This window comes from Trachemys scripta, chromosome 3, assembly GCF_013100865.1.
Source record: "Trachemys scripta elegans isolate TJP31775 chromosome 3, CAS_Tse_1.0, whole genome shotgun sequence".
NCBI lineage: Eukaryota > Metazoa > Chordata > Testudines > Emydidae > Trachemys > Trachemys scripta.
The window spans coordinates 3,849,021-3,918,191 of NC_048300.1; the positions used below are offsets into that span (position 1 = coordinate 3,849,021).

Genomic DNA, 69,171 nt, shown 5'->3' on the forward strand with positions numbered 1-69,171 from the left:
GCATGGGCTCTTTCCTCAGGCTGCTGTTGGAGCTCTCTCTCTTCTGACAAGTCCAGCTGGAGAGGACAGCCCGAGCAAACCATCGCAGACACAAAGGGCCTGAGGCAGCTGCCTGCTAAAGCAATTTAGCAGTAGTGTTAAGTGAAAACTGATGGAAAGGCCCCGGGCTTCTGCCCTAGTCCAAAACCCTGCCCAGCCTTCCATGCACATGTGCCAGTTCCTCTGCAAGCCTGGAAAGCGGGCGCTGCTAATCCTGCTTCACGCGAAGGAAGTGGTGGAAGCCCCATTGAGTGAGTCACTTCAGATTGGACAAAGCCCTGGGGACTGCTGCAGGGTACAGGCCTGCACTGACGAGTGGGGGGTGCAGGTGTGGACTAGATCAGGTGTCCTAGGTGTCTCTATCTCTGATTTCTGATATTGCTCTTGGCTGGGCGTTTTATGATAGCGCATGACTGGCTTTGGAAGTGGTCCCAAGCGTGGCAGGAATTCTGGTGGGAGCAGTGCTCGCTTTCCCTTTCTCCCTGTTGCTTACACTCACCTTCCAGCAGGCCCCTTCATTCAGCTCCAGCTGGAGTCTGGGCAGATACTTGGCTGGAGGCCAAGTTCAGAGAAGTTCTTGTCTCTTGGAGAATGTTGAGCAGTTCCCAATTTTGCCACTTCCTGAAATAAGCACTGCTGCTGGCTGCTAGCAGCACTGAGGGGATCTCCTGCTGCTCCAGGGCTTATCTGTGCTTGTCACTGGGGTCCCGGGACAGGTGCCCACATGAGCTTGGCCGTGACTCTCACTGGCTCTATTTCACATTGTCCTGCATGGAGACTGCTTTTAACTGGGCATGGAAACGCCCCTGAATGGAGTCCGTCCCCAAAGCTTGCAGACCAAGGAGCGCTTCACAGAGAGAGAGCTGAATATAATGACTGAGGCAGGTGGACTTGTGGGAAAGGAGAACAGAAGGGCAGGCAAGATGGGAAAAGGTGCGGGTGAGGAAGGGTGAACAGGAGTGGGACACGTACTGTAATGATGGAAAGAGCAGATAATTCAGAGAGAAGGGCTCCCTTGCTCTTGAAGTAAATCCACTGATGCAAGCAAGTGGGAAATGCCTTTGACCCTCTGAACAGGATCTAGAGTGCTGCATACTTCAGCCATCTAAGGCAGCCAGCATCTCAAATGCTGCCCCCACGCTTACTGTCACTACAAAGTTCTGTGCAGGCTGGTGATTGAAAATATGCAACTGCACAATTGAGGAGCAGCTCAAATGAGCTTTACATCGATAGAAAATTAAAGCCCCCTCAAGAGTACTGTGCTGTTTGGGGGTACGCAGGTTTGTTAAAAACACATTCGGAATGGCTGCAGAATTCAGCATCACTGTCACAGGAATCAGTAGGCCTTGCCACAGAATTTAGGTCCCACAAGGCCCTTGTTTGTGGGGGCCCTGGCAGGTGGCCTGGCCTTGGAGAGCTTCCCACCAGCACTCAAGGCAGATGGCCCATGTGCAATATCAACTTTTCCAGTCTTTGGCATGGACGTAGGGGGAAGGGGATGGCTTCCTCCTTTGGGACGTGGTGGCCTTTATTTCCTTGGAAGAATGTCTTCTCAAGAACTGTTCGCATTCAGTCTCCCATCCCCGAGCCTGCTGTTTGGTGTCTGCTCTTAACATCCATGGTCTCTGTATTTTAGACACTCACAAGTGGTTCACGCCCAAGGTCTCTGGAATGGTCCCAGGAGCAAGAGATGGGCACTCGGCTTGTGTCCTCGGAAAGACCATGTATATCTTCGGAGGCTATGAGCAGCTGGTAGGTGGTGTCTGTCTGTCTGTCTGTCGAAGTCTGACAACACCTGAGGTACCCTACTCTCTAACAGCTTGTCCTGGTAACCAGAATACTATTATCAGCACAAGAGAGGAACACCCGTATCTAAGACTTCTGAACCCATAGGCGCAGGAAGTAGGGGTGTGCTGCAGCACCCCCAAGTTTTATGCAGGGCTGCTGGCCCTGCGCCCCATTCCCCAGCCGCTGGCTCCATGCGTAAAACCTGGGGGTGCTTCCTGTGCCTATGCCCTGGTCCCAGCCCTCCACCCGCACTCCTCTCCCCAACCCATTACTTCACCTCACTGGGGCTCGGGTCCCAGCCGCTGGCCCCACTCCCCAGCCACTGGCCCCATGTCTGGGGCACGGTGCCTGGCCTCGCTCCTGGGGCCTGCCCCACTCATGACCCTGCACTGGGGGCTCTGCTCCTAGGGCCCTGGCCGCCGGCCCTGCTCCCTAGCTGCTGGCCCCATGCCTGGCCCCCCCACTCGGCAGTAGCCCTGCTCCCAGGGCTCCACTCCCGGGGCCTGGTCCCATGGCCGGGACTCTGCTCTTGGCCCTGCACGTGGGGTCCCGGCTACTGGCCCCTGCCCAGGGCTCCGCTCCTGCGCTCCTGGCCTCATGGCTGCCCCCACCTGTGGCCTCGGCCCCCTTACCCCTGTCCAGGTCTCCCCCTCCCAGAGACACAACCCTGCTCCCAGCCTCAGTGGGGGGGGGGGGGGGAGAACAGGGGTAAGGCGGCTGGCTTTCAGCACCCCCACTACTAAAAATGTTCCACCGGCACTGTGCTGAACACTTTCCAGCATAATCCCCTGGTTTTAGTTCCTGATAACTATGCCAAACTTTAGAAGTTACAGCTGAAATGTTTTAGGCTTGGTCTGTGCGTCATGTGGAATATTTCAGGGAAAAAATAAACAAAACCAAATAGCCTGTTCTTGAGAACAAATCTAGCACCTCAAAGGTTTGGAGCCAAGTCTCTAAATTGACATCTGCTCTAGGGTCAAAGGGAAAGCTACTTTTGCTGACCCTGTGAAAATCCACCTAGATTTGGCCAAGATACAAGCCATAGAAAACTGCCATTTGTATTTGTGCAATAGAACTTATTCTGTGCTGCTTAACTCTCTGACCGTTCCGTCTGCCCCAGACGTGCCCCAAGCCTTGCCGAGTTCCCCAGGAGAATATCGAAGTACTGTTAACCTAAGGGCAGTTGTGCTGGTCTAGGAGCCAGGAGACCTGCTCAATTGTATTCAAGTCTTGTTTTGGCTAACAGTAGTTCTGTCCTTGTTTAGCAAATTCTCATCCTTCTACCCTTGGAGGCAGGTAAGTGTGATTCTCCCCCTGGCCCCTCCCCCATTTTACAGATGCGATTGCATGAGCTCACTTCTGGCAGAACTGGAAATAGCAACCAGGTATTTCATGATAGACACAAGTCTTGGTTCCTTCGACACGCTGCTGCTCAGAAGGAGTATGCCAACTCTGTATGCTTGGCTATGTGTAATGCTAGCAAATGTGTTTTCTTCCCCCACTGTAAAGGCTGGCCAGTTAGATAACAGCTTGCTACTGCTACTTGCTAGCAGAGTTAGTCCAGCCATTTGAGCTAGAGGATTATGCAGTGGATCTGATGATGCTGGATTCAAACTGGCTAATGACCTATGTGTAGCGGTCAGTTCAGTTGCACATGGAACTTGTGGGTCTCTGTTTATAAAAATCCTAGGAAATTACATACAAAGGCCATTAGTGTCATGAAGTCAAGCACTTACATTCATGCTGGCAATTCCTAAAGTTGCCTGGGCCACTTTGGTTCTGCCCCTTTGTGCATGTGCATTATGATGCAGTCTAACTACGTGATCACTTACTGTCTCTTGTCTGCAGGAACTTTTCCTCCTCATTGCTCAGGATGAACAGTGAATGAGGCTGTTGTCTTAAAATCCTTGCCTCACTTGTAGCAAAAGTTAGAACGTGGTACTGAATGAGCTATGGAGTTGCAGGAAGAGCTAGGATAGCCTTGTAGTTCAGGAACTGGTCTGGGACCCAGGAGGAACAGGCTTTGCCACAGACTTCCCATGTGGCAATGGACATACGGCTCACACTAGGATTTTCACAGGCAGTGCGGACCTGACTTTCAGAAGGGCTGAGCACTCAGAACTGCCATTTGAACTGTGTGGGAGCTGTGGGTGCTCAGTATCTCTGACAAATCTAGCACTAGGCATTTCGAGCTGGGCACCCAAAAGTAGTGAATAGTTGGGCAACTAGTGACTGGAGACGCTGGTTTGCAAAGCACTCTGATATTACAGTGAGCACCAGAGAAAAGCCCAGGAGGCAATTAATAGTTATTCCAAATCCAGTGTGGGCTGTGGACGATGTCCAGTAAACAAGGCCTGGGTCCACCTGCTGAATGCCAGGGATAAGAAATCCTGGGCAGCTGCCTCATTCCCAGAGACTGTCCATCCTGTGCATCGAATGAGTTTTACATCAGACGCGAGTCAGTGGACTTCCAGCTTCCAGAGGATATTTCAGGTCTCTAGGCCATGCTAGTGTCCTGAAGGCCATGAGGTCCTGGTCTGCCTAACAGTTGGGTAATTGGGCTCTCTTCCAGGCTGACTGCTTCTCAAATGACATCCACAAGTTGGATACCAGCAGCATGATGTGGACTCTAATCCCAGCAAAGGTCAGTGTCTGTTTATCCCTTTGGCCCCTGTAGAACCCTTCACCTCCGTTACCCTTCAGGGATCTTGCATATACCTGCTGTGTAGCTTCTGTCTCACTTGGTTGGATCCTGCAGGAGCGTAAGTTCTCTGCAGGCTGACTGCTCATCTCTGAACTTGGCCACCCAGACCCAGTTATATCCTCTCCCGGGGTAATCTGTAATTTTCACTGGCTTTACTTACTAGCAGCCTGTGTTGTTCCAGGGCACACCAGCTCGCTGGAGAGACTTCCACTCGGCCACTATCATTGGGACAAAGATGTACGTATTTGGTGGCAGAGCAGATCGCTTTGGGCCTTTTCACTCCAACAACGAGATCTACTGTAACCGAATTAAAGTGTTTGACACTGAAACAAACTCTTGGCTGGACTCCCCTCCTACTCCATTGCTCCCTGAAGGCAGGAGGAGCCACTCGGCATGTGAGTTGTCTCACTCCAGGGAACAAGGGGAGTGGGAGGGCTTAGTGAGGACAAATGGGAAGGAGGAGAGGTGTGCACAGCCTTCCTGGCCTGCTCGGAGAGTGAAAGCTGTCTCTAGTTCTCTGGGTAGAAGGGGGGATGGCAGGGGATGCACAATGACCCGTGTCCTGCAGGAAAGCAGAAGCATGATGTAATCCCAACTGCGCATGCTGCCTCAAATGTGAAGAGGGCATGTTGGAAGAGAAGTAACTAGGACCTCTTTCCTTTGTATTTGTGGCTGTTGGGAGGCTGGTACAAGCTTGGTTCTGTCCTGCGTGTGCTGATGTTTCTCCTTGCTCCCTGCAGTTGGCTACAATGGGGAGTTATATATATTTGGTGGCTACAACGCACGTTTGAACAGACACTTCCATGATCTCTGGAAATTTGATCCAGGTATTTAGACTCAAACTTTTCTCACTTTATTTGTAATGTGGTAGTGCCCAAGGTCGTTGGTTGTGATCAGGGCCCCCTTATGCTGGATGCAATACGCCCATCCTGGACACTGTCCAGGCCCCAGAGAGCTTGTGAATACCCCCACCCAAAGACACAGATCTACACTATCAACGATCTGGCAGTGAAATGCTGTGCTTTGACATTACTGGTGTAAATCAGCTTGTGACTTTTCCATAGTGCTGGCTTCAAATCTCTTTGCCAGGAACAAATGAGAGCAAACTAATGCAGACATCCTCTTTTAGCCAGAAAAGAGGAGTCCGATTCACCCTCTGTGGCAATACGCTGCACTATGTCCAGGAACGAGATTATCTAAAGCAGGAAACTTCAGCGAGGAGGAGAAGGAAAAATGGTGGGTAGGCTAGGGTTCCACTGGAGAGTGTGGAACATGGGGGAGATCCTGTGTCTCTCAGGTCCCCCATCTGTAGAAAGGATGATGCTGTCCTACCTCCTGGGGTGTTGTGAGGCTGGATTAATATTTGCTAAGTGCTTGTAGCGCTTGAAGGCCTATAGAAGTGCAAAGTGCTTGTCTGGGGGATAGTAATCTGCTTTCTTCAGAGACAGATCTGTGGGCTAATGGGTGTGCTGCTGAACAGGGTTAATACCTGCAATTTCCTGAATGGTTTGACATTTTCAGGAGCCCCAGCAAAACATCCATTCAAAGCTGTTTGTCCTTGCTATCCTCCGTTAAATGGGGACTCTGCAGCCTTCAGTCTCCCATTCAGCAGTCCCTTGTCACAGCTGCCCTCTCTTCAAATGGGCATACGCGTCACTCTTTGGGAACGGCTCTGCACTTAGTGCAGCTGTCAGCAGGTGGCACTGCATCCATGTGCACCCTTCAAGAGAAGACACTGAAGAGTTGTGTTTCAGGAGAATAACTGATGGGGAAGGGATGCTGGCTGGTCTCTTGCTCATGGTCATGTTCCCACTCCCATTTCTTTCTCTGGCAAATCTGAACCAAGCTCATCCCTGCAGTTCTGAACCTAAACAGCTTGGGCTTGTGTAGAGAGACTGGCTTTGTTTCTGCTGGATATAGCATTCTGTTGCTTCACATGGGAGGGGGAAGGGGCTGAAAGTTGTTTTCCTGGCTGAATTACCAGAGGTGAGTTTGGCAGGCTGGGTGGATGGGCTCAGATCTCCCTCAGGTCAATTACTGGTGGAGAGCATGTACGTGACCCTGATGGGGTAACCTCAAGAGACTCCACAACGCCTGTCACACTGCGCTGACTCCCACAAATTGTATTTGAGCTCAATGAGAACCTTCCCTCTGCACTTGGAATAAAGGCCTTCTGAATGCTGTGTCTGCAGAGGAATGCTCCTCTCTTCGTGGTGGGAGGGGACATGGGGAGGCTGCTCTTCACATCTGGTAGAATTCTGGGACTAGCCTGGCAGGTCCCTGTGTTTGATGCACTGTATTGTGTAACACTTGGTAGTCTGCCTAAGACTTGGGCTTGTAAATATCTGTAACTCGGGCTATTCGGGGTTTGTCTGCTCTCCTGTTCCAATGACAGACTTGTGGGTTTTTCCTCAGTATCTTTTTCCTGGAAGAAGATCGACCCCAAGGGGAAAGGGCCATGCCCTCGCCGCAGGCAGTGCTGCTGTAGAGTGGGGGACAAGATCATCCTCTTTGGGGGCACCAGGTGAGTACTGGGCCAGAGTTGTTTCTCCTGGATTCCCTTCACTCCCAGGCTGCAGTCAGCTCCTCTTTCTTCACATAAAAGGGATTAAATGAAGCCATCCTCCTTCCTAGCCCCATAGGGATTGTACATCTCAGCCAGATAACTCAGGACTTTTGAACACAGGCAAAAGGTTGGTTGTGTTCAGTCACTGTTGGTGTTTCAGTTCTGATGCCCTGAGCAGGCTGATGAGAGGTGGTTTATCAGACCAGGGTGGAGAAATACATCTGGATTCATAGGGCGTTGTCTGGGAGGAGACTGAATGAGGAGAATGTGAGTAGGGGTGGCATAGGTGGCCCTCCAAACCTCTCCTGTATCCCTGGACAACTGAGCGTCCCCTTCATTTCCACACCCTGCCTGCCTGTGACTGCTCCCCCATCTCAAGCAGGGGTTGTTAATGTGTGTGTTGTGGGGTTCTGGGCCTGGGCAGAGAAGATCTCTGCCCTGACACACATCTCTGGCTCATCACACCAAGATTCTGTTTGAACTTTGAGCCATAGATGGCTTATCAGAATGGAGATCTTCATTGCGTAGGTGCCAACCTGCCCAGTTAAACCCTTAAAAGCCAGGAACTGGCCAGGTAATTGAACCACCTTTTTAACTTCTTATCCCGCACATGACTCTCGCTGACCAAGCACCTCTGCAAGGAGCTCCTTTGTATCTGCCAATGTTTAAAACCACCCGATTCCTCTAACTCATACTAAGGCACCAGCACCATGCTATCCCCCACGGAACCCCTCAGCTAGCACTGTGCTATCCCCCATGGTATTCGGGTGCCCCCAAGGTAGGTCTGTCAGGCCAAAGCACTAAGAGGCTTTGTAGCCTTTAGTGGAAAGATGATGACTCTGAATCCTCATTGGTATGTGCCAAGCCCTGACTCCTCCCTCCCCATTACTTTCGGATCAGTTCACGTGAGACTTTCTGCCTCTGGTACCAAGCAGACAATATCCCAGTACTGCATTCTTGCTTGGAACCAAGATAAGCAGATCCCTTCCCATTCTGCTGCAGCTGCAAAGTTGAAATTGCCCCCAGGGTTTCCTCTCTGTGGGTACAGGGCACCTTGGTGCCCTGTGGTCATCGTCTTTCTGTGTTAATGGCCTCTCAGACATTAGGGCCAGAAGGGACCACCAGGATCATCTAGTCTGACCTCTCCGAAGAGTGGTGATAAGTTCTAGGTCATCTCCTTCTCCAAAGAGCGAAGAAAAAATTCCAAGCATCTTTGTACATCACCCAGAAGTAAAAGGACACCCTGTCTCCCTTCATTTCCTCTCAAAGCATGGTCTAGTGGTCAGCAGAATACTGGGAGTCACAACTTCTGGGTCCTACTCTGAGGCCTGTCACTGACTCACTCTTACCTCACCATGCCTCAGTTTCTTCAGTAAAATAGGAGTAATGAACTAACCTTCTGGGAAGGGGGGTGGTGTGCAGTACAGCTGTGCAGCACAGGAGAGCCCTGAGTGAAAGGGGTTATGGGGGAAAGGTGATGTTGTAAACTGTTGCGGTGGATCCCAGTCTGTCCATCTGTAGTAAACCTCCAAGACCAAAGTATCCCTTGCTAGGCACATCCCTTCTGCCCCTGCTGCTGAAGGTGGCTGCCCGTCTAGTAGCAGGGAATGAGTATGGAACTCCTGCTCACTAGAGCTGCTTGTGAACCCCTCCACGTGATCACAATAGCAGTGAACTACAGCTGGGTGACAATTCCTGTGCAGCCCTTGCAGAAGTGCATCTGGCTGAAGTTTCCATTTGCTAATGGGGGCCCTGGAGTTAGGGATTTAGTTGTCAAACATTAGCAGTGACCCCATCAGGATGCAGGGCAGCTGGATGTGGCCAAGAGACTTAGCAGCTGCTAAAAGCAAGGAAATGCCCCAGCACCTCCTCAGACCCTCTGCTCTCTGAACTCTCAGCAGTGACAGATTATGGCTGTGTAGCCTGTTTGCAAATCTGCTCCAGGTGTCAACCACATGTTAGGCTGATGAGAGCATCTGAACTGAAGTGGATCAAACACCTCTGGGCAGGGGCTCTCCCAGGGCCCTTGGCATGGCTTGCTGAGAGCCCTCGGGCACTGATGAGTGGCAGAGACCAGGCAAGGACTTCAGTGTCAGTCTGTACAGGCTTTGGTGTGGGGCTGGAGGATGGGTCACTTCTGCCTTAGCCTCAGGTGAAAGTTCCTGAAGGATTCCAGCTGAACTCTCCAAATTGCCACAGTTGGAGTGTGGGAAACAGTGACGCTGGGGGTGCTTTTCAAAGCAATGGTCCAGGATTAGTGAGTCCACTGAGAGCTGAATGAGCAGGTTGGGTGAGGGTAGAAAGTCTGCTTGGTGCCTCCTGTAGGCAGTGAGGCTCTTCTCTGAAAGCGCTTTGCTTCAGCAGAAGGGCTAGCCTAACAGAGCCTTCATTCCTGCACTCTTGTCTCCATTATCACAGTTTATGCTGAGCAGATAGGAAGCTTCTGCCTTAAGACACATTGAGAATCAACCATTTCACATTCTCCGAGTATCGGCTCGAATAGTATGCAAGCAACACTGGTTCTTCAAACGGAACTTTGGTAGCTAGTAGGAGCTGCTGCAGATCAGGATTGCTGGGCCTCTCCCAGAGCTGGGGAGAGGGGCTAGCTAGCCGGGGAGGGGCTGGTTCACTTCCTGCAGGCAGTTATCAGGTGTGTTCTGGAGCTGGCTGGCTGGCTTGATAAGAAGTTTTCCAGGAAGTCCTTGTAAATGGAGAGCTCCCTATAGTCTGGATTGTCTGCTGGAGGCTGCAGGTCACCAGGAAGTGGGGAGAAAGGGCAGAGATAAAATTTCAGCACAGAGGAAGGGATTAAAGAGGAGAACTGAAACAGTAACAGCAGGCAGCCCCTGGCCAGCTACGTGGCAAAAGCGGCTGGCTCCTGGTGAAGGGAAAGTGAGGCCCCTCTCTATTCTGCCTGTCCCATCCAAAGGAACTGTTGTCTCCCTGCTGTGACGGCTGCCTCATTGTCTCCGTGCTAAAGGACTCTTGGAGGAGTCCTTTAGAAGCTGGGCCAGGCAGTCTGTGTATCTGGTGCCTGTGGTCCAAATGTATTCCTATACTCCACCCAAAGACCCTCCGTCTGTGCCCTTTCCAGCCCAGCCTGCCCCAGACAGGAAATGGAAATGCAGTGTCCCCCCAGATCTCAGCCACGTCCCTCCCACACTAAAGCCGTCAGAGTCCTAGCCACAGCCTGCCTTGAGGCTTGCGGGGCTCGGGATCCGAGGGCAGAGAGGATGGACCAGGCTGTGAGTTTCTTCTCTGCATCTCCCAGTCCTGCCACTGGCAGATGCAGGGCCGGTGCAAGGATATTTTGTGCCCTAGGCGAAACTTCCATTCCCCCCCCCTTCCCTCTCCCCCCCCGCGGCACATTGGTTCATTGAGGGGCAAATCCCAACAAGCCTTGATAGACCCCAGGGGCCAGCCGTGCCCAGTGGCTGCTCCCCAGACCAGGTTCCCTGTCCCCTGAACTCCCCTGGAGGGTGCACAGCTCCCCCCACCCCCCGCGAGCCCTCCCCACCCCACCCTGGCAGCTCCCACCCAGAGTCCACTCACTGGCTTTGCCGGGCTTGGGCCGCTGCAGCAGCTCAGCAGGGAGGCGCTGCCTTCCAGAGGCACTGGAGAGCTAGAGCTCCCGCAGCGGCAGCGAGCCCCAGCCATGGAGGAGCCGGCATGGCAGCAACCCTGCAAAAGCGGCAGCGCCGATAGCTGGGAGCAGCTGCCCCCTCCTGCCCAGGCTACGGCCCGGTGCGCGCCCCCCCCAGGGCTCCTGCAGGCTGCAGTGGATGCATGCGGGCGGCGGCTCCCGTGTGCCCCCCAGCTCCCCCCTTGCCGCGCTCGGTTCTGCGGCTCCTGGGAGTGTGAGCTGCCGCTGGGGCGCAGGGCCCTGAGCCTGCTCTGGGAGGGGCAGCGGCGGCTCACATGCCCGGGAGCTGCAGAGCCCGAGTGCGGTGAGGGGGGAGCTGGGGGCTGCTGCCCTCATGCATCTGCTGCAGCCTGCAGGAGCCCCCGGGGGGGGGGGGTGTGCCGGGCCGCAGGAGGGGTGGGGGTGCTGCTGCTCCCCACTAGAGGCACTGCCGCTTTTGCAGGGTTGCTGCCCCTCGGCGCCGTGCTGGCTCCTCTATGGCTGGGGCTCACCACTGGCGCTCTGGCTTTCCGGTGCCTCCGGAAGGCAGCTCCTCCCTGCCGAGCCAGGGCACTGCTTTTTGGCGCCCCCACCCGCAGCTGACCACCTAGTTCGCCTAGTGGTTGCACCGGCCCTGGGCAGATGTGAGGTGCCTAAGTCTGAACCAGCCTGAGAGTTTCTACCTACCCCAGTGCTGCTACACACGATCCCATGGCATTCCTGCCTGCAGCCAGCTCTGCACACTGCAGCCACAGCGCTAACATTTTTAACCAGGGACTTTCCAAGTAAAACATGTTGGTGTAGTATTGTGGCTACCCCATGAACAGTGCAGAGCTCAGGCAGAGTGCCCTGTTAGCTCTGCCTCTGGGTCACAGGGATTACAGTATGGCCAGATCCGACCCCCTCCAATATAATGTTACAGAGTCCAAGGACCTTGGAGGTGAGTGGGAGGGATGGTCTTCCGTAAATGTTCCATTACAGGGTGCTTGTGTACCTAAGGGGAGCAGGAAAACTCTGCCGGACCCTCTAAAGGGGAAGCATCCTTGTCTTAGGCTGTGTGTCTCCTGACTCTTGTGTGTTTAGGAGTGAGGTCTCTTCCGCATGGAATATACAATGTGTAACTTGACAAGGAATCTGGTAACGAACCCAGGGTTTCCAGATGAGCTCGGCTGCCCCTGCTTTTCCATCCAGGAGCCCCCGCTCAACCAGCTGCTGCTGCCTCCGAGCCCTCCCTTTCTCCAGCCTCCACTCTCTGCCCAATCTGTCCAAGAGTGTTGGAAGCAGCTCAGAGTGCTGGCCACGTGGGCGATGGGGCCTGAAGCAGGAAGCTTTGCTGGTGTCTGGCTGATAGTGGATGAGGATGTGTCCTGAGACTCCCTTTCCTGGGAGCTGTTCACACTGACATTTAATCCCTTAGCTGCTTTCCTGGCCTTGAACTCGGCTTCCCTTAACCCCCTGAGTGTGGGTGATAATTCAGCAGACGGGGGCTGCTGGCTGTCCCTCTGAAAGATAAGGGATGCATTAGGGTTTCCTGTAACGGGGATGTGAGATAAGATTAGATTATCCTGGCTCTGAAACCGCCACACCGTGGTGGGATTAAAGGGCTCTTTCCTGAGCTCGGACAGATGGGACCCATCAGCAACAGGTACTGTCTCTGCCAATATGGCCACTGCACTGCTCACTCATGGCAGCTGGATGGTAAGGCGGCCCCTACGCTTGGTGCTGGGGTGGTTGGCTGCCTCCACATTCTGTGTCCCCTCTGCCTTGGGGCCCTTACCAGCCGATCCTCATGCACAAAGACTTGAGACGAGCAGAACCTGAGTGAGAAGTCGCCACTGATGCTCGTCTGCCAGTTGAAATCTGAAAATATCCATCTGTGTCACTTTAAACTTACCCCATCCCATGCTAGAGTGGAACTTGTGAACTCAGGCTCTTACGTACCATTTTTAATATCTGATGATAGCTTTCCACCATGGAGATTGTGCTGTACTTATTCAGAGGACAGATTGGCAGGGACAGTGTGTCCTGCATTAATGTGCCTCTTGCCAGTTGGGAGAAGGGATTCAGTCACTCTGGCTCACGTAGGTCTTGGCTTCTCTACTGGGAATGCACCAGAGGGTGCCAGTCTGCTAGGAGCTAGCCTGAAATTGGAACTCCTTTCACAGGTCACAGAACAGCCATCAGATGGCAACAACTTCAGGTTCCCATTAGCTGGGACTGGCTTGAAAGGAGTGGTGCAGAGATCACTTGGTACCATTCCTTTAACCAGTCAAGCCTCTGAACTCGTTGAGCTGTGTCCGTTTGAGAATGGAGATGAAGTAGTTCTGACTGACGCTTACAGTGATCCCCTGGTTAAGGCCGTATGAGCATTTCCAGCCTAATTCCCTTTTGTCAGTTGCTTATAACTTTGTCCGGCTTCCCCCTTTTGGGATATGAATGGAGTGGCTGAAATGCATCTTGAAATAGCCTGTAACCAGGAAGAGAAGCTGTTTGAGACCCAGAAAGTGATAAAGGCCCTATACATATGACTTGCTAAGAGCGGCCAGGGACTCTTGGGAAGGGCAGTGTGGGCAGCCGGGCCCTGCTTATGCACGTTTCAGTATGCGGCAAACCTTCATCGCAAATGCGCCTTCGCGTTTTCTGCTGAAGAAGTTGGGGCTTGTTCTGGAGCCAAGCAATGCCGTTCCTGGGGAGGAGAGGGCCAGGGCCAGGGCTGAAGTCTGCATGAGGAGCATTGGCACCTAGATACTTAAGCAGGGGTGTCGCACTTGGCCACGTTTCACTAGAGTCTGCAGAATCTAGCTTTTCATTTTTAAGCATTTTCCCTAAGATGATGGGCTCTAGCAATTGGTAGCTACAGAACTGTAGTGTGAGGCTCTGGGGAAGTCCTGATAGCAACTGCTGAGCTAGTAGCTCTTTTCACTGGCCTGTCGCAATCTGGAGCCTTTGTCTTGCACCAAAAGCACCTTTCTTTGGGGAGAGTATTAGGGAGCTGTGTTTGAGAGTGCTACAAGAGCAGCCCTTCTACCTCTGGAGTTGTCTGGCTCGCTGCATGCGCTAGTTTCATCCCCGGGAGGGTCAGTGCTCTCTGTCCTGTGACCGGCAGGAAAAGAAAATGTTGTTTACTTGTTACCCGCAAAGTCTCTGCAGCCCAAGGAACGGAAATGGAGACCCAGGGACTCAGCTGCACACCGCAAACAAGCAGCAAGCTTATGAAGTCTCCCAGAGTGTTCTGGGCTTCCAGTTCTCCACTTGATGGCATATGTTCCAAAAACGTGGCAGGCCCTCAAGACATCTAACAAGACAGGACCCTCCCTGAAGAGCATGTGAGGGTTGGGTACTAGCCCTTGTAGGTACGTGGGGATGGTGGAAGGATTCCCTGATGTTCTCCCTGAAAGGTGTTTATCAGCCTCTGTTAATTTTTCCTAGTCTCGGTTAGTTTTGACCTTGGCGCCTCCTTTTAAATTTTACTGTTACTGCTTTTTCTTCTTTCCCCAGCCCTTGCCTGTTTCCTCACTGCTGTAGCTGAGTGAGCAGCAGCTCCGCTATTGTTAAGGTTGGGTCTCTTTATAGGACCACTGTTCTAAGTGCTTTAATGACGCGTACTTGGACTGTCTTGAGTGTGCTGTGCCTCATGGAAGGGGAGTAAATAATCCGTCCTAGAGCCAGCGTGCCCGGCACTCTTTTCTTGCTTCTCACTGCATTCCATTCCAGGACCTGTCCTGCTCCTTCCCTCTGCATCCGCTCACTTGATGGGGATGGGGGCAGGCCCTAGTTCTGTGGCGGGGGTGGCCTATGCAGCACCAACTACTCCCACCATTGTTCTGCACTGGGGGTCAGCAGAGGCTGGCTGGTCTCCTCAGTGTGGCCTTTTTAAATTCCTGGCTGCTTGACAGTTCTTCCAGAGAAACCTGTGTTAGAGGCCTGCCTCCCACAGCACCAACATCTCCTTAAAGCTGCCACTGCCCAGGTTTCCTAGCACACTCTGTCTGCAGAGAAAGCCCTAGAAATATTGCTGCTCTTGAGTGACCTGACATCAGACCCGGATTCCATTCTTTCGGACTTGCTCCCGAGTCAGCTGCCTGCTAGGTGTCTCTGGCCTTCTGTGGTAATGAGTTCTCCAGCTGGTGCTGGAACATCCGGCCCCACCTGCTGTGGGGGCAGCACAAGGAGCATGGCTTGTTAGGGGAGGGGAGACGCTGGAGAAGGCTGGGCAGATGCTTGTGCAAACAAATCTGTATTCTGTGCCAGCCCAATGTCCCCTTCCCAGCATGCTTGGGCTTTTCCTCCCTCAGGCGAGAGCTGCCTGGTCTCCAGCAGCTTGAAGGTGGCTCCTGCCCTGGGCCATTATGGGGCCCAGGCTTGTGTGTGTGCTCTGAGCTCTAGCGTGTGACAATTACCAGTCTGCAAAGGGCCAGCCATGTTCACAGCACTGTGTAAGAACAGGCTCCTGCCAGATCCTCTTGCACTTGAAATGAGAGAGGGGTCTGCATGAGGATGTCGCAAGGCTGAGGCCTCTGATCTGGGGTTGGGGAGAAGCAGGAGTGACTTTGGTACAGACACATCTTTCTCATGCACCTTAAATCTCCGTTAGGAGTCAGGTTCTAACTGGAGGAAGCAAAGTGAAGGAGAGGTCCCTGCAATGGGGTGGGAGCAGGGTAGTGGGGGAGCTGTAGGCAGGAGCAGAGTTCTGAAGGCTGGAAATGAGGAGTCTGAATGATGCAAACTGAGGCCAGTGCAGGCCTGAGAGAGTGACAGGCTTGAAACAGCGAATGGAGATGATTCTCCCTGCAGCTCTTGGGCCAGACTTGAAAGGGAGCTGGGAGGCCAGGGAGGAGGAAGGTGCAGCAGATGACAGAGCCTGGGCAAGGGGGAAGCGGGCCAGATTTCCAAGAGGAGATGGAGGAAGAACCAGCAGGATTTGGCAGTCGGCCTGAATAACTGAGCAGTCTAATCTGAGCTGGAGGCTGGAAGCCTCCTCCCAACTGGGAGAGGTGGCGTTCTTGGCTGTGATGGGGCGGGGAAGGACAGGTTTCCTAGGAAAGAGGGTTTGCTTTTTTTGCCTGGCTGATTGAGTTGGTGGCCAGCCAGCTAAGAGACAATTGCAGGTACAGGACTGAATGGAGCAGGGAAAGGCATAGGCTTCGTTGGCATAGAGGGGATGTGAATCCAGGTGGTCACCCGAAGAAGGCGGGTGGGAAGGGTTACTATGGATAAGACCTTCAGGGCCCCTAATGTGGGAGAAGGAGGCAAAGCTGTCTTAGGGGAACCTCTGAGCTAGAAGTGGGAAGGGAGCCAGTTGAGCCCCAGTCAGGTGCCACAGGAAGGAAGGACTGTTGAAGGCTGTGGAGGCAATCCAGGAGGCTGCGGGCAGAGAGATTGGTGCCAGGGTATGGCTCCCCTCAGTAGAGTGGCAGGGATGGAAGCTAAATGCCAAGGACCTGTGGGGGAGGCTGTAGGAGATGAGCCCAGGCCCCTGGTAGCTCAGCTCTGCTGTGCAGTCCCTCGTATCTTGGTAGGACCCAGGGTCCCTCCCTAACCCCTAGAATCAGAGCAACATCAAGCCCACATGAGGAGCACTGCTGCAATGACTGTTCTGATTGGCTCCCACAGCCCATCTCCGGAGGAGGGAATGGGGGACGAATTTGACCTGATGGATCACTCGGACCTCTACATCCTGGACTTCAGTACGTGAGCATCTCCTCACCATGGGTGTGGCCTCCTGTCCTAGGCTGCCCTCTAGTAGGGTTACCATATTTTGTGCCTCCAAATGGAGGACACTCCACGGCCCCCGGCCCCGCCCCCAGCCCCGCCCACACCCCTGCCCAACCCCGCCCCCTCCCCAAAGTCTCCACCCCCTCCCCTGCTTCCCGCGAATATTTGATTCGCGGGAAGCCTGAAGCAGGTAAGGAGGGGGTGGGGGGAGGAGGCGCGGCCCAGGCTGGCCCCCCGGCGTTTCCAGCCTGGGTCAGCTCAGGCCCTGGGGTGCCGGCCCCGGCCGACCAGCACTGCCGGCCCCCGGCGGCCCCGCGCACCCCCCGGCTCCCGCCCCGCCGGCCGGGCTCCCCGCGGGCCCGGCTGACCCGGCTCCCCGCCGGCCGGGCCCGGCTTTTGGGGATTTCCCCCCGGACGGGGATTTGAGCCCCCAAAAGCCGGACATGTCCGGGAAAATCCGGACATATGGTAACCCTACCTCTAGCCAGCTCTCCCAACCCTGGGACCTGAAGGCCAGCTCCTATGGCCAGATCAAGGCCCCTAAATAAGTGGCCTGACTTCAAAAGCGCAGTGCTTCCTGCAGCTCCCGCAGGGAGCCACAGGGGGCTCTGCACTTCAGAACACTTCCTCCTGTTTCTAGCAGCCTATATACAGACATAGGAGCTGACCTGCAGGTGCCCAGGCCCTGGAGCAAGGCTGCAGCTGCTCTGTCTCTAGCTAGACTGGTTCACACCAAGCAGGTCCTGCTCCACGCAGGTGCAGCCTCTGGTTTGCCCCCGTCAGGCTGCACAAGTAGCCTAAGAGATCTTTGCCATCCCCACCCACGTGGCTGCTGCCCATGGTAGTTTATCTGGACCCTGAACTGGTGCCTGCCCTTTTTCCCCCTTCCCCCAAGCAAGGGGGGGGGAGGGATAGCTCAGTGGTTTGAGCGTTGGCCTGCTAAACCCAGGGTTGTGAGTTCAATCCTTGAGGGGGCCACTTAGGGATCTGGGGCAAAATCAATACTTGGTCCTGCTAGTGAAGGCAGGGGGCTGGACTCGATGACCTTTCAAGGCCCCTTCCAGTTCCAGGAGATAGGTATATCTCCATTAATTTAAGAGCAATTCCATCTCTCCTGGATGTTGGCAGCACTAACACCTTGTGTGCCCTTCTCTCCATAGGCCCTAGTTTGAAGACCCTGTGTAAGCTGGCAGTGATTCAGCACAGCCTGGACCAGTCCTGCCTCCCACATGACATCAGGTAGGGATGCTGCTCCTCCAGCTGTCTGACAGCCAGCCTCTCAGCATGCCTGCCGCAGGCTCCCGGACCCAAGCCAGCTGTAGGTGGAAGCTGGTCAGGGAGCCTCACCCCTGGGGTCTGCTTAGCTGGGCAATAGCACCATTGGGAGGGCTCTGGGAAGGTGTCACACACACTGATGGGGGCTGGGCGCTGTGCCCTCAGATTCTTGGGCAACACTCCCACCCAGGCCCCTAATGCCCCACCTCCTCCTGTCTGCCCATCCCTTGGCTTGCCAAATATCCTCCTGATGAGGATTCTTTGGAGCCCCCCATGCCCAGCTCCCTCATCCAGGAGTTTGCACACACACCCATGAACAACCCCAGCACACTAAGGTGTAATCCCCCAGCTGGTCACGTCTGGGACACAGGCCTGGTGGGGATGAGGGCTGGCACCAGATGGGGAAGCTGGACACCTCTGTCTGTCTCTTTCTAAGGCATCTTGTGTTTTGCAGATGGGAGCTTACAGCAATGACAACAAACAGCAACATCAGCCGCCCCATCCTTTCCTCCCACGGATAATCCTGCCGCCCGGTCCCCTCTCTGCCTGTCCTTGCCCTCTGCCCCGCCGTGCAGACTGAGCTGCCATCTCAATGGGTCTGCATGGATCTTTAGCCTCTTCAGGGAAGGGCCCTGTGCTCAAGTTCTTCCCCAAAGGCTTTGTTGTTCCTCCTGTCACCTGCCTCCTTGTGCCCTCACCGTACTGTTGTCATCTGTGTCCCTGGCAGGAACTTGGCACAGGTCAGTGTGCAGGCAGACGGGGGTAGCAGGCTCCAAGGAAGAAGAAGCCAATTGTTTCTACTCTCATTGCTGGCAACAGCAGCCTGTCTCTCTCTGCTGCACCTCCCCACCGGATTAACAAATGCTCAGTACTAGCTGGCTGCAGGAGCAGCGTGTGCTTCACCTCTCCAGGATTACTAACTGGAGCAGCACAGACTCTGCATGGCTCTACTGTTCTCCTGCCCAGTCACTCTCAGTGCCCTTATCACCAATCCCAGTGGCTGAACTGACTGTTTCTAGGCCAGCTTCTCTTACACAACCCTCTACAGCCGCTGCTGGCACATGGGCTTGGTCCTGCACACTCCAAACTTGGCAGGGTTCACCCTCCACAGGAAGTGTCCAGAGAGACCCCAGGGACCTACATCCGTTAGTCCAGCAATGCCTTATGGTGGCGTGGACTCCTACTGGTGCCAGGGTCTCAGCTGGAAGAGGGGTGCTGAGGCTGAAGATCCCAACCTGTCAGGGCAGGCAAGAGAGGGGCTTCTCTGCATTTTACATTTGCACACACGCCTGAGTGGAATAGACTGATCTGTGCCTGACGGGAGAGGGGCTGGCCCAGGGGCTGCGGTGCCACTGCCCAGCTCCAGGTGTAAAACAGCAGCTTTGATTTCTATAAATATTTAAAACCAGCCCAACCCTGCATTGTCTGGTATGTCTGGGCAGAACCACTGTTTGGGGAAGGGACAGCCGGGGGCCTTGGAGGTCGGGGGGGGGGGGGGGGGGGGAGGTAATTCTTGAGCTGGCATGATATGGGGTAGGAGACGGCACACCATACACCAGAGAATCCTGGTGCAAAAGCCTTTGTGGCCAATAAAGACTCTGCCTTAATGAGGCAGCTAATCAGTGAAGAGAGGATTACAAGCAAGTGTAAGGTTTTCAGATGAGACTTGAAGAGTGGGGAGGGACAAAGGACCTGATCCACATGGCAGGAGCTGCAGAGAAAGGTCTCTCAGTGAGAAGGTGAGGGGCAGAGAAGAGGTCTGTGCTAGACAGGCTGGGGAAGGAGATAAGGGTTTTAAAAATTACTTTGCACTGTCCTCTGATATGGGAGGGGGGGGGGAAGGATTTGATGGGGGAGGGGTGCTTCCACATCCACATGAGAAGGTAGCAGTAGTAGCATCCTTGGGCTGCCATAGAGAAGGGAGTTGTCCTAGTGAAGGCCAGAGGACAGCAGCAGAGGTGAGGCTGAGGCCAGGCTAATGGGGGTTGTGTTAAGGATGAGAAGTCTGTAGACCCAGGAGGAGTATGAAGAAAGAGTTCAGGGTCAGGACTGGCGCAAGGAGTGGGGTTGGCAAAGGCAAACAAGGGAATCCGCAAGAGCTGGCTGTTAAGATTCACCCAACGAGATCTGGCTGAGGTCACAAGCTGACTTGGTCACCCCAGGCAGAGGGGGCCAGGGAGGAGTCCCTGCGGTCCTGCTGATGCTAGTAGCATGTGTGAACGTGGTGGTGAACGTTACAGGGGAAGAGAAGCTGCTCTTTCCTTCCCACCTTCTCTTGTCACTGCACTGAGGTCATCCAGTCCCTTAAGGAAACAACTTTCCAACGCAAAGGAGAAAGCAGCCACAAAGAGGAGTGCCTCTCGGACCTGTGAGCGAAAGAAGGAAGCAGTCCCATTATCTGGGCTGGAGAAAGTGGGCAGGTGGAGAAGAGTGAATAGGCTGGAGAGGGAGTGAGGGAGAAGTCGGACTGCAGCCTGGAGGGCAGTGCAGGAGCGTCCCGGATGAGATTTCCAGCTCTGTGGAGAGGATATGGCCATAAGCCTAGACCGTGCTTGCTGTGTCCTGGGCAAGGACTCCCAGCAGCCCTCATCTGTGAGGGAGCACATGGTGAGCGACGGGACTGCTGCTATGACTTTAGCAGCGTGGAGCCAAAGCTGGAGGTGATAGTCAAGATCATTAAACATTGGGGCAGCTGAGAAAGGCACCTCTACATCCTCCATCACTCAGGGCTGCCCAGAGCGGGGGCAAGTGGGGCAATTTGCCCCGGACCCCGTAGGGGCCCCCATAAGAGTTTTTCGGGGGCCCTGGAGCAGGGTCTTTCACGCGCTCCGGGGGGCCCAGAGCTTCTTCCGCTCCGGGTATTCGGCGGTGGGAGGTCCTTCTGCCCCGGGACCCGCTGCCGAAGCCCCTAGGCCCCCTGAATCCTCTGGGCGGCCCTGCCATTACTTGCTGTCTTTAAATAGAGATGTGATATCTGGTTAAAAGACACACCAGACTCAACCATGCATTAGTGGGCTTGAGGCAGGCGTCACTGTGAGGTTTTCTGGCCTGTTATGTAGGCGAACAGACTAGATGACTAATGGTCCCTTTGGGTACTGAAATGTGTAAAGATCCTGCCAGGCCAAGTGTGAGCAAAGCTGCTGGTGTAAGGAGGACAAGGCTGAAGCCAGAGTGCTCTGCAGGAAGAAATACCATGATCCAGCAGCTCCCACTGATGGAGACACAGCTACCACCCATCTGAGTTCAATGCTGACAGGACTTGGTGGGCAGATTTGGGGGAGGGAGAGGAGCTTTCATTCCGATAGTGGTGAAGCCTTACAATGGAAGGGGAGCAGTATTCAGTACTGAAGTAACTGAATACAAAACCTGGTGGGATGTCTCTCAGACACAGAGGGTAGATGGGTTCATTTGCTATGGGAGAGGAGGATGGAGCCTGATATCTCAAAGTATCTTGCCACTACAGTGTGGTGGTAACACTTTGGGTTTGGTTCGAAGGAAGGACCATGGGATAAGCTAGCTTGGCACAGTGGGTCCCAGTTGCTTTGTCGGAGTCCTTCCTTATGGCCTGGCAAGCAGGTGCAGTTCTTTCCATCCTGTCTGATGCTCACTCTGCCCTGGCACATCTGTTGTTGCCTCTCCTTTCCCTGTTCACTTAATTTCCCCTCATGTCTCCTCATTTGCCCTCTGGGCAGTTTGCTCCTCCTCCCCCCCAGCTGCACTCTGTGTGACTCAGAGTGGGCAGCTGGTGGGGGCTCCATCAGCCTGAGCCCTGCATGCTCTTGTGTTGGAGGCTGGAGCTGGCTGGCTGCAGCCTGGAGTTGCTCCTGCTGTCAGATGAATTGAAGCTATCTAGTCTGGGAGTGAGGAAGTGGGGCTGGCTTTCTAGCAAATGCTGACACTGAAGGGGGATGCGATAAGTCACCTAAAGGGTCTTGCTGCCAAAGAGAGTGAGAAACTGGTCAGGGGAGTGTTGGGGGAAGGAGGAGTAACTAGGAACAATGGCACAGAAGAGAGGGCATCCTTTAAATTACAGAGTAAGAGACTTGCTGCTAGTGAGCTGTGAAATCAACTGCAGGGAAGGAGGGACCTGTCCCAGGAGACCTGAACATTAAACTGCCGGGCCTCATAAAGCTCTAGAACCTAGCCAGTAGGAGCAGTCCTGCTCTGCCCCCATCGCTCCCTTTAATCCCGCTCCAAGTAGCCTGAGGCAGGCACTAAAGGGTCTGTTCCTAATGGCCAGGTCTGGAATGCCACAGGGCTGGGGTGTTGCTGCAGTTTTGGACTCCAGACTGTCCATTTTAAACACAAGTTTCTGGCCCTTATGCTGTGAAGAGAACCTCATGAAAGTGACCTGCGTGTACCCAATGCAGCGCTGCCTGCCTGAGTCTGTAGAGAGCCTGAGACAGCAGCTCTGAGAGGTGTGAACTGGCACTTGCATGTCACCCAGGGCCCTGTCGGCTCAGACTCCATCTCTGGGGAATTGGGCATTTCCCCAAGCTGCCCCAGAATTCAGCATTTCACCCTGGAATCTCTGGTTCTCTGCTTGAGGCCCTGGCCCTTTGCTTCCTATTTTCTCTGCTCTGCTGGGACCTACCCACACCCCTTCCCCAGCTTCTCCCTGAGCAAAGTCAACTGAATTCCAGCACATGCTCCCTGTGCTGCTCCATGGGGCTGGGGAGTCAGAGCTGGGGGCTGGCTTCAAGTCAGGGCATAGGGTGGCCCAGCTGTGATGGCTGCCTGGAGAACAGCAACTGCACTGCGCACACCTGGGGAGATGAGCCCCTGGAGCCGGCCCCAGGGTCACTCTTCTCTGGGACACATGGGGGGGATGGAGGCCCAGAGCCAAGTACCTCAAGAACAGCAGGACAGACAAGGTCTGGGGAGGGGAGCTGGCCTCCTCTAGGGCAGTGAAAACCCCCCAAATACATTTCCTCTCCCGCTGGCTGGCTTTACAGGAATGGGGATTTTAAGTGCGGTAGTTCATGACAATAAATAGTTGCTGTGGAAAGTAGTTCCACTGTACCATTGTGCCCTGATAATAATCTTCCAGGCCTCCCCCACCTCTCTCCACTTCACCCTCCCCAGCTTACACCAGAGGAGGTGAGTCAAGGTAGATCTCCCCCTGTCTACGGCATGGTGGGTGCCATGGCAACAGGCACTTAAAAAATGCCAGAGCCAGACTAAACTAAAACCAGCTGTTCGTGCCCGCTTTCTAAGGGGCACATGGGCTAAGGCCCAATAAATGGCAGTTTACCAAATGCACCCAGACCACTTTGGGCTCTGATCTGACCAGCTCTCCCCCGGGGTAGGACTGGTTCAGTTCACACATGGGAGACTGAGGGAAAATCCAGGGGCTGGTGACTCCAAGACTCTCCTGAAGCCAGTGCCGCAGAAGGCTGCAGGGGTGCTGTCTTTCCTATGAAATATAAAGCCAAGGCCCTGAGCATGCCTAGCTAGTAAAGATCCCATGGCACTGTGTAAGTGTTGAGAAGTTAATCTGGGTGTCCTGGCCAGATTTCAACTCAAGTCCATCCCCCTGTAGTTAGAACTGAATTTGGGCTCATCCTTCTCTTCATGTCCTAAGCCGTGGTGTGGTGCTGCTGTGTACTATTAATAACGTCTGGATGCCACACTCGAGGTGGGCAAGGCAGTTCCAGCCTGTGAATTACATAAAGAGCAGTGGGATGACATAGGCTGTCAATGGTTCTGGCAATTACTGTCTTTAACCCTCTCCAATAAGCCCCATATCATAAACTCCTGTGCCATTGTCTCTGCAGCCAGGGATGTACTGTAGTGTCTCCATCATTGACTCGAACCTCCCAGAGTGCTGGAATATGGGTCAGTGCCCTTGGTGAGCGTCCTGCAGGAGCAGAGCTGGGTGTGGGCATGGGGCAGTGGGAGCTAAAAGTTGTATATTTTATCACCTTCATTCTCTGCCACAAAGTGGTTTGGAGTGGTGCCTTCGTGTGTCACTGTCAGCCCCCTGCTTTCAGCTGGCACTAACCACTGGGCACCCTGGGGCCTGTGCTGCAGTTGACAGGGTATAGGAGCCTGATTTCTCTGCCCTGTTTGCTATGCCACAGAGCAAAGCTGTCATTCGGCATCCAGTGCTCTGGGAACATTTCTGAGCTGTTTTGGTGCCTATTTCTCTAGGTGATTGGAGGGCGGGAGGTGCATTTGCTACCAGTGGCAGATCTGTTCTCCACGGGGGAGATGGTGAGTGCCCAACCCACAATGGGAGTAGGGACCAGCAGGAAGGCTCCAGTCACAGGTGCCAATTCTCCAGCAGGAGATGATGCAGCTGCTACTTGTTCTCCAGTGGGGGAGAGACTGGGAGAAAGGGGACAGCCTTGCACTGCAGACCAGCCTACCCCAAGCTGGGAACAGCAAGGGACAAGCGGATTACACCCCAAGCAGGGGGCTGCAGCTGGCACGCCAGAGTCTGCTCCCACAGCGATCCCCAGGCTTAGCGCGTCTCATACATTTTGCAGGAAAAAAAACACATTTCCTGGGATGCCAATGAAGTGTATTGGGCTGAACTGACTGGCTGGGCCCATCTCGAGCCTTATGTATGGTGGGTCCAGATGAGACAGATGATGGGAAGACAGCCAATGCCTTCATCACAGCAGGACCGCAGGGGGTGGGGGGGACTGACTGACCTCTCTTTCCAATGCCCCTGCCCTCCCGCTCCTGCTGAGCTGACAGGTTTGTTTTAAAGAGCCAGGCTTCCTTTTATTGCTTCCCCTATCAGATTGCAGCCAGGCTATGGAGGGTTATTTTTAGAAGTCTGCTTTCTAAAAATAGCCCAGAGCTGTTTAGAATTGCGTCACAAGAGGTAATTTTATCCTGTTTGGCCTGGCTCAGGCCCCCAGTCGCCCCAGGAGGGGGAATACAAAAGGAGGGTCAGTGCAGGAGGGGGTCAGCGGGTTCAGACTGAGCCAGAGGGGAAGGAGGTAAGAGGCACTTTGCCAGATTCGGACAGCCCATGAGAGGGGCTCTGAGCCCCAGTTATGTGTGCAGGGGTTCTGCCTCCCCTCATCCCATGGGGTCCTGCCAGACCCCAGGCCTCTCCCTCCACCCAGTGGGGAGCTGGTGTGTCAGTGACCCCCTACAAGCAGAGCTAGCCCAGGGGCCGCTTTCTGCTGCATGGGGGATGTCTCCTGCTGTTGGATCCTTCCATGCCATCTGGAGCCAGGCTTCAGGGAAAGAGACCAAGCATGGCTGCTCCTTCCCCCCAACAGCAACCCCTCGGCTTCTCTCCCCAGCCCTGCCCCTCTGATGTGACCATGTCTTCATGCAGGCCAGGACCATGACCATCTTCTGTGACCACTGCAGCAGGCCGCTGAGGAAGATGAGCCACCCCCGAGGGAGGAGTGGGATGGAGCCCAGCGCTTCAAAGCCATTCAGGTTAGAGACCATCCTGCTCTCTCTTCTCTCCTTTGCCCGGGTGGACATGCTGTCCCATTACATGCTGTGGGGATGGATGTTGGCCCTCTTGGCTGTACTCTCTGATTCTGTAGAATCAAAGGGCATCACCCTCCTGCCCTGCCCTGTTCACTTAGCCCTACATGTGAGTCAGGGGGACAGGAGTGAAGGCTATGAAATTAGGCTCTGACTGTATCAGCTTGTGGGGCAGGGAACTAGGGTGTTAGCAGTTAGGCGAAGAGAGGCTTGGGGAGAGCAGTGAAGGGGCTGGGGAGGCAAGTAGGAGTCATGGACTGAAGACAGATTGGTTCTCTGTGGGCTAAGTTAAAGGGCTTTAGTTCTTGTGCCAGGCCCCAGTGCCCTGCCCCTTCGGAGTCTCGCTGCTTGGACTCTTTCCCCTCGTTGTAGATGGATCTTTCTCTTCTCTGTCATACCCAAATGGAGAGAGCAGAGCTACCAAACCATTCATGTATCAGACGGGGAGCCGTGTTCGTCTGGATCTGTAAAAAGTGACAAAGAATCCTGTGGCACCTTAGAGACTACCAAATGTATTGGAGCATAAGCATGCGTCTGACGAAGTGGGCATTCACCCACGAAAGCTTATGCTCCAATACGTCTGGTAGTCTATAAGGTGCCACAGGACCCTCTGTCACTTTTTACAAACCATTCATGACACAAAGGTCCTGTGGCAGCTTATGGCTCTATTTGTGTTCCTAGAACCAAAGCCAGCCTCACTGTATCTAGGGAATTGTGTCCCCCTCTTCCCCACAATCTCCTACTTGCTTCTTCAGGATATTCTGCCAAGTGTATTGTCCCTCTGTGCCCAGCTGTAGCCAGGTGGGCTTGCTCTGACCCACGCTCCTCTTAGGACAGGATGACACTAGAGGCTTTTGCTGGTGCAGCAGTGCTGGTTGGGGTGGGATTTTTGTGCCAACATTTCTATGCTGGGCAAAGCCCTGATATAGATATAATGGCATAAAACTCCTTTGACTGGGGGCTTGTCTACACTGGCACGTCACAGCGCTGCAACTTTCTCGCTCAGGGGTGTGAAAAAACACACCCCTGAGCGCTGCTAGTTTCAGCGCTGTAAAGTGCCGGTGTAGACAGTGCACCAGCGTTGGGAGCTACGCCCCTCGTGGAGGTGCGACGACACAAGCCATGTTAAAACACTGCCGCGGCAGCGCTTTAATGTTGCCAGTTAAGATATGCCCTGGGATAGCTCACTTTACTTGGCAAACCAGACTAAGCTATGTGGCAAAAGTCCTTTGCCATTAGAAGCTAGGGCAGTTTGCCGGGAATAGCAATACCAGCAAACTTTCCAGTATCGATTAGGTTTAGCCCTTCTCTCCAAGGGCAGGGGTTGGTGTGGGGATCTGAATCATGAGGGGAACAGGCCTGTACTGAGCACCCCTCAATTGTTTGGGGGGGCAGGTAATCACGGGGCATCCCAGTGAATGGGGGCCAGTGGTTCATAACAACATTCCAGGCTCAGACTGTTCCAATGCTTTTGTAAAGCGATTGCTTTATCTGCTGGGGCAGAGCTACTCAGAGCTGAAACATGCTGCATGCATGACTGCATCACTTGCCACGGGCTGGCCCATGAGTGATGTGGGGATATGGCTGAAGGCCAGCGCTCAGCAGGGAGATGAACCCATGCCTAGGGACATGCACTATGCCAGCTCTGCAGACAGCACTGTGTCCCAAGAGAGCAGGGAACTTGCAGGAAGGCCCCACTGAGTGGCTGCTGCCTTTCCTGCTTGTACTGCTTCAGACCCCTTGCCTCTGAGCTCTCGTTTCCTCGGGTTGGGGATTCAAGCCATACCACAGCCTGGTATCCCCAATCTCCCTGCTCCTGTTCCCATCTGGGGCCTTCATGGGATTCTAGGGCTGCATGTGGCTGGGGTGCCACCTCGTGGCCACTTGCTGCAGTGCTCACCTTGGGGGAAGGCAGTGGGGCTAAGGGGGATGGATGTGCTTTGGGCAGGTCCGTGGTATCTGCCTGCTGTAGTCCACACTTCTTGTCACTTGCTTTGCATTAAATGCAAAAATCAGAGTTAAGTGCGCCCTGAATTCTGAGTTGATAGAAGCCTGGATCCAGAGGGGACCTCTGGTTGCCACAGCAGTGATCCCTTGCACAACTTGGTGCTTTGTCACGTTATCTGCCCTGAGTGACTGCTCATGGTTGTCATGGGGACCATGGCTTAGAATTCCCTGACTTGTGTGCAGATCAGATACTCAGAATGGGGCATTGTGTGTTTTATCTGGGGATGGGAAGGTCCGAGCCCAATGTGATGCAGATTTTCCCATCACCTGGTAGCTTTTTAATGGAAGTCATGGAGTGGAAACTGTTGCAATGTTTCTCTTCAGCTGGGGTCACATCTGCTTTGGGAAACAAATGAATTACCCCCTTTTCCTTTCCCCAGGGCAGCTCCCAGGAGCAGGGACTCCCGCCTTCCTCACAATTTCTAACTCTGCTTCTCTGCAGGTCGACAAAGGGAGCCTCGAAGGCTCGTCGGGATCAGATCAATGCTGAGCTACAGACCCTGCGCTCCCTGCTGCCCATCTCAGCACAGGAGAAGGAGCGGCTCTCGTACCTCCACACCATGGCTTTGGTCTGTCTCCAAATCCGTGGGGCACAGCTCTTTCCTCCAGGTAAATATCCAGCCCTGCAGCTATCCCATTCACAGCCAGGCAGAAGTAGTCCCTGCTGTTGCGATTCTGCACTCCCAGCAGGTTGCAGAGCTGATCTCTAGCTCCCAGAACCTCCCACTTCATTAGGTCTCATACCTGCTTCAGGTAGGCAGAGCCATACTGTGCATAACAGCTGTTCCCCAGACCACGCGCTGGACATGGCTACTGCTCCCACGAACCACGGCACACACCTTATCAAACTGCTTTCTGGTTCCCTTCTCTTCCTCCCCAAGGGCTGCATTTGCAGAGTCATCACGTTGCAGAGCAAGTAAGATGACCGTGCCTCTTGCCCTGGCATGACTACACCAGGAATAGCCTGTTCAGTTCTGAGCCCCTCATTGCTAGAAAGGTTCCCTCGGTTTGAGGGTGGCTTTCTTCAGACAAGTGCAACAAAAGCCATGGTGTAACAGCCTTGGAAATCTCAAGGAGGGGTGGGCTTCAAGGGGGTGCAACCAAGGTCAATGGAATAAAATGTCAGGAAAGGCAGGTGGAATGTCAGGAAAGGCTTCTGCAGCTTGATGGGTCTGGCCACCTGGAACAGCCTCCCTTGGGAAGAGGGGAACCCTGGCACTCAGGACATTCACACCATCAGAGGTGCTTCCATCACTGTTACTCGGTACCTGCCCCTCCCTGTTTGCGTTACACCCACTCTGTCTGTCTTCAGGACAGGGACTGCGTCTAACTCTCTGTGCGTGTGCAGCACCCAGCGCTACAAGGCCCTGATGCTGACTGGGGCCTCTGGGCACTACTATAATAGAAATAATGACACTGGCCTGGAAGGGAATGGAGTCCCCTTGGCGACCCAACAGGTGGCACCTCTCTCTTGGCGAGTTGATGTTCCTGCCCCTCCCACTCAGAAGGAACTGCTGTGGAAGCTCTATGCTGCTCTTTCGGTTTTGCAGGCTCATCTGAACGTGCTCCTGTCACGATGCCAGATCTGGAGCTGCTGTCCTCATTGCCGGGGTTCATCATTGCTCTCTCTGCAGAGGGCAAACTGGCCTACATCTCTGAGAACGTGGCCCATCTCCTGGGCTTCTCTGTGGTAAGCTCAGATTGTTGCAGATATAAGGCACCAGCCCTCTCTGTTCCCACTCCCCAGTGGCAGGTCGGCAAGTCCTCTGCAGAGCTACAGAGTGTCGGGGTGGCTGCTCCCATCACAAGGCTGCTGCTGTTCATGTGCAGTGCCACACCACATACCAGCACACAGCAGCTGGCTTGGCTTTTGTTCAGGGCTGGTCTAGGATAATGAGAACCTGGGCCAGCAGTGATCAACACTAACCGGCTAACAGCACAGTTACCCTGACCGTGACAATCCACATGGTTACAGGTGCTAGGCACCCATTGCTCCACCAGGAATCTCGCCATCTGGGCTCTGTTGCCTGCCCCACCCTCCACCCCCGTCGGCCTTGCCAGCTGTTAATGGCTGAAACCAAGGACTCTGGCAGCAGCTATTTTTGCTTATGAGCTGTATGCGTTGAGGTGGCAGCTCCATCTGCTGCAGAGGTGTCGTGACTGCTCCCCTGCTTCAGCTTAGCTGCTGTCTGGCTTTCTGTATACATCCAGCTGATCTATTCGTGTTGGTCTCTGCAGGGTTCCCTGGTTTTAATACTGGGAGTGGGAGAGGGAGGGAGAGAAAGGTGAGGTAAGGAATGAATGAGTGAGGGAGCCTGTGCTTATGAACTCAGCAGTCATTCACTGCTCTCCTTCACAAAGGGAATGTCAGACCCATCCCTTCTCCCTGTTCTGTTTCTCAAGGTCAGTTGTAGTTGTCTCCTACCTGTGTTGGTTGGAGGAACCTTTTTTTTTTTTTAATGGAAACTTGCTTCCTAGGGACATTGTTAATATGAGACATTGTCTGCTGGCTGCTGAAAGTCTGGCCCGTGCTCTGATCCTCTCTCACATGAAGTCCTGAAATTGCTTCCCGCTGAGATCTCTGCTCATCTGTCCACTTTTTTCAGGGCATTCAAAACCACTGTGTGCATGGTCTAGTGGCCCAAGGACAGGACTGGGAGACAGGAGCTCTAGAGTTCTAACCTTGGCTGTGACCGTGGTATTAGATGCTGTGATACATAAATAAGTACCCCAGTGGCACCAGGTCAGTGTGAGCCAGTTTGTGTCTGAACTAATAAAGTCTTTTTGCCCTCTCCTACCAGGTGGAGTTGCTAGCCCAAGGAGACTCAATCTTCGACCTACTAGATGGCTCAGCACATAAGGCTGTGCAGGAAAAGCTCCACTCCGCTCAGGAGCAGCCAGGCACTGGTAAGCCCACGCAGGACTCAAAACAGGATATACATGCTTGGGGGACAGCTGGGTTATTCATGGGGCTTGAGGTAGGAGTATACACAGGGCTGTGTGATGGGGGATTAGTCCATGTACCAGCCTGTGCTCTGGTGACCTATGCGAAAACCCCCTTCCAGAGGACAGTCTTTAAAAAGATTGCCACCCAGACCTGCAGATGCTGGAGTGAAGGTCACAGGTACCTATCAGGGTCCCAAATACATTTTATCTCCCAAGAATACTGGGGTAGGTCCACTCTTGAACCAGAATCCACATGGCTTAGTGTGTCCATGTTGAATCACATTTAAAATCTGTGCATTCCATTATGTACCCACATCAGGGCTGCTCTAAACCATTTCAGCTGCACTGCCTTCTGGCTGCTTATCCCACAATACAAATACAGCTCCATTAGCCGTGTCTTGTGGGTGATTTCAAAGGTCTTGTTCGGTACTTCATGGTTGCCTTGGAGAATTATGGAAGGAAAGATCAAACTCCCATAAGTCTCTGGGAAATGCCTAAGAGACTCCTATAAGATCCCTGGGGTCAGTGCCATTTCTAAACTGCTTCCACATGGAGGTCAGGCAGAATGCTTAGCTTACCGTCCTGCTTAAGGAGGGAGAGGACAGGAAGCATGTCTTACCCAGGGTTCATCCCATATAAATACTGGCTGAGGCAGTACATCTAGACTGCACATCACTGAGAGATGTGCTACGGTTACTCTTGATTCAGTCTCTTGCTGCCAGGAGTAACTTCTCCCGGGTTGGTAGGGCTTCCCCTCCAAGTGCCCCCCACAGCAAAGTCAGTGTGGTATATTGGATAATTTCCTCACCAGAGATAGACTGGGATCAAGCAGTTTGTCCCATCAATCTAGCAGCTGCTCACTTCCTAGGAGAAGATGCTGACAATTTACACAATGACTTTTTGTTGCTGCAGAAATTGTGTTTGTCAGTGAAATGCGCACATCCAGATCCTTTCGAGTGAGATATGGAGGGAATCGGGCTGTGGCTGTGAGGGGCCGATTCCTCGCTCTGGATGGGACAACCTCCTCCTCCATCTTAACATTCCTTGGCTTCTGCACTCCCATCAAGCAATTGTCTGACTATGGGGATGGCATTTCTTATGATGCCCCATTCCAGAGCCAGCACACACTGGATATGAAGGTCACTGATGTCACAGAGAGGTAAGGGGTGGCTGCTCTTAGCATGGTCTTGACTGAATCCCTGGGAGAGCAAGAGAGTTCAGATTACAGTTGCACTCCAGAATACTAATGCCAGCCACAATCCATGCTCTGCAGTGCTGGAGCCAGGTCTCACTCACTGGGATGCACACTGCCAGCCCACCAAACAGATATGCAAGCATTGCAACTATAGACACCCCACATCCCTGCATGCCTCTTCCCCTAACCCAGTACCACTGGGGAGAGGGTCTGTTGCCACCTTCTTCCTGCCCCCACCACCAACAAGGAAAGGACCAGATTATGCCTCTGTGTGCCCCAAAACTCTGAGAGTGGGCAAGTTTTCCCCACCTCTTTCCCTTTATCCTCACATTGGAGAGCCTGTCCTTTCCCCTAGCCAACACTCTCTACTCTAATCCTTCCACCGATGAGAAGCATCTCCAAGAAATGTGTTGACTGAGATGCTGTTCCTTTCTGTTCTTCCTCAGTGTCATTTATCATCTTGGCTATCGGAGGGAGGAGCTGATTGGTCAGTCTTGGTACAGCCTCCTACACCCTACAGATGTTGCATCAGCAGCTGCCCAACATGAGAGCCTGAGTGAGTGCCAAGCTCAGGCTGGGAATGCCTCTACGTATGGGGGGAATGAGAGATTCTTTAGCAGGTTCTGAAAAGCAGCAGAGTTCACTCTGTTTTATGTTACAACAAACATTGATCTAATCTTCCAAGCCCCTCCCCTTGTGTATGGAGCGCTCTCCCTGAGCCTGTCAGCAAGGCCACTGCTCTCTGCCATCCAATCCCTCTTCAAAATCCACTTCTTCTGTGATTCTTACCAGAAATGAGCTAAGGAAGGAGCAGCCATTGGGTTTGGGGCCAGCAGCTTGCTCTGCTCTCCTATAATGTGTGCATTTGTACTGTGCCTGTCATCACCGTACCTAGGCTCTTGGGGCCCTTGTGTGTTCCACGGCCATGAGTATAACATAATTTGACACATATGCTGTTAAGGGCTCTTCCTTTGGGCCAAACCAAGCTCCTTCTTAAGTAATCAGAAGCCCTGTTTTGGCTCTGTCCACAGCATTCCCACGCTGGGGGATGACATGGGGCCTGTGACCCTGCCAGGGGAACAGGACATGGTGCTGTGTACTGCCATCATGGAAGCCCTGATCATTCTGTGTTTGTGATTTCAGTGTGTGACACTGGGAGGTGCAATCAGCACTTAGTGGTTCGCCTGCTCTGCAAAGACCTGAGCTGGGCATGGGTGCAAATCATAGCATCAAAGGAGTATGAGAGAGGAAGAGAGACCATCACCTGCACCAACTTCAGCCTCAGGTACAACCCCTTGTCCTTCCTAAACTATTCCCTAAGGAGCTACCACCTGCCCCCACTTGTTTAAGGCTCAGTGTGTGGGGCACTTAATAGAACATAGAGCAGAGCCAAACCCTGCCCTATAGAGCTGGCAGATTGAGCAAGACGAGGGCAGTGGAAATCAGATTCATGTGACTGTGTCAGACAAAAGATGATCACCAGATACCATGAATTTAATCTTTGAAGTGAGTGTGAGATAATGGAGAGGGGCAGAGGTCTGGTGGGCACAGAAGAGTTATAGATGGAGGGAAGAGTATGAGAATGTGACAGAAACAACAAGATTAAGCATGGTGACTGCTACAGGCCAAAATCAGAATCAGTAATGTTGTTTTAGTATCATGGTCCTTACAGTGGTGGCTGCCAGCTGGAGGGGTCTCTGAGGGCAGGGGCCATTAGACTGCCCTGGAAGCTCCTCCTGTCTGGGTAAGCTGCTGAAAGGTTGATACTGGGTCTCCAGAACCCTGCAGGAACAGACTGCATCCTCAGGGATTGGTGGTGCTTCACCAAGAGGTGGGCGGTTGTTAGGACTCTTGACCCACATGGTCCTAAGCCCTTGTTGACCCCCTTCAGGCTGCTGGTGAATAGGGAGGTCTCTTTTAATGCTTACTCCAGTCCCTGACACATTTTTTGTTTTCTACAGTGAGGAAGAAGCTCAGTATCTCCAGGGCCAGAATCCATGGCATAGAGTCATCTCTGCAGATGCCCTGAGTCCAAGGCACTATGCCAGAGAAAAAGAGCACAAGACACTGCCAAGAACGCTAAACCCCTTTCCACAGGAGACAGCAATGCCTAACCAGGGGGTACCCAACTATAGTCCCTGCCAGCTCCCTAACGCCCATCAGGAGGAGATGCTGCCAGCTTCCCTACAGCCTTCGTTCACCACCTGCTTCCCTGCTGCCACTGTAGAAGCTGGGTTACCCTCCCAGGAGACTGGGTACTCTATCCTACCTGCTGGGCAGAGGAATCTATCCTGCCCCTTCAGTGTTTACAAGTCACCCTACAGACAGCCCTTCTCCAGTCCTTGTGTGCTCTATTCCCCAGAGGTTCCCCTTTCTCTTGGCAGCAGCCCTTCTATTGATGCTTGTCCAGTCCCTGTAGGAGGGCAGTCCCCAGGCATGTCCCCTGCAGTGTTCCACTCTCCAGAGACAGAGAGATGGGCAATCAGTGTGTTGGCTGAGCAGATCCACTCCCTGGCTGAAAGCCTATCTCAGTACACAAAGCAAGTGCAACCAGAGACTCCTAATATCCCCCTGTGTTCTGAGCGACCCATTGCTGACAGCCAGCTGGGGTCAAGACAGGGTTGGGGCAACTCTGGAACAGTGGCTTTCCTAGCAGAACCCTGTTTAGATGAAGACATCATTACTAGTATATTAAGCAATCTGCTGGAAAATGGAGGTCCAAACTCACCTACCACTGCATGGGGGTCATCACCCACTACCTTGCCTTCAGACTCTGACTCGCAGGGGGGCCCTCCATTCCGGATACCCATGTCTCCAACAGTCACCTGTCCAGATCAGTGCCTCTTTCTACAGCCTTTGCCTACCTCTGCGTCATTTGACTCCTGTGCACCCATGTCCCTATGGGATGGGGATCTCAATGAGACTCCATGGTGCACTGCAGCAGAGTAAGTAGGCCCTTGGCTGCGTTTCAATGCCAGAGGTGACAACCCATCTCCGCACCCTCTTCTGCTCTCCAGTTGCTTTGCAGACTCGGCGGCTTCTGCACCGTCTCTCAGAAGTAGCCCTAGAGGTGGGGGAGGGAAGAGGGTGTTATCTGTCTTTTGCACTTCACGGTTATGTAGTTTCCTCCCTTCGTTCTGGGGACGGGGGAAAGTGGAAGAAAAGCTAGGACTGAACGAGGAAAAGAACCGCAGTTCGGTGCCCCAAAGCTGGCCCTTGTCTCTACCGCGTGGAGAACAGTCACTGGATGGGTGCAGCACCATGTTCGCTGCCCCTGTTCTCAGACCCGGGGCCCAGTGGGGCAGGACCTCCGGGACCCGGGCAGGACGGGTGGCAGACGAGGGCTGTACATTGCTGCTCTGCCCCGCAGCAGTGAAGCTACGCGGGCTCCACCATGAGCCTTCAGCCGTCCCACGAGCAGCCGGGGCAGGGAAGTGATGGACCCTCTCGGCCCCCGCAATGGCGGGAGCTCCCTGAAGGCTTCAGCCAGCGCCCTCCGCCGCGGCCATGTGGCAGGAGAAGGCCGCGGCCTGGCCTGGCCTGGCCTGGCCACCCCCTGGCGCACTGGGGCGCTGGCCCGGCCCAGCTCGGGGCCCCGCCGTCCCCACGGGAGCAGCACCGGGCTGTGTACGCGGCGCCCAGAGCTGTGAATAAAGCCTGAGATCCGGGCCTGCGTGTGGCTGTGTGTGAGGGGGGAAGGGACGGGCCTGAGGGGACCGCTACGGGGGGGGGCCGCACAACGAGCCTATCGACACGCGCCGCCCCCTCGCGCCGCTCCCGCCCAAACGTCGCGTCCCGCGCCGCCCTTCGGCGCATGCGCAATCCCCCCCCCCGCGCACGCGCCCACCCGGACCTAGGCGCCGCGCTCTCCGCCCGCGCATGCGCCCAGCCGTCTCGCTCTCCGCCCTCTGTGACGCAATGCCGGGGCCGGTTGCCTGGAGGCGGGGCGGGGCCTGGTCCGGCCGCGTGGAGCCTGGCTAGCGTGCGGAGTTGCCGGGCGTCCGGGAGCCTCCTGGGGTGAGTTTGGGCTGGGGTCGCGGTCCCCGCGCGGGGCGGGTGGGAGGAGCCTCCGGGGAGCCGCCACTCGCTGCTTGCACCGCTCGTGCCGCCCCGGAGCTCGCTCCCGCGGCAGAGCCCCAGCCGCCGGGCTTCTCCCGCACGCCACGGGCCGGCCAGTGCGGCGTGCTCGGGGCCTGTGCCGAGCCGGGGGGAGGGCGGCTGCTGGCTGGCCAGGGCGCTTGATGGCGGCCGCTCGGTGGCTTCGCTCCAGGGTGGGCCAGTCCCGAGCTGCAGGGATTTGCAGGGCCCCTTCTGCTCGCCCTAGGGGGCAGCCAGAGCCCCCGCAGGAGCATCCCAAGGGGGGGGGATCAGTGAGAGACAAGGAGGGGGGGTGACTTGGATTTAAGTTGGTCCAATAAAAGACAACGAGGAGTCCGGTGGCACCTTAAAGACTAACCGATTTATTTGGGCAGGAGCTTTCCTGAGTGAAAACCTCCCTTCTTATGCCCAAATAAAGCGCAAAAAGAACAGGAGTACTTGTGGCACCTTAGACACTAACAAATTTATTAGAGCATAAGCTTTCGTGGGCTACAGCCCACTTCTTCGGATGCATACAGAGTGGAACATATATTGAGGAGATATATATACACACACACATACAGAGAGCATGAACAGGTGGGAGTTGTCTTACCAACTCTGAGAGGCCAATTAAGTAAGAGAAAAAAAAACTTTTGAAGTGATAATCAAGATAGCCCAGTACAGACAGTTTGATTAGAAGTGTGAGAATACTTACAAGGGGAGATAGATTCAATGTTTGTAATGGCTCTTTTTGCGGATACAGACTAACACATGGCTGCTACTCTGAAACCAAATAAAGCGGTTAGTCTTTTAGGGGACTCCTTGCTGTTTTTGTGAATACAGACTAACACGGTTACCCCCTGATACTTGACCATAAAAGATATGATCTCACCTTGTCTGGCTAATGCCCCAGGATCAACATGGCTACAACAGCGCTATGATGAAAATAACTTGTTGGGGAAGAGTCAACATGGTTTTTGTAAAGGGAAATCATGTCTCCCCCATCTACTAGAATTCTTGGAGGGGGGTCAACAAACATGTGGACAAGGGGGGTCCAGTGGATATAGTGTACTTAGATTTTCAGAAAGTCTTTGACAAGGTCCCTCAGAAAGGCTCTTAAGCAAAGTAAGCACTCATGGAAAGAGGGAAGGTTCTCTCATGGATCAGTAACTGGTTAAAAGATAGGAAACAAAGGGTAGGAATAAATGGTCCGTTTTCAGAATGGAGAGAGGTAAATAGTGGTGTCCCCCAGGGGTCTGTACTGGGCCCAGTCCTATTCAACATATTCATAAATGATCTGGAAAAAGGGGTAAACAGTGAGGTGGCAAAATTTGCAGATGATACAAAACTACTCAAGATAATTAAGCCCCAGGCAGACTGCGAAGAGCTACAAAAGGATCTCTCAAAACTAGGTGACTGGGCAACAAAATGTCAGGTGAAATTCAGTGTTGATAAATGCAAAGTAATGCACATTGGAAAATATCTCAACTATACATATAAAACGATGGGGTCTAAATTAGCTGTTACCACTCAAGAAAGAGATCTTGGAGTCATTGTGGATAGTTCTCTGAAATCATCCACTCAATGTGCAGCGGCAGTCAAAAAAGTGAACAGAATGTTATCCCATCATTAAGAAAGGGATAGATAATAAGACAGAAAATATTGGATTGCCTCTGTATAAATCCATGGTACACCCACATCTTGAATACTGCCTGCAGGTGTGGTTGCCCCATCTTAAAAAATATCTATTGGAATTGGAAAAGGTTCAGAAAAGGACAACAAAAATGATTAGGGGTATGGAATGGCTTCCGTATGAGGAGAGATTAATAAAACTGAGACTTTTCAGCTTAGAAAAGAGATGACTAAGGGGGGATATTATTGAAGACTATAAAATCATGACTGGTGTGGAGAAGGTAAATGAGGAAGTGTTATTTACTCCTCATAATGTAAGACTAGGGGTCACCAAATGAAATTAATAGGCAGCAGATTTAAAACAAAAGGAAGAATTTCTTCACACACCGCACAGTCAGTCTGTGGAACACACTGCCAGAGGATGTTGTGACGGCCAAGACTATAACAGGGTTCAAAAAAGAACTGATAAGTTCATGGAGGATGGGTCTCCAGCAATGCCTATTAGCCAGGATGGGCAGGGATAGTGTCCCTAGCTTCTGGTTGTCAGATGCTGGGATTAAGCGACGGGGGATTGATCACTTGATGATTCCCTGTTCTAGTCGTTCCTTCTGGGGCACCTGGCATTGGCCACTGTCGGCAGACAGGATACTGGGCTAGATGGACCTTTGGTCTTACCCAGTATGGCTGCTCTTATGTTCTTATGTACAACTGATTGTTTATTGCAGTTGGAGGCTGTGTGGAAGCAGTGAAAGCCTCATGATGTGGCCACGCCAGGACAGACCTGGGAACAGCCCCAGAAAGAATGTTTCCTCCTTTGGAAAAGGAGTGTCTCGGGGGATGCATGGCAAAAGGAAAGTACCAGCCACAGAGACTGTGGAAGAAAGTGCTCAAGACACCATCCTTGATGCTAAGCTTGTCACTGCTCAGAAGCAACCGCTGGAGAGTTCAAGTGGCATAGCAGGCATTTCTGGGGAGTGCAATCATGATGCTAAAAAGCCTCGGCTCCTGCAAGGAGAGAGTGCCACTGACCAGGGAGCTGTCAGTGAGGACTCCGAGGACAGCGATGGCAATAGCGATTACAGTGATCTGGAGGAGGATGATGATGACAAGACAGGCAGCGGAACCTCTGGCAGCAGTGATGAAGAGCCATGTGCTGGGGGAAAAGACATCTCAAAATGCAAAATTACCCCAGAGAGTGATACGAAGAGAGGTAAACACTGATCATAGGAAGTGTTTAATAAACTGGGTTTCAGTGTGACCCATCAGCGGTTCTGAGATCTTCTTTTCATGCTGACTCCTGCTTCTCTCTTTGACGTGCTCCTATCTCACAAGTACTGCTACCATGGTTCAGGGCATTCACACAGCTATATTTTTGTTGGGATAATTTCATGTTAGCCTGTTGACACTTTGCACTCTGCCAGGTACATGTGTTTCATGCTGCCTCATCACTGGTGCATGGGTAGAGGATGTGGATGTGTTTTCAGTTGCTGTGTGGTATAGTGAGATGTCCTTGGGAACAGAGACCTGGGAAATAGGATGACTGGCTAATCCAGTTGCACAGAGCTGGTCAGACCAGCCTGTCTGCAGTAGACACTTCTTGTTAAAACCCAGTTATAGCCTGACAGGCACGTTACAGCTCTGTTCCCCAGCGGGGTCAAACCCACCTGCTTTGGAACCTTGTATGTGGAGTAAACTGTTACAACCTGGTTATAAACTTGTTAAAAATCTATAGAATGGATAAACCCTTAGGCTGGATACCAGGACCTATGTCCTAATGGTGTAGAATCTTTAAGGATGTAGCCTAAGGGAAACATTGGAAACTTATTATCTGAGTCACTTAAAACTGGACAAAACCTTGGAGCAGGGGTTCTCAAACTGGGGGTCGGGACCCCTTGGGGGGCTGCGAGGTTACTACATGGGGGGTCGCGAGCTGTCAGCCTCCACCCCAAACCCTGCTTTGCCTCCAGCATTTATAATGGTGTTAAATATATAAAAAAAGTTTGTTTCATTTAAAAGGGGGGTCGCACTCAGAGACTTGCTATGTGAAAGGGCCACTGCCTTGGAGAGTCTTTTGTAGAGAATGTTACCACATTGACCTGAGGATGGCTTGGAGCTGAACTAATAAGCAGTTTGATAGTTATGTGCAATGTGTGAGCTCTTAATTAACTATTCGTCTTTCCCCCCCATCCACACCAACCTCATGAATTGAATTTGGGATGGGGGGATGGCTCATGATTTTATCTGAGCTCTTTAAGTAGAGCTCATAAATCTGTAGAATGAAAACCCCAAAGATTTCTGCATTTATTTAATTTCCGTGTGAAGAAAGTTAAGCATTCAATTTGTCAAGGACATGGGACAGTAGCCGAGGTTCTGCCACCAAGTGCCTGAGAACCATAGTTGATGTCTGTGAAGTCTTCCGATGTGGATTAGCTAATGAACTGCGAAAACTAGGAAGGTTCCAAAGGATTGAGGTGGTGCATGCAAATATGCTCTCAGCCTTCAAAAGGGCTCCTGGCAAATGCCACCCATATATCTAATTTAAGTCTTGAGTGAAATAATGGGACAAATAGTAAAGGAAAATAACCTGTAAAACATGTGGTTCCGTGGTGTCAAACACAGAGCCCCCTTGATGTACTTGGGGCTGCATGGTATATTTAGACTGTGAAGAATAAGTTTTAATTAAAAAAACTAGAGAGAGCTTGGAGCCTGCTCAGTTTTGATGATAACCTTCCAAATGTGAATCAAGGGGATGCAGATGCAGTTTTGTCTTCCTGAGCCTGAAACAGTAGCTTTGTGATTTGTGAACTTCTTTACTGCCCATTTATTTAATTGGAGTGTTAACACTAAAGCTTGATGATAGGACTCTCTAAGATCTGCTCTAGGAATTATTTTGGGGGAGTTCTGTGGCTTGCGTTATACAGGAGATCAAACTGTATGATCCTGATGGTCCCGTCTGGCCTTGGAATCTACGAACCTATGAAATGTCAGCATTAACTGTTTTGTTACTGATCATTTTAGTAGATGCAGTGAAGAGAATAGGAGGGGAGCAAAGCCAGTGGGATTGTGGAATTGTGAAGAATTGTGCTGCAGGGAAGATGATGTGGAAGGGACGTAAAGAAAGAGGAATTAGGAAGGAAGGTGGGGAAGGCAGGAGTGTTGGTACTAAAAGATGAACATGTTTTCTTCCGAGTGATGCTGAATTCAACAATAAGAACCAAACAGGCAACAAATATAGATAACTAAGTCTACTTATGACAAAAGCCAAATTCTACTCTTCATGTCTGCACCAAGTTCTGCATCTTGGCAGGGAGTCACTAGATGACTATTGTGGTCCCTTCTAGCCCTATGAAGTTCCAATTGACATCAGCAGAATTCTCACTGTGAAGTGAGGATAGTATTTAGTCTTAAATTTATACCCCTGCCAACAATTAAAAATGGAATTAGCCTTTCTCACAGAATGCTTGACACCCCTGATTCAGGGTATCATAGAGCTCTGAGCAAGAAGCAGCATGGAGGATTTATAAAGAAAAAATAATGCCTGACAAACTTTTTTTTATTTACTGAATTAGTGGGCAGTAGGAATTATACAGATGTGATATCTGATATTTGTAAAGCCTTTGATTCAGAACCAAATTTTCTAAAGCAGCTGCTTAAATTTGCATCTGAGTTACTCCCATGCATCTGAGTGTCTGCCTGAATGCCCAATTATAGGATTTGCATCCTTATGAAATCAAACCCAAAAAATGACATTGGATAAGGTCCGACACTATTGCATGGATTAAAACCTAGCTGACTGACCACAAACCAAGCTTAATTGTAAATAGTAACATGTTGAGTTAGGGAAGTGTTTAATGAGTTCTGCAGGGACAGGTGAGGTTTTATTAAACATATTTATTAATGGATCTGAAGGAGGAAATGGAGAGCACATAAATGAAATTCAGATGATATTGAACTAGGAGGTGGTATGAATATCATGAAGATAAATAATAGAGAGGGCTCTAGAGAGATTAGAAAGGTGGCCAAAATAAAAGAAATGTGAAACACAGATATTCAGTGCAAGGCAGAAACCTGGAAAGCAGTGATGCCAATATATTTAGGGGTGTTAGTGAACAACAAGTAGCCACAAATCAGAATGACCACTTCATCTCTCACCTTCCAACTGAAATGTAAAATCCACTTCTTTCACCTAACCTCCCAAAACCAAATCCACTGAAATACAACAAATACTGAAAACACCTTCTTGGCTGGGGGTGGGTGGGGGAGAGGCAGATTGTCAGGTGTCCTAGAATTTGTAAGGCACTGAAGTGATAGAAGAACTGGTGTGATAGAACTGTAATGAAGGTTAGATATGAGAAGTAGCAGCTTAAAAAGGCCTTGTGGTGCTTGAGTGCACAGAACACAATCGAGTGTTTATGAACTTTATAGAGTTATGGTCACTCATAAGGAGAATGGCCATGGGTGAGACTTCTGACAGTGGCCAGTGGGAGTGAACAGAACAGGAAAATACATCAAGTGATCCATATAGTGTCATCCAGTCCTAGCTTTTAGAAGTCAGAGATTTAGGGACACCTGGAGCATGGGATTGTAGCCCTGACCATCTCGGCTAATAGCCACTGATGAGCCTACCCGCCAGGAATGTGTATAATTCTTTTCTAAAAACCCAGTTATACCGTGCTAGGGGTCCCAGAACCTTCACCTTTCACAGCAGCTGGATCTGTGTGTTGTAGTTGGCTTCTAACTTGGGTATTGCTCTTGGATAATGAGGCCATTCCTTTGAGGACAGATTGCTAAGGGACATAGCGAAAAACAATTCAAGGTGGTTGTTCTCACAGAACAGCTGCAGATGGTGGAGCGCTGCTTCTGGGCCCAAGGGAAAGCACTAACTGGTGAGATTGCATTGTAATGCAGGATTGGGGTGACGAGCAGTGGCTACAAAACCTTTGGATGCAAAAGGCCACATTCCTGGATCTGTGTGCCATGGTTGCCCCAACCATCCAGTGCAATGACATCAGAATGAAAGCTATACTGACAGTTGAGAAGCAAGTGGTGATCACATTCTGGAAGCTTGCAAGGCCAGATTGCTTATTGGTCAGCAGGAAATCATTTGGGAGTTTGAAACCCACAGTGCGGGCCAGTGTCTTGCAAGTTTGTAGGGCCATTAATAATCTCTTGCTATGCAGGACAGTGACACTGGGCAATGGACAGGACGTAGTGGATAGCTTTGTAGCAAGGGGGTTCCCAAACTGCAGTAGGATGAAAGATGGCATGCTCATTCCTATTTTGGCCCCAGCCCTCCTTGCCACAGAGTATGTCAACAGAAAGGCCTGCTTTCCTGTGGTTATGCAAATGGTGGCTCACTAGGGACACTTCACCGATATCCATATGGGCTGAGCTGGGAAGGTGCATGCCCCTGACATCTTTAAGAACACGGGATTGTTCAGAAAGCTGCAAGCAGCGGGATTCTTTCCCAACCATCAGACTTCTATTGACAATATGGAAATGCCAGTAGTGATTTTGGAGTTCCCAGCCTACCACTTACTCCAGGGGTGGGCAAACTTTTTGGACCGAGGACCACATCAGGGTTGCGCAACTGTATGGAGGGCCAGGTAGGGAAGGCTGTGCCTCCCCAAACAGCCTGGCCCTTGCCCACTATCCGCCCCTCCCACTTTCCGCCCCCTGACTGCCCCCCTCAAAACCCCCAACCCATCCAACCCCCCGCTCCTTGTCCCCCAACCGCCCCCTCTTGGGACCCCCGCCCCCATCCAACCGCCCTCTGCTCCTTGTCCCCTAACCACCCCCTCCTGGGACCCCCTGCCCCTAACTGCCCCCTGGGATCCCACCCCCTTATCCAACCCCCTCCCCCCGCTCCCTGTCCCCTTACTGCCCTCCTGACCCCTATCCATAGCTCCCCCCCCCCACCCGACAGGTTGGACTTCAGTGAGGAAAAAAAAATATGCAATGGATGTGTCCTGCATAATATCTGTGATGCAATGGCGGAGAAGCTGCCAGCAGGGTGGAGGGCTGAGGTGGGGTGACTGTCTAAGTTTGAACAGCCAGACACAAGTGCTGTTATGCAAGCGCAGTGTGGGAGTATGTTGTTGAGGGAGGCTTTGAAAGAGTACTTTAACGGTCAGCCATATTACCGTTCTGTACTGGACTGTTCTGTGGGGCTGAAGCGTTGGGTGCTGCTAGGAATTGTGTAGTGCTCGCTGGCCATCCATAACTGTGTGTGTACTGAAGCTATGAATTAAGAGGTGCTCGTACATTTATAAATGACTGCACATTTATAAGTACCATGTGCTTTAAGTACCACTGTGCATTCAGTGATAGGTGTGGTGAACTAATAAAGATCATTATTTTATTTTTAAAAATATAAATGTATTGAGTGGCCTAATCAGGGCAGAAAAACTGTGCAAAAAAAACAGGCAATGCATTATAAACTTTAAACATAAATTAACAGAATGGGCCTATGAAATTGGAAAGGCAGCAAACATTTCTATCCATTTCAGTGCACAAACTTAGTTAATTGTGGCTACTCATTCACCTGCCATGGTTCTCACAGTTCCCTGGATGTGAATATGGTTTTTCTTGCAGCCTCCCGGCATGGAGTGGCAGGGGTATGGTGCGGCCCATGATGCCACATGGAATGCGGGGGGGGGGGGAGCGGGGGTAGCTGCTAGCAGGTTTGGACAAGTAGGTCGGACAGGGTCTGCAGCATGTGTTTGCTGACTGAGAAGACCCATTATGTCCTGGTGCATCTCCCAGTCCCACTGCAGGGCTCTACTGCGTGGTACGTTATAACTGGGATATTACACTGTTTACAGCCTTTGAGGAGAAAGCAAAGCAGGAGGTCTGACTTCCTGGGGAACTCCTGTGCAACCTGGAAAAGCCCTGGTTAGGAGAGGAAGAGATGTGGGTCTCTGCCCAAGGGAAGTGACTGCTGAGGGGCTGAGAGCCTGGAGTGGATGCCCTTGCTGGATTATGATGGGGGAATACATGAGCAGTTGCCCTAAACTATGACATAGGTAAAGAAATTCTACTTCAATAAAGACACTTAAAGTAATTGAATCTTCAGCTTCAGGACGTCCTCTGTTAATGGGGTCAGTCAGGAATTTGCATGCAGTTGACCAGCTTTGTTAGGTTTTTTTCGTTTTCTTTCTGAAGCAGAAGATATTGGTGGTTGCCAAGGGCAGGATAACTGACTTGATGGACCAATGGTCTGATCCGATGTGACAATCTGAGCATGGAGTGTACTGTTTGGGCTGCATGTTCAGGGGCTTTGTGGCATGTGCAGGAAGATGATTGCACTGGCCAGATCACATCAGGAATATTGTGTTAGTTCCAGACTCTTAATATCATGAAGAATTCAAGGGGGTGTATGTGTCTAGCACTACTGAGGGGAAGGTAAATGTCTTGACTATTTTAAAGATGTAAACAGGAGGAAGAGGAACTGTTTGGGGTGGAACTCGAAGTAATGGGCTAACAGGCATACCATCTACTTTGTCTGTAGTTGCAAGTAACATGTAAAATCACTGCCACTGAAATCTCTCTCTAGTATCCTGGTGTTTCTCTTGGTTTTGTTTCCATACCATGTGCATTTGCCTGCACTCTAGTCTTGGGAGAAACCCAAGAAAGACAGTCTGATTTGCTGGCTGTGCTTGGGGGTGGACGTGTTTTGTGAGTGGAGGCACTGCAGCTGCCCCTGTACCCCTTGTACAGAGGGTGTAAGGGCAGAAGTGTGTGTGTCTGGCTGTGAGAGTCCCTTTTTGTTTTCTCTTTCCCAGAACTATCCTTAATGTCTTTCGAGGAACTGCTGCAGCTGCGGAACAGTGTTGGAACCAAAGCGTATCAGCAGATGACTAGCGGGAAGAAGCCATTGAACCATACAAAACCTAGGACAAAGCAACGGCCCAGCAAACAGGGGTAAAGGTGTTCCAGAGCCCTTTCTCCGCAGACAGAAGTGTATGCATGTGCTGCCTGGGATCCTCAGAGTGTCTTCTGTGCCAGGCGGGTGGATCAGACCCTCTAGCATGGCACACAAAAGAGATCCTTTGTCATAATGTTTCCTCTGGGAATGGTCCATCCCTTTGCCACTTGCCAGCCATGACTTTGAACTCAGCAAACGTGTTTGTCAAGATAGCTCTTAGTTCCTAACCAACACTTCCTGCTGAGACACTCATCCTGCCTGCGTCTCTGCTATCCTTACTGCAGCCCCTCAGATTGAGAAATGCTTTTAACACTTCCCATGCTCACCTTTTGTTGTCTCTTCTGACTTGTCCATAGTTCTCTTTAAATCTTATCTTAGTCCCTCCAGTCTCTGAACCATTCTTCTTACTGTTTTCTGAACTCCTTCCAGCTTGCCAATATCGTTCTGGTAACGAGGTGCCCACAGCTGAGCGCATTATTCCAAGTACAGTTGGAGCTATCTAAAGAGGAGCTATCCCTCCTGCTCCGTGGCCGGATGTAGCCCCACATTGCTTTTCCCCCTCTGCAGCCTCTCACCGCTGCATTTTTTCCAAGTTGAATTTCCTCTTGTTAATTTCTGTCCATATTTGTCAGCACTGGTGTTCACAGCTCCTCTCAGTTGAATATATTCTGGGGTGTCATCAATGTGATGATTAATGGAGATATGAAATAATACAAGACCTAAACAGATTGCTGCAGTCCCTCATCAGACACCTCCCCCCAGCTTTATACATTGCCATGTGTCATTACCCTTGATTTGTGGTCCTGAAGCCAGTTTTCAGTCTGAGTAAGTGTCCTATCCAAGGTGATTCAAACAGACTGCCTCCCCACTCTGTTTCATCAGCATTCTTTCATCTAGTTCTAAACCTCAGATGAAAACCTCTCTTCCCCCTTACAGGGATGGTGAGAATATTTTGTACTTCTGTTTTGCCTTCTACCTGAGGATCTTGGAGCTTTACAGACAATCCAGTATGCCTCATAAAACATCTGTGCCTCTGCTATTATGGAGTATTTATCTCTAGTTATTGCTAATGAGTCAAAGCCTTTTGAGGAATGCTTCATACAAAAGCCCCCAGGCTGCTACAGTCCTTTGGTATGTTTGTGTTCTGAAAGGAACCTTCCTAAAAGGTCTGCCAGGGAAATCCATCAGAGTTCTGTTGATTTCAGTGGAGCACTGCAGAATGAAGTGCTGCGCACTTGTTCAAAGGGCAGCAGCCCCTGCCAAATCACTTGTCATGAAAATACAAAGAAATGCACTGAGCGGGGCTTGAAAAATGTGTAGTAGAAGAAAGGGTGGGGGTCTCCAGGGAGCTGCTGGGGCAACACTATGGTGAGGAGCCAAGCTGCTGGATGTGGGGATAGTGCTGGTGCTCCTAGCAGGGTACTATCATGGGACTGTGCTTGGGACTTCCTCTCTTGTATTGTCTGTGGCTAGGAAATGTCTGAATTTGATAGATGCCAGATGGGGGATGTCCTCCTCTCTTCCAGCAGGGAGATCATTTACTCTCTCTCCTCTCCCCCCACCCCCACATGCCTGTAAGCCTCCTGATTGTCCAGGGCTGCAGGGACTGCTACTCTTTCCTTCATGCATCTCCCATTATTTGCATCCTCTTTTCTTGTGAATAGTTCCAAAGCTTGCCTCTGCTTTTTGGGAGAAAGTACTGTCTGAGCTGCAGCAATGCAAAATTGACCTGACTTGTTAGTTTCACTGCTGAACGTTGTCATATTTGGATTTCAGGAAAGGGTTGGATGCAGTGTCTCAAAATCTGACCTTCCTGTGGCACACCCAGATTGTTTACACTCTTTCGGCTATCTGTCAAAGGATAATAGTACATGGCAATGTCTGACATTGAGGGGAGGTGTCCAGTGAGAGATGCTGCTGGGATAGGGCTATGTCCAGTCTAAGTCACAAACATCTTAAGAGAGACTAAACAGCACTCGTGTCGCTTGCTGATGATGCTGAATTGGGGGGAACTTCAAATACCATTGAGGACAGAAGTGATACAGAGGGAGCAAAGGTGATTTGAAAAACTGTCAGAAAACAACAAAATGTGATTGATTTTGGAGAAGATAATCCAAAATCCCTGGTAAGCAGTAATGAGGAAAACGTGTTGGGGCGATAGTGCATGGCTAATGAGACATGACCCTTTAACATGATATGGCAGCAAAATTAGCTAGTGTGGTTTTGGACTGCATACACAAAGGTGAGTAGCAGGGAGAATATAAGAATGGCCATAGTGGGTCCTTGCAGCCCAGTATCCTGTAATCTGACATAGGTGCCAGATGTTTCAAAAGGAATGAACAGAATAAGGCAATTTATCGAGTGATCCGCCCGTTGTCCAGTCCCAGTTTCTGGCAGGCAGAGATTTATGGATACCCAGAGCATGGGGTTGCATCTCTGACCATCTTGGCTAATAGCTGTTGATCGAGCTATCCTCTGTGAATGTATCTAATTCTTTTTGAATCCAGTTATACTGAGTGGGAGGCAGTGGTCCTCTTTGTACAGTTCTGGTGGGATTTAGAATATCTAATACAGTTCTAGGCACTTCATTATTAGCAAGATGGGAATTTAGAAAAAAAGCAGTAAAATGATGAGAGTCTGGAGGAATGTATTCATGAACACTGATTATAATAGCTGTAAAAAGAACAGGAGTACTTGTGGCACCTTAGAGACTAACAAATTTATTAGAGCATAAGCTTTCGTGGACTACAGCCCACTTCTTTGGATGCATATATGCTGTAGCCCACGAAAGCTTATGCTCTAATAAATTTGTTAGTCTCTAAGGTGCCACAAGTACTCCTGTTCTTTTTGCGGATATAGACTAACACGGCTGCTACTCTGAAACCTATAATAGCTGTGTGTGCTTAAATTAATATCTGGTCAACTATGGCTAAGGGGGCGAGGGACCACATGTCTACAAATACTTTCATAAATGCTAAGATGAAAAGGGACCATTATGATAATCTAGTCTGATGTGTATAGCACAGGGTAGAGAACCTCACCCAATGATTTCTGCATCAGGCCCATGACTTATGATTGAGTAGAGCACGTTGTTTTAGAAAGACATTCCGTCTTGTTTGAAAGACTTCAAGTGATGAAGATACTATCACATCTCTTAGTAAGTTGTTCCAGTGGTGGCTTATCCTCACTGTTCAAAATGCACCTTATTTCTAGTCTGGATGTATCTAGTTCAGTTTCCAGCTATAGTCTCCAGAAGAGAAGAATGAGGGGGGATTTGATAGCTGCTTTCAACTACCTGAAGGGGGGTTCCAAAGAGGATGGAGCTCAGCTGTTCTCAGTGGTGGCAGATGACAGAACAAGGAGCAATGGTCTCAAGTTGCAGTGTGGAGGTCTAGGTTGGATATTAGGAAACACTATTTCACTAGGAGGGTGGTGAAGCACTGGAATGCGTTACCCAGGGAGGTGGTGGAATCTCCTTCCTTGGAGGTTTTTAAGGCCCGGCTTGACAAAGCCCTGGCTGAGATGATTTAGTTGGGAATTGGTCCTGCTTTGTGCAGGGGGTTGGACTAGATGACCTCCTGAGGTCCCTTCCAACCCAGATATTCTATGATTCTATGATCTTGTTCTGCCTTTGTCTGCTAGGTTAAAAAACCCTATACCATCAAATCTTCTTTCCATATAGGTTCTTGCAGATTGTGATCAAGTCACCTCTTAATTAAATAGATTGAGCTCCTTTAGTTTCTAACTATAGGGCAGGTTTTCCAGACTTTGATGCATCCTTGTGGCTTTTTTCTGAATCCTCTCTGATTTGCGAGCATCTTTTTTAAGGTGTGGACTCCAGAACTGGACACAGTATCTAATAACAGTCTCATCAGTGGTAATACTACCGCTCCCTGCTTCTACTCTGTATTCCCCTGTTTTCCATCCAAGGATTGTGATAGCACTTTTAGCCACGGCATCGCACTGGGAGTTCATGTTCCGTTTCCACTATGGCCCCTAAATCCTTTTCAGAGTATCTTTTCAGGATACAGACCTTCATCCTGTAAGTGTGACATATTCCCATGGTTCCTAGATGTCTGACCTTGCATTTGGCTGTATTAAAAAGGCAAGATCTAGTGAGCCCAGCTGCCCAAGCAATCCAGATAGCTTTGTAGAGCTGACCTATCTGTCTCTGTTATTTACCACTCTGCCAGAGTGATTTTTGTAATCTTCTTCATTGATAGATATTGAATAGTATTGGGCCGGAAAACAACAGGGAGGGAGAGGGATTATTTAATGTGTGTATAAGGGCCATGTTTACGTAGGTATAATAGGATGAAATTAAGCAAAGGAGACTGTCAGGTGATCTGAGCAATAAATTATTTCACATTGTTCCTAGGGAAGCTATAGAAACTCCATTACTTAGGAAATATTTTAAAACTAGCCTGGACAAAGCCCTGGAAAACATACTGTGGGGAGTTCTCCTGCCCTGGCTCTGAGGATGGTGGTCTAAGGCAGGTGTATGTGAGAGGTGCAGGTGGTGAATGGACAGCACAGAGCAAACCTCCCCAGTTTTCTTTGATTGTTCTGGGTGACTGGAGAAGCAGTGGTCTTTCTCTATGCTGAGTGGTAGCAAACTGTCAGCAATCAGAGTCTGACCTGGCCAGTCCTGTCTCCTCCTTTCTCTAACATATGTGTTTCTCTCAGGCCACTGGAGATTTCTGCCAAGAAACCGGTCCCCTTTCTACGACAAGTGGTCTCTGTTAAAAAGACGGTAAGTGCTCTTTCCCAGGTTAGCAGTCGGTTCTTTTGGGGGCTGATGAGGGACACAAGATGCGTGTGGAGAGACAGCATAAATGGACTGATGAAGGGAATGAGACCCAGGTGGTGGTCTGGGGGAAAGGTATGGACCCACAGACTTCTGAGGCAGTCAAGGAGCAGGCTGTGAGGCGCATCCCCTTGTGAGTACAGGAGAGTTTGGTGCTGCCAGCGGATATATGGAGGAAATGGTGCTTCCAGGTAGTCCTAGATTTTTAGATTCCAAGGCCAGAAGAGACCACTGTGATCATCTAATCTAACCTCGTGCATTAGGCCATAGGATTGCCCTGGATGAGTTCCTGTTGGAACTAGAGTTGGTCATTTGGAAAAACCTCCAATCATGATTTTAAAATTGCCAGTGATGGAAACTCTAACTGACTGATAGGTCTCAAAATGTAATTGTGAGCAGGGAATCATCAAGTGGCTGTGTTTCTAGTGGGGCCCCACAGTGATTGGTTCTTGGCCCTGGGCTATTTAAAATCTTTATTAATGACCTGGAAGAAAACATAAACTTACCATTGATAGAGTTTGCAGATGACGCAGAAATTGGGGGAGTTGTAAATAATAAAGAGGTCAGGTCACTGATTCGGAGTGATCTGGATCACTGGTAAACTGGCCACAAGCAAACTATGCATGTTAATATGGCTAACGTATGCATCTAGGAACACAGTATGTAGGGCATACTTACACACACGCACGCACGCCACCCTGTATCCTGGGAAGCTGCAACTCTGAAAAAGATATGGGGATCCTGGTGGGTAATCAGCTGAATACGAGTTCCGTGTGATGCAGTGACCAAAAGGGCTATTGGGATCCTGGGTTGCACAAACGGGAATCTCGAGTGGGAGCAGAGGTAATTTTATCTCTGTATTTGGCACTGGTGCGACTGCTGCTGGGATGCTGTGTCCAGTCCCGGTGCCCACAGTGCAGGATGGATGTTGATAAATTGGAGAGGGGTCAGAGAAGAGCCACGAGAACGATTAAAGGGCTAGAAAACCTGCCTTGTAGGATAGATTGAGCTTCTGGAGCCTATTTCGGTTAACAAAGAGAAACTTAATCCTTTAAACATTCTCGTGGCTCTTCTCTGATCCCTCTCCAGTTTATCAACATTCTTCTAGATCTGTAGGCACCAGAACTGGACACAGGATTCCAGCAGCGGTCACACCAGTGCCAAACATAGAGGTAAAATAACCTCTCTGCTCCTACTCAAATTCTCCTATTTATACATCTCAGGATCGCATTAGCCCCTTCGGCCACAGTGTTGCACTGGGAGCTCAGAGTTTAAGGCCAGAAGGGACCACCAGATCATCTCATCTGATCTCCTGTCTATCACAGGCCTCCTACACCGTGAAGCACCCCCATGCTAAACCCAACAACTGAAATTAGGCCAAAGTGTTACAGCCCACAGGAGACTAGATTATTAGGTGCTACAGGCAGAGAACAGGAGGGTCTGAGGTACCCTAGTGCCTGAAGCCCTTGCAATGGTAGGAAAATGGTAAGTAAGATACACCCAGATAGTCCTGGCAAGTGACCTGCACCCTACGCTGCAGAGAGAGGTGAAAACCCCCAAAGGTCACTGTCAATCTGTGCTGGGGGGAAATTCCTTCCTGACCACAGGTGTAGCAATCAGTTAGACCCTGAGGATGTGAGCAAGAACCAACCAGCCAAGCAACAGAGAGAGAATGCTTGGAGCCATCTCAGAGCACCAGCCCATTGCATCCAGTGTCCCATCTCCATCTGTGGCCTTCTCTGATGCTGCAGTGGAAGGAGACAAAAGAGAGAAAAAAAGCGAGAGTAGAGCAAAATCTCTTCCTGCGACCAGCTGAAGCCCTGAAGCATGGGATTTTAGAAAAATCAGAAGGGACCCCCAGGGCTGCCGAGCCTTGCCCCCCCCCCCCCCCCCCACACACACACACACACACCGCCCCAATCACAAGCAACCCCCTTATACAATCACACTCCTAAATTTGTCTAGCTCTCTCAAATCTAACTAAGTAGTTTGCCCCATCGGTTCTTATTGGGACACTGTTCCAGAACCTCACTCTACTAATGGTTAGAAATCTTCTAATTTCTAGCCTGAACTTGTTCATGGGTAGTTTATCCCCATTTGTGTGTGTGCCTATACTTTTTTTTAGCTTAAATAGCTCTTCAGCTTCCCTGACATATTTACAGAGGGTAATCCTATCCCGTCAGCCTTTGTTTTGTCTCCTTTCACATGTCTCTGATCATCCTAGTAGCTCTTCTCCTCACCTGCCGCAGTTTGAATTCATCTTTCTTGAATGAGAGTGACCAGAATTCCAAATGAAGTCTGACCAGTGCCTTGTACTATGACATTTAATACTTTTCTATCTTTATGGGAAATGCCTCGCCGGATTCATCCTAGGATTGCGTTTGCCACAGCAGATTTTCTGTCCAGGACCCCCAACTCATTTTCAGAGTCGCTACTTTAGAGGCCACCATCCTGTAGGTATGGCCTGCATTCTTTGTCCCTAGATGTATGACTTTACATTTGGCCATATTAAAATACACGTTTGCTTGTTCCCAGCTTATAAAGTGATCCAGATTGCTTTGTAACAGTGATCTGCCATCTTCGTTATTTACCACTTCCCTAATTTTTGTATCTGCAACCTTTATCGTTGATTTTTATGTTTTCTTCCAGATCATTGATGAAAATGTTAAATAGTGTACGACAAGAGCCCTAGATACGGGAGCTAGGACTAGGCTGAGTTAGGGAGAACAACCAAGCTGCATTCAGGCATTAGTTCTGCTCTTGGTTCTAATCCTCTGCGCGACCCACCCCCCTTCCATTCTATGCAGGTGCAGAGAGACCCACGCTTTGATGACCTGTCTGGGGAGTACAACCCAGAAATATTTGAGAAGACGTACAGTTTCCTGAACGGTCTCAAGAAGAGGGAAAAAGAGGTGACACTATGTGCTTTGCTTGTGTTGGGGCAGAAAAGCCTGCTTCAGTGAGGCATCTTTTATAGGGCCCCAGCATGCAGGCCTCAGAGGGAAAGAATGACCTGCCGCAGGACTCACTGGGTATTGCTCTCTCCCGTAGATCGTTCAGAAGCAGCTGAAGAAAAGCCAGAATGTGGAGCAGCAGGAGAAACTGCAGCAGCTCCTCAAGCGCATGGTGAGTTAGTGTTTTGAGAACCAGCTTCAGCTCACTGCTCCCATGAGAGGGAGACAGCTGAGACTGGCCAACATGCAAGACTCCAGTGTGGCTGATGAGACAGGGAGGTTTGCCCTGAGCACGGCCTGGACAGTCCATGACATGTTCCTGTTTTTCTTCCCAGACACAACAGGAGGAGGCTCAGAAGGAACGGCAGAGGCAGAGAGAGAAAGAGCTGGCCTTGAAGAGAGCACAGAGGGAGCAGGCCCAGCTGGGAAGGAAGCCCTTCTACCTAAAGAAATGTAAGTTCATGATGCTGCTGCTCTGTTTACACTAGGAAATGGACCTGTTGCCGACAGTTTGCCATTAACGTGTGGTCCCTGCACCTAGAGTACTAATGAGCAGATTGAAAAAAACTCATTCAATAAATAGCCATCACACCAGATCCCCCTACGCTGGTGGGGGCAATAGCGTAGGTGGGGCAAATCTGTAAGCAGCGCCATTAGAGAAGAGCAGAACAAGCATTCTCCTTTGAGTGATTGCTCATGTCCATTCAACTTAGGTGTGTGCGCTCGCCACATGCACTGGTGCTGGAAGTTTTTCCCTCAGCAGTATCCATAGGGGACTGGCTTTGGCGCCCCCTGGAGTGGTGCGTGTATGCCGTGGCATATAGGGCGCTGCCAGCCCCCTCCACCCTCAGTTCCTTCTTGCCACCAGTGACAGTGCTGGAACTGTTGCTGCTTCAGCTAGCGCTGTTGCTTCTCGTTCGTTCAAATCCATTTACCTTTTGTATATTATTGTATATAGCTTCCCTCTAGTTTTAGTTTCCCTATTTGTTTGTTACAGACTTAGTAGGTCCCGAACGGGGCATGCCCCGGTCCCCACGCTTTAAGCCCTGTGGTTGCTGTAAAAGGCCTATGCCCATTAGCGATCCACATAACAGTTGTTTACGGTGGTTGGGCGAAGGTCACATTAGTGATAAATGCAGAATCTGCAAGTCCATCAAGCCTAGGACGAAGAAGGAGCATGACATTCACTTAAAAGTGCTCCTTATGAAGTCTGCCCTTTACCCCACTGCTGGAGCAGTGCTCCGATTCAGCGCCAAGCACCATGAGCTCGGTGCGCAGCGCCCCGCCAGTACCGTCTGCAAGTCAGCAGCAGTCCCCTTCCGTGGCTCCAGCCAAGAAGCCCAGAAAGATAGGGCAAGGAAGGTCTCCAGCTTCCCACAAGGGAAAGGACAAGTCTGGGGTGGACCAAGGCCCTGTCTTGGCACATCTTCACCCCCTTGGGGATCCTGGACCCCAGTTCAGGTCGAGCAGTGTAGCCCAGCCTGCTCCCTGCCAGCTACCCCGGATTGCGACTGAGGTCCTCATCAGCTCCGTCCATGCCAGAGGCCCTGCAAGCGGCACAAGAGATTATGTCCCTCCTGGTGCTGCTCACTTCGGCCCCTGCAGGGTCCCGGTTCCGGGGTAAACCCACGTCGGGACCACCACAGTCTCCACCTTTCCAGCAGCGCGCTCTGTCGCAGGCAACAGTCGCCCTCTCGCAGCCGACACGCTTCTGACTGCGATAGGTAGAAGTTTTGCAGCCCCATCCGGACCTCAGACAAGGGCAGAGAGGCTCGAGGCACGGCTCGTGTAATCTCCGCGGCACCGGTACCTCTCCAGGGACAGGTCGAGTGACCGACGGTACCATTCTCCGGACCATCACCGATTCCCCCAGGGTGGCATCACCGCGTGCGGCTGCATCTTTACGATGCCAAGCCCGCTCTAGTTCCCGATCCTGCTCCACATTCTGGTACCGCTCATCAAGCGTGAGGTGTAGATCACCAGACCAGGGCCGCTGAGTGCTGCTGGTTGCCGAGGCCCCAATCCAGGCACTCGTCGAGGTCAGCTAGATCCAACTCCAGGAGGAGCGACCGGTACCGAAGGGAACAGATCCATCACTCAGCCCCATCTTGGTTGCAGAGGAATGACCGCTCGGGCTCTAGCTTGGGTTCAGAGCGAGGTTCCCTAGCTGCGGGACAAGCTCCGATACCCTCAGTGCAGACTCTATTGACAGCACTGCAGCCCGCCCCATGGCCTCAGTCTCCATGGCCGGCAAGGTGGTACCCATGGGGGTTCACTCAGCCCTTGGTATCCAGAGCTTCAGAGAGATTGGCTACCTCCCTCTCCTGTCCCGCTCCAGTTCAAGAGGCCTTGGCTGCAGGCACCCCACAGGCAAAGGTGGGGATTTCCCCGAGTGGATCTGTTCGCCACCAGGCAGAACAGGAAGTGTCACCGCTTCTTCTCCAGATGGGGTCTGGGCAAGAGCTCCCTCTCTGATGCCTTCCTCCTGTCCTGGGCAGGAAGCCTGATGTTCCCCCCCAATCCCGCTAGGCAGCAGGGTCCTGGTGAAAGTCAAGAGAGACAGGGCCCAAGTTATGATCGCCCCAGCGCGGCCGTGCCAACATTGGTTCGGCATACTGTTGAGCTTGGCAGCGGTTTCCCCCGTGGTCCCTGCCGGACCGACCAGACCTGCTGTCACAGGACCACGGTCGCCTCTTGCTCCCCAATCTCTCGTCTCTCCAGCTCATGGCGTGGATGCTGCGTGGTTGAAACCTGAAGAATGGACCTGTTTGGAAGGGATCCAGAAGGGTCCTGGGGAGTAGAAAACCCTCGACTTGACAGACCTACCTGGCAAAGTGAATGAGGTTCTCCTGCTGGGCAGCCAAGTGGAGCATCTCCCCCTCACATTCTTTGGTGCAGTCGATCTTAGACTACCTGCTTCATTTGAGGAATCAGGGCCTGGTACACTTCTCTATCAGGGTGCATCTGGTGGCCATCTCTGCCTTTCATTCACTCGTCCGGGGGCAGACGGTGTTCTCCCATGACATGACGGTCAGGTTCCTCAGAGGTCTCAAGAGACTTTTTCCTCAAGTTTGGTCCCTGGTCCCTCAGTGGGATCTCAACTTGGTTCTGACCAGGCTCACAGGCCTGCCCTTCGAGTCTTTGGCCTTGTGCTTCCCCGTCTCACCTATCATGGAAGGTAGCTTTCCTGGTGGCAGTGACGTTGGCGAGGCGAGTCTCCGAGCTGCATGCCCTAACCTCGGAATCCCCATACACGGTCTTTTATAAGGACAAGATCCAGCTCCAGCCCAACCCGCACTTTCTTCCCAAGGTGGTGTCCACTTTCCACATGTGCCAGGACATCTTCCTTCCGGTCTTCGGCCCTAAGCCCCATGAGACTAGTGAGGAGAGGCGCCTTCACGCTTTGGACGTAAGAAGGGTTCTGGCTTTCTACCTAGATTGGACAAAGCCTTTCTGTAGGTCGACTCAGCTTTTCATCTCTACAGCGGATAGGACGAAGGGCCTCCTGGTGTCCACACAGAGGATTTCTATCTAGATTACCTCTTGCATAAGGGCTTGTTTCCAGCTAGCAGGGGCCCTGCTGCCACCAACTGTCAGAGCCCACTCAGCCAAAGCGCAGGCATCTTCAACAGTCTTCCTGGCACACTTTCTGATCCAGGACATCTGTTGAGCTGCGACGTGGTCCTCAATCAACACGTTCACGGCCCATTTCGCCATCACTCAACAGGCCAGAGACAATGCTGGGTTCGGCAGAGCTGTATTGAAATCTACATGTCCATGAACTCCTTACCCGCCTCCATGGGTACTGCTTGAAGTCACCTAAGTTGAATGGACACGAGCAATCACTTGAAGAAGAAAAGACAGTTACCAGTTTTCTGTAACTGGTGTTCTTCGAGATGTTGCTCATGTCCATTCCACAACCCGCCGTCCTTCCCACTGGCAAGTAGGAACTGAGGGTGGAGGGGGCCGGCGGTGCCCTATATGCTGGGCCACTCCAGGGGGCGCCAGAGCTGGTCCCCTACAGATACTGCTGAGGGAAAAATTTCTGGCACCAGTGCATGTGGCGAGCACACACACCTAAGCTGAATTGACATGAGCAACACATCTCAAAGAACACCAGTTACGGAAAAAGGTAACTGTCTTTTGGCCTTCCCTAGCACTGCCATTGTGCTAAGCACATTAGACAGGGGAAGACCAATGGGTGAACCCTTCCAAAGTGACCTAGACACTTAAGAGCCTGAACCTCATTCCAAGTCAATAGGACATAAGGTGCTTTAAAAATGTTGTTCACGGTTCCTGCACCAGAGGCCTGAGAGAGGAAGACAGAGCCCATAGATGAGGCACTTGACTGGGATTCAGGAGATCTGGCTCAGTTCCCTGCTCTGTCACTGACTGCTTGTGCCTTTTCATCTCGCTGTGCCTCAATTCCCCACCTGTACCATGGGACTAGTAGCTTTTTGGGGAAGGGCCTGTCCTTTAGTTTGTGTATGTACAGTGCCTGGCACAATGGGGGCCTGGTGTCAGCTGGGGGCTCTGGGCATAATGGTAGTATTACTATGAACAGTGTAAGCCTAAACGGGTGGGAGGGGAGTGGTAGCCAAGTGGGGCAGCACCTTGCTCCTGGATTTTGCATGTGTCCAGCACTGTTGTGTATAGATGATGGGGCAGGAGGATCATGGGCTGTCTGGAAGAAACATGTCACAAGGGACGTGAAAAACGAGGGTGGAGCCATCAGCCAGGGTTAGGGAATGGGATGCAGGTGGATAGGGCAGAGCAGAAGCAGCTCCTGAGAGGGTTGTGCTGGTTTGGAGTAAACACCACCTTGTTCTTTGGCATTCCACAGCTGAGAAGTGGAAATTGGAGCTGGCTGAGAAGTACAAAGTGCTGAAGGGGAGCGGGAAGCTAGAGAGCTTCCTAAGCAAGAAGAGGAAGAGGAACGCCATTAAGGACAAGCGCAGACTGCCCTTCCGGAAGAACATGTGACTTCTGGGTGGGTGGAGCTGGCAACCGGCTCTTTGAGTGATGGATATCGGATGGTGGGATTTTAGCCTCTTCTGATGGAGAGCTGGGCTTTGGATTGTGACTACAGCAGCAGCCCCACTTCCTGACTGCCTCAAGTCTGTCCTGTATCTCTTTAGCATCGGAACCAAGGACTATGTCCATCCATCTAGACAGAGTCTGAGCAGAATAAAGTTCTGACCCAGGCCTGCACAAGGCCACCTTGAATCTTCCATAAGGGTCAAACCTTATCTATAATTCTGTGCCCATACAGCAGGGGAGTCCAATAAGGGGAGCTCTGTGCTTCAGACAAGCACGCCTCCACTTTGCAGACAAATTCAGCAGAATTGGCGGGGGCTTTGCAGGGACACAAGGGATAAAAACAGAATGAAGAATCATGCTGATTGTGCTCAATTGATCTTGCGTTACTTATGCACCCCAGAGCTGGTGCTCTTTCCTGTGGTCATGGTTGACTTCTTGTAACACCACCACATTGTCTTAATGTAACTTCAGCCAGTAGGAGGAAAATGGTAAGTCACAAATCCTAATGGAACTCTTATTACAGGGTGGAAAAAATCAACTAGGCTATGGCAAAATTGCAAGTACTGTACAGTCTCACTCCACAGCAAGCTTATAAAATCATGACTGGAGAAAGTGAATAAGGAAGTGTTGTTTACACATGAACCAGGGGTCACCTAATGAAATTAATAGGCAGCAGGTTTAAAACAAACATAAGGAAGTTCTTCACCCAATGCACAGTCAACCTCTGGAACTCATTTTCAAGGGATGTTGTGAAGACCAAAAGTATTACTGGGCTTAAAAAAAAATTGATTAAGTTACAGAGGATAGGTCCGTCAGTGGCTATTAGCCAAGATGATCAGAGATGCAACCCCATGCTCGGGTGTCTCCCTAAACCTCTGACTGCTAGAAGCTGGGACTGGATGACAGGAGATGAATCAGTCGATAATTACCCTGTTCTGTTTATTACCTCTGAAGCATTTGGCATGGGCCACAGCCGGAGACAGGATACTGGATTAGATGGACCGTTGGTTTGACCCTGTATGGCTGTTTTTATGGCCTGAATCCTGCAGCAAACTCCCCGTGCATTCCACAGTTACTTGAGTGCAGGATGGTGGAGATTCTATGGTAGCTTCAGCTACCTTCAGAACCTGTCCAGGTTTCTGTGCATCACTAGTGTTGCTGAAACTATGTACGTCACATAAGTTAAAAATTAGCTGCCACCTCCTACGGTTGTGCTGTAAGTCACGTGCTCTACATCCCAGAGCCCTGGATAGAACCTGGGTCCCAGGCCATTTCCTTAAGTATAGCACCATCCCTTCTCTATAGGCAGTGCCCTTCTGCATTTGCCACACAGAAATTCCATCGTAGGCCACTGCTTGCTTGGCCAGCCAGCTGGGTCTCCCCACTGGGTAGACATGGTGGTGCTGAAGCAGCCCCGTTGCACCGACAGCACTGCCAAGCACAGACACGTGGCCCACTCTTTCAGCGTGGCGAAGGGTTGGTGGTGGTACATGGCGGGAGCTGGGTTCTATTGCTGGCTTTGCCAGAGGTGATGTTGGCTCAGGCCCCTAGCCTAAGAAGTGCCAGTACAATCTGACTTTGGGGGGGGTCCCAGTCTGGAGAGGATGCAGAATTCTACTTGAAACAAATTTCGCTTTAACTTCCAAAATACTGGTAAAACCAACGTTTTGTCTCATGGAACCATAACAGCCTGCCTACCTCCCTGCATCAGCAGAGGGGATATCACTCACTCACTCGCACATGCCCTCTCCCCTTCGGGTGAACACACCTTTAACAATTGGGTGCACAGTGTTTTTCTAGACAGCAGGAGACTGGTGGGACTGGTGATTCCTGGGGTCTGTTCCTGACATGGGGGGCTTAGTGTGGTCTAGTGGTTACAGACAGGCTGCTCAAGCACTCTGTTTACACATTCACTCTGAAAAGTAGTGTGGGTAAGTGGATGAGTCTTGGATTTTAGTCCCTGCTGTGGTGATCTTGTGCAACCTCTCAGATAAGAGGAAGGGTAGTTGTCTCCCTCCATGGTACGAGAGCTTGGTCAATAATAAGGACTGACAGATACATAGAAGCACCAGCAGCCAGTGGGAGAGGAGAGTTAAATTCATGGTCACCTGGTTTACAGTCCAGTGCACTTTCCCCAAGGCTAAATGGCATTTTGTGTGTGTCCCGTCCCGTCCCACCCCACCCCCACTAGGAGCCATAGGAGAATGTACCACAGAGTAGACCCAAAAGCATGGCCTAGCCTGCACGTTTGAAATATCTGACTACTGCTGGACACGAAGGCACCAGGGCCCTCACAGTGATATCAGTTCTAAGGTAAGAAGCCTCAGGCTGTCCAGTAATCCAGCCTTCCACCCCTCCCTTCCAGCTGCAAGCAAAAGAGCATGAGAACACTCCCAGTTATAAAAACAGCTTCAAATTTCTAGTCTGAAGTTGTCTGGCTGCAGCTCCCAGACATTGATCGAGTGCTGCCTTTGCCACAGTAAAGAGCCCCCTGCTACCAGAAATCTTTCCCCAGGTGAATGCTTAGACTGTGATCAAATCATCTCAGCGTTCTCTTGGGCAAACTAAACTAGTCTCTTACGAGGAGGCAGGTTTTTCAGATCTCAAATCATCCTTGTTGCTCTTATGAACTTAGTTCAGTTCCTCAATGCCCTTTTTGACGTATGGACCCTGAAACTGGGAATCTCAGTAACAATGATCTCCAATCTTATCCTCCCCTGCCCCACGCTCTTCCTCAGACCCTATTTCTAGCCAGTGTGACTAGGTATGTAGATTTTAGAAAGAATGCAAACAAACCTTTTTGCCCCTTAGCAGTGGTGTGACTGCTTATTCACTGCCTTCCTGTTACCTCCAGTATCACCCAGTGAGAAAATACACTGGTCTTTGGGGATCACGGCTCTTTCTGGTGTTTCTCGCCCCTATCTCTGTCTTGGTTCTTCTCCCCAGTGTTTCCCTAGCAGCAGCCACTCCCAATTTCCTCCACATGGCCTCCACTCCCAGCCCTTGGCCCTGTTCCTTTAGCTGAAATGATCAAGTAGTTCATGCTGATGTTTAAAGTCCCATTCTAAGGTTTTGAAGTTGCCACCCTAGAAGCTCAAGGGGGGAGACCAGAGTTCAGCCTGCTGACATGTTTTCAGTGTGACCTTCTCAACCTTGAGAACTGGAAGCTGAGAGTCAGTATGACCTGACAGCCCCCTGAAGGCAGGTGTGTAAACCGTTAATTACAAAGAGCCAGCATGGCACCACTGCAGGAATGAAACACCCTGAGTGGTTCTCCTGTAGTGCCAGAGTGGGCATGGCCAGAGATCTGCCACCCCCTCTCCTCTCCATGTCCCCAGGAATGTCCCTAACCCTGAGGCCAGGGCCATTCCAGCTGCCACGTCCGTGCCTAACCTCCCTCCCCCACTGTTTTAATCCCCACTGCCCTGGCACTGCTTGATTATCACCCCCCCCCACACACACACTCGTTTAACCCTCACTTCCCTGGTGCTCCGCCCCCCTCCACAGGATTAAACTCCCACTGCCCAGGCCCTGTGTAACATCCCCACCCAACCCTGGCTGTTTAACCCCGGCTGCCCTGGTACTATCTGATACCCCCTCTGTGCTGGCACTGCTCCTTCCTTCCCCAGATGTGTGTAACCCCCTGCTCTCCTGGCACAGCAGAACCCCCACATGCTCAGGTGCTTACCCTGCTGCCCTGGGGCTGCCCAACTTCCCCTTCCAGCTGTCTTTTCTCACAAGTCTTTCTGAATTTTACTGACCAAACCAACTTCCTGTCCTCAGGACCTCCACTAGCTCTGCCCTGCCCCCTCCAGCTAATCATGTGTCCTGGGGACCCCAGCCTCCCTTCCCCCATCAGGAGGGTCTCCCCACGCCTATTGCTCCTGACATTTTGCCCATGTGGTTTGGAGGCAGGATAGGAGGGGATGTGGACAAGTGGCTTCTGCGATTTAACATTGTTCTAAGGCTCTGCTGGCAGGTCACAGCTGCGGGGAGCTGGCCTAGAAACCTCACGGGGGTTCCTGGTATCTACTGCTCAGGAACCTCCCTGGGCCGCTCTGCTTGTTTTAGGAGGCACTAGCTCTGCAGTGCAGAACATTTGGCTGCGTGGGCAGATCACAGGGGATTGTCTGATGTTCATGCAGGCCGGGGAGTGCTGGCCCAGTCGTAAACCACATTTGATGGACTGCTCAGCTTCAGGGGCTACAACGCTCGCACCAGTGGGTTTGGGTTGCATCGGGCGTTGTCTTGTTTTCCACTAACAACACAGCTGTAACTATAGCAAATAACAGCACAGCAACCCGAGCATTAAATATTAGCAATGGGAGGCAGTTCAAACAGAGGCAATGTTTAATTGCTTCCTAACAAAAGTCCTAGCCAAAAACCAACCTGCGGTTGTGCTTTTCCAAATGACACAACAAAGGTTTTGTGTTTGTGTTTCGCTCTCTCCAGAGCAAAGCTGCTCAGTTTACAAGGAAAAGAGAGGGTTTTTCTAACCACCAGCAGCATAACCACCACCTGAAATGTGACAGCACAGCTGGGTTCTTTTTGACCCAACCTGCCCCAGAGCAGAGCGGTTCTGCAATCTGGGGATGGTATGCCAGCTAGAAAATAGAATCAAAGCCTCTCTCGCAGAGCTAATGGTATCTTAGGTACAAGTAATCATGACTAGATCACATTGATAATGTGCAGATAGAATAAAGGCCAAACCGGTAATACAGATACATGTGGTGCTTTAAAAGGGCAAGTTTCACCCATGCAGTCATGAACCAGATCAGCTGGCAGGAACGTCTAATTCGTGTCACACCCGTTCTTCAGTCCCTACGGTAGCCTGAGCTAGCGACAAACCCAGCATAGTGCAAGACTGGGACGAAAGAAACTACCTCTCTGGGCTATGCTTTAGGGAAGGGCCAAGTCTGGCCCCTCGTGGGTGAAATCCAAGCCCTCACTGCGTGCCTATACCCACCATGAAGAAGCAAGTCAGACAGGTTTGGGGCCTTGCAGAAAGTGAAAGAACTCCTGGGTAAAGAGCCTGTCCTGTGCAGTCCCAGCACCACAGGAGAATTCATTTTACAGAGCACCGCTTCGGCCGTGGGACTGGGCGCTGTCTTGTCCCAGGAAGCAAACGGAGAGGAACACCCAGTACTCTCCTCGAGCCACATGGGACCAGGCATAGTCCATTATAAAAAAGGCGGGTCTATCTGTGACATGGGCCGTGGCCTCTCTGATATTACCTCCTGGGGAAGCCATTCGAGCCTCTTACCTACTGCACCCTCCTGAGGTGGTTGAATGCCATGAAGGACGCAACCTCCTGGCTTGTGTGCTGTTCCCTGTCTCTCCAGCCATGCACCTTCAAAATTCAACATAGAGCCAGAAAAGCTCACCAAAATGCTGACCTTTGCTCCGGGGAGCAGGGGGAGCAGTCCGATGGTCCTGGCTCCCTGGGTTCCATCTTGGGGGGGGGTGCATGATGGGGTATACAAGCCCCACACTGGGCAACAAGGGGTGAAGTAGCTTTTCTGGGCTCAGTCCTGCCCCGCCGCACCTGCAGGAGATGCACGGGCTGGAGGAGGAGTTAAAAGGGAGCAGAACAGCTCCCCTTTGGGCAGGCCGGTGAAGAGAGGTTCTGCAGCTCTCAGCACCTGAGGGAAGGCAGGATCTCCCCCAGCCACAGCTGCCCAAAGGTCCCTCCTTGGGGGAAGGGAGGACCAACGTCTGATGGACCCTGTGCAGGAGGCATTGCCCCCTTTCTCCTACTACCCCAGTCAGTGCTGATTCCCCGGCTGTGGTTAGGGACTGGGCCTGAAGGGGAGAGACTGGGAACTGACCAGGCCCAAGGCACGAGAGGAAGCAGCCGCCACCCCAAGAGGGAGAGAGCTACCGTGCCATGCCTGGCCACGAAGAGATGCCATGTGGTGAGCTGATGCTCCTCCGCTCTCTGCTGTTAGACTGGGAACTTTGGGCAGTAGCAGGAAGTGGCAGTCTCCACAACCAAAACTGCCCCTCACCCGACCCCCGCGTATTGAAGGGACTAAGCCCCTGACCACTAGGCAATGCTCCCTAGGGGCGAAGACCATCACAGGGCTACAGCCATAAAGGTAATGGTCCCACTACAGATCCCAGGGGCATGATGGAGGGATGAGCCCTGGACTGTCCCTGGGAGGCTAGTGCGTGAGCCTCACACGACTCCCTTCATGCACCACAGCCCTGACCTGCCCGACACTGCACTCTTCCACTCCTGCAGCCCTGCACAGCAGCCTTGATCCAGCCTCCTGCAGCCACTACTTAGTGACATGCACCCCAGCAGCGTTTGCCAGCTCAGCCAGTCATGCAGGGCCGGGGTGGGGAAGCAGGACAGGGTCAGGTGAGGGGCTGACCTTTATTCAGCTGAGGGAGAGCCCCTTCTTTCCTGCCCCAGCCCCAGCTCCTTTCTCTGCTGAGGCCTTGTTGCCTGTTGGCCTAATTCAATCTGCCCCTATCTGTTTCCTTCCAGCCACTGGGGGAATCCCTTCTCCAGCTGAAAGGTCCGACCCTGGCAGCTGGTGTGCCAGACACCTGTGGGCCTCTGCCTCCAATGGGTGGTGCAGTGCTGGCTGCAGAGGGGATTTGGGTTTTGCTTTGCTCACATGCCGTTGGCATCCCTGAGTTCCAGACGCCTGAGTCGGGCCCCAGCCGGCTGGAGCTGGCCTTCAGTGTCAGGAGAGGCGAAAGCACAGTAAATTGGGGGCTGTGATTTGCCTTCTGGTTTGCAGCATGTTGGAGAGGCAGGAGCGGGAAGATGGTTTCAAGCTTTCCTTCCCAGCCAGGCGCGCTAGAAACGGACTCCTCCTTGTCATGAAAGCTGCGGTTCTGAGGGTACCCCAGCATCACTGCCACCTGGGGGCGTGTCCATCGGCCAGGGCCTGGCCCAGCACCGCATCACCAGCAGCACTCGGCTGGAGCGGGGACAGCTCTGTGGGAGTTGGGCGCCGTGCCCAGGGGCAGGGGAATGGTGGCAGGGCTGGCTGAGCAGGGGAATGGCTGGGCTGAATGCTGCCCCTGCGCAGAGCAGCCGTGCGACTCCCTTCCTAGCTCTTGGAAGGTCTGCTAGTGCAATGTGTGTGCAGATTCAGATGGGCCTGTTCTGCCCCAGCTGCAGAGCACCCCGTGTGAGGGCTGTGTGCACCCATTTCACTAGTGACTTACCAGTGGGCAGCCCCCTTGCATGCACCCTGCCACATGCCTCCCCTCTGCAGTGAGGACAGAGGTAGGCTGCTCCCCCTGTGCCAGGGATAGGGTTAACAGCACCGGGGCTGGGCTCCCCATCACTGTCAGTGTGCAGCCACTAACCACGTAGGGGGGCGGGCGCTGTGCTTTGTATTCCGCTCACAACTGAGTGGCTAATTGGTGAGATGGATGAGTCGCATGTGGCTCTGCCTTGGGCACCTGCTGCTGCCTCTCTCCGTTTGTGCTCCAGCCCTGCCAGCCTGGAGAGATGAGGGCTGTCCCGAGCTGCTGGCTGGCCTCCCCTGCTCCCAGGGGTGCAATTCCTCCTGCTCCGGCTGGCACTGAGCCTCCCGTGGTAGAGACCTAGAGATCTCAGGCTAGATGGCTGCATGAGAGAGAGAACTGGGTCTCCTGCTAAACAGACCGCATCTCCATGGAAACAAATAACCAGGGAACAAGCAGGGGGGTGAGAGCTCAGCTGTCCCAGGGGTCAGCAGAAGATGGGTATGGTGGGAGGGGGGAAGGCTGCAGGGAATGTGACAATTCATGTTACTGAGCATCTCCCCAAGGCCTGGCCCAGCTCGAAGCTGGAGTCCGGCAGGATCTTCCCAGGATGTGGCAGGGAGCCCATGGAAGAGCTGTCGAGGCTGTGTTTCCAGCTCCTGTGTCTCCAAGGCTTGGGACTTGCCGAGAGCCCTGGCCGGAGGCTGGGCGGCTATAGCAAAGCTGCTAATGAGATGACTTATGGATGTGCAAGTGCTGGACCCTGCACAAGGGGTTAAATGCTGACACCTGGGCCAAGGGGGCTTCGATAAAGTGGGAATATTTGTATGAGTCCTGTTTGTGCCCCAGTTTATTTTATATGCTGCACTGTTACCCAGTGGGGGGAAGGGTCTGTTTGCTCCCAGCGCAGGCTGAGAGGCACGGGGATACGTGGCGCGTAGCTCTCTGGGGCTTGGTGAGATGCGTGAATCCCGGCAGAGAGGACACGTCTCCCTCAGGGTCTGTCTCAGCTGGACTCGCTGGACGGCGCTCACGCTGTGAAGCAGGGTGCTGTCGGCCCAGAGGTCCTGTCTAAGGAGGAGGTGAAGCCGTGTGGCTCACCTGGAGGAAGAGCAAGACCCCTAGGGGGTCTGGCACACCGCAGGGGTTCCTGCTAGAGACTGTTCCAAAGCTGGGGCCGTAGCACCGATGCTGCGGAGCCATGACAGCAGCCCAGCTGGGGACGGTTGTTAAGGGGATCATGGGGGATTTAGCAGGGAACTAGCAGAGGAGCTGCCTCCAGTGGGCACTAGCTCTAGTCATGTCCACCTGAAGCCCCTTGGCTTGCAGAGCATCTGGCCCCGAGGAGGGTTAAGGGCCAGGCCAGGTGGAACTGGGCCATGCCATCCGGGGCTGGTGGACTAAGCAGTCCCACCGGTGGAATGGACAGGGCCCAGCCAGCAGAGATGAATGGAGTGTGCTGAGCGGGTAGCAGAGACCAACGAGAGAGCTGGACTTGGTGGGATCTTAGCTAGGCTCCCTGCACGTCATACGGCTGAGGCCCCAGCCTGTGTGGGCATGCTGTGCCGACACTGAAAATACCCTGAGTGTGTCACATGGAAACTGAACCACCTCAAACCTGCTACCACCCTGCAACCTCTGAGAGCAGCCCCCTCCCTCAGCCAGCACCCCGACAGATTCGCTGCCCCACAGCCAACACCCCACACGCCATCCCCTCCTAGAGCCAGCTCCCCTGCCACACAACCGGTTCCCCACATGCCATCCCCTCCCTTCGAGCTTTGATCCGTGAGTTGCTGAAGACCCCACGGCTCTAGCCCGTGGAGCTTTGATGAGCCAGGCCGTTTGAAGTCTCGGGAGTGGTTAATCGCTCCCTGGTGGTGAGAGGCGGAGCTGAGCTCAGCTAAGCAGCGAAGACTGGGGATAAAAAGTCACTTGCGAGGTGAACTCAAGATCCACAATCAGAGGCAGCTAACGGGAACTTCTGAGGGAGTTTGGCATGGGAGAGTCTTTCCTCCCAGGTTCAGCTCTGTGTAGGGTGACCAGACAGCAAATGTGAAAGATCAGGACAGGGGGTGGGGGGTAATAGGAGCCTATATAAGAAAAAGACCCCAAAATTGGGACTGTCCCTATAAAATCAGGACATCTGGTCACTCTAGATCTGTGTGTGATATCAAGATAGCCAGCAATGGAACGATGGTGGTGATCTGCAGCGGAAGTGCCACGCTCTCGTTCCTGCCTGAAGCCAGGCGGGATTTCCTGGGCATGAAGTGACCGTGCCGGAGCAGAAGATGCTTGGACTGGAGGGGAAAGCTGAGACACTACTAAGAATCAGAGAAGCCGAGGAGCTTCTAGACAATTTGGGAAACCCCCGTACCCCAAGTTCAATGAAGAATGGAGCTGAGAGAGGGAGTCAGACAGGAGACCTGGCAGTTCATAACTGCCGGAGGAAGAGGTCACAACGTCTTTCCGTACAGATGGAGAAAGATGAGGATGGGCAAACGGGGGCCAGCAGAGAGAAGAGACGCAGGAGGAATTACACACAGCTAGGAGGTTAAAACAATATTGGTTCTTCAAAGTGGAAACTATGGAAGATGCGTCTCAAGATCCAGCAGTTCCCAGGGAACAAAGAGATGTACAGGTCACGCATGCAGAAGCCAGCTCAGCCCAACGGTTAAGAAAAGCAAGTTTACCTGCAAAGAATTCTCCAACCATCCAAGGAAGACAGACGATCCTTGTTGGAGATTCAGTACTCAGAAGAATGGAAAGAATGTGCTTTATCTGTTAGGACTTTGATCCATAAGCATTCAAGGTCATTTTCTTTGGAGTGATCAGTGATTCGGAACAGGTAATGCCATTTTTGACAGAGTGCCACACCCGCTCCCCTTTTGCCCATTCAATCCTTCCTAACTAGGTTATAAACATTGATTTTAACCTTCCAGTTGTGCGAAGCATCCCGCCAGGTTTCATTAATCCCAACTAGGTTGAATTTATGCTCATAAATGAGCAATCCAATTCCTTATTTGTTACCCAGGCTCCTAGCATTAGTGTACAGGCAATTCAATAATTCCTTCTCTTCCTGTCCTTTGGTGTCTTGATTAATTTTCTTCTCAACATATCAGTTTTGTGCTAACTCAGTACTCATATCTTCCATCTTTCTACCCTCCCCTTTTGCTATTAGTTTAACCCCCTCCTGACTACTCTATCCAACCTGTCCCTGAGAAGATTGGTCCCCCTTCTATTGTGGTGGAGCTATCCAAACTATGCAACGCCTTTTCCCCATAGAAGGTGGACCAATGTTCCACAAAACCCAAACTCTCCACCCTACACCACTTACCTAGACAGCAATTTGCTTCCAGAATATTCTGTCTTCCTTGGTTCATTCTTCTTCAGCATGCTTCCAATTTCCCTGAAATCACCTGTTATCTGTGAGGTATCCTGCGACGCAGTGGCATTAGTGCCAATATGAACCACCATCAATGGATCCTTGCCCGTAGACTTCATGAGCCTATCCAATCTTAGAACGACAGCTGTGTCTTGGCTCTGAGAAGAAGGCATACTGTCCTGTTGTCTGCCTGCCCCGTCCGTCCCTAAGCTGCAACAAATGGGTTATAAGAAACTGAGGTCTTACACAACCAATCATGTTGGAAGGCTTTATCGTGGGCACCCTTTGATCCAGTGACCCCAAAGGTGCCCCACACTCTCCCCTGGGGCCTGAACTAGCACTTTCCAAGCCCATCTGACTGGGGGCGCAGGCTTCAGAGAGGATGGAAAATTCAAACAGAAGTCGTGTTGCAACCTTAACAATGAGCCAGCTCTTGTCGTCCCATAATCCTACCCACCTCCCATGCCTTCTGTCAGCCCTCACAGAGCGCAGGACCCACGCTCGTCCCGACTGGCCTCCACACAAACAGCATTAGGCAGCAGCTGCACACAGACGCCAGGAGGCTGCAGGGCTTGGACTTTCATTTATTGGAAAAAGGAAGATGCCCATGAGTCCCATTGGGCGTCTGGGCAGTTCCGGCACCAGCACCACTCCCCTGGGGGATCCTGCACTCCCGAGGATGGAACAGGCAGCGGTGTATGTGTGTGTGTGGGGGAACGTGTGGGCGTGCAGAGAGAGGGGCCCAGGAGACACCATCGAGGGCAGAACGGGTGCCCCCCGGCACTGTTAGACTCCACGCCTGACTCTGACCTCACAGTGACTGTG

General features: G+C 51.9%; 4 protein-coding genes across 5 annotated transcripts in view; 3 read left to right on the forward strand and 1 right to left on the reverse strand.

Moving 5' to 3' along the window:
- The window catches only part of KLHDC3 (kelch domain containing 3), a 23,253-nt gene extending 4,135 nt beyond the window's left edge, over nt 1-19,118 (forward strand). Inside the window, exons 3-10 of one of the 2 annotated variants that reach the window (XM_034763978.1) lie at nt 1,676-1,791; nt 4,400-4,471; nt 4,713-4,926; nt 5,272-5,358; nt 6,947-7,055; nt 16,333-16,406; nt 17,595-17,673; nt 18,164-19,118. In XM_034763978.1, the coding sequence (XP_034619869.1) occupies nt 1,676-1,791; nt 4,400-4,471; nt 4,713-4,926; nt 5,272-5,358; nt 6,947-7,055; nt 16,333-16,406; nt 17,595-17,673; nt 18,164-18,230 (818 nt within the window). In that variant the 3' untranslated portion in view covers nt 18,231-19,118. Of the gene's footprint in view, nt 1-1,675; nt 1,792-4,399; nt 4,472-4,712; nt 4,927-5,271; nt 5,359-6,946; nt 7,056-13,860; nt 14,073-16,332; nt 16,407-17,594; nt 17,674-18,163 lie in introns of those variants that run through there. The other variant, XR_004644908.1, reaches the window with a different exon arrangement.
- Nucleotides 19,119-24,938: 5,820 nt separating this feature from the next.
- LOC117874141 (neuronal PAS domain-containing protein 4-like) lies at nt 24,939-34,980 on the forward strand. Its single transcript, XM_034763977.1, has 8 exons — nt 24,939-25,116; nt 27,620-27,786; nt 28,728-28,867; nt 29,979-30,084; nt 31,036-31,282; nt 31,765-31,874; nt 32,462-32,603; nt 33,280-34,980. The coding sequence occupies exons 1-8, from the start codon at nt 25,004-25,006 to the stop codon at nt 34,265-34,267; spliced, it is 2,013 nt and encodes a 670-aa protein (XP_034619868.1). The 5' UTR covers nt 24,939-25,003; the 3' UTR covers nt 34,268-34,980.
- Nucleotides 34,981-35,189: 209 nt separating this feature from the next.
- RRP36 (ribosomal RNA processing 36) lies at nt 35,190-58,201 on the forward strand. The gene is made up of 8 exons (XM_034763980.1): nt 35,190-35,335; nt 37,753-38,237; nt 44,812-44,950; nt 49,641-49,707; nt 52,569-52,673; nt 52,813-52,887; nt 53,051-53,168; nt 57,559-58,201. Exons 2-8 carry the CDS (start codon nt 37,784-37,786, stop codon nt 57,696-57,698), a joined length of 1,098 nt encoding a protein of 365 aa, XP_034619871.1. The 5' UTR covers nt 35,190-35,335; nt 37,753-37,783; the 3' UTR covers nt 57,699-58,201.
- Nucleotides 58,202-68,578: 10,377 nt separating this feature from the next.
- The window catches only part of LOC117874144 (transmembrane protein 121-like), a 5,469-nt gene continuing 4,876 nt past the window's right edge, over nt 68,579-69,171 (reverse strand). The window contains exon 2 of the mRNA XM_034763981.1: nt 68,579-69,171. This exon is cut by the window's right edge and continues 1,358 nt beyond it. The gene's annotated coding sequence lies outside the window, so the exon portion shown is untranslated.

Excerpts from the sequence above, each read along its gene's own strand:
- RRP36 (XM_034763980.1), top strand. The coding sequence starts at position 37,784 with ATGATGTGGCCACGCCAGGACAGACCTGGGAACAGCCCCAGAAAGAAT. Across the intron at positions 49,708-52,568 it reads TGGTCTCTGTTAAAAAGACG|GTGCAGAGAGACCCACGCTT; the intron begins GTAAGTGCTCTT and ends CATTCTATGCAG. Across the intron at positions 53,169-57,558 it reads GCCCTTCTACCTAAAGAAAT|CTGAGAAGTGGAAATTGGAG; the intron begins GTAAGTTCATGA and ends GGCATTCCACAG.
- LOC117874141 (XM_034763977.1), top strand. The coding sequence starts at position 25,004 with ATGCAGGCCAGGACCATGACCATCTTCTGTGACCACTGCAGCAGGCCG. Across the intron at positions 28,868-29,978 it reads ATCTCCTGGGCTTCTCTGTG|GTGGAGTTGCTAGCCCAAGG; the intron begins GTAAGCTCAGAT and ends CTCTCCTACCAG. Across the intron at positions 32,604-33,279 it reads TGCACCAACTTCAGCCTCAG|TGAGGAAGAAGCTCAGTATC; the intron begins GTACAACCCCTT and ends TGTTTTCTACAG.